A 71,386-nucleotide genomic window follows, 5' to 3' on the forward strand; every position below is an offset into this window, starting at 1 on the left:
CATGTGTCGAAATATTTAATGTGATATTTTTTATGTTTATAGGATTTATAGAGTGCGAACTAAACAGAGCCTCGGGTCAAGACTCAAGTTCTAGACGGGCGGGTAGGGTCAGAGGGAGGTGCTGAGCGGGCGTATTTGCTGGAAGTGCGCTGAGCCACTTCGAGGCCCCGTTTAGTTTTTTAAAAAATTCACATCCTATCTGTCATATTAAATCTTCGAATATATACATGAAGCATTAAATACAGTTAAAAAAATAATTAATTACACAATCTAATTGATTATCACGAGATGAATCTTTTAAATCTAATTAATTTATGATTAAATATTATTTATCAAATAACAATAAAATATGCTACAGTGTCAAAATCCAAATTTTTTCATCAACTAAACACACCCTGAACTGATGGAATATGAAAGGTGGGCCCTTGTGAGCGCTGACTTCCGTTCTGGTGTCCGTCTAGCGCTCGTTCTCGAGGTGAGAGCGAGCCAAGCCTGGTTTAGGCCCTGTTTGGAATCAAATTTTTTTCAGAAATCCTTATCACATCAAAAGGAATCTTACTATTTTATAGTATTAAATAAAATCTGTTTATAAATGTTTTTTGACAGCTGAGTGCTTTTTCGCGAGACGAATCTAATGAACCTAATTAATTCATAATTTGCTACAGTGATGCAACAGTAACCATTCGCTAATCATAAATTAAGATACCTCATTAGATTCGTCTCGCAGTTTAGCCCCAGAGTTCTACAGTTAGTTTTATAATTAATATTTATTTAATACTTCTAAATACTTAAAAGTTCCCGTGACTTAAAAAATGTCCCTGGAACCAAACAACCCCTTAGTTCCAAAAAAATTCACACAGTACATGTCACATCGAATCTTCGGACACATGTATAAAATATTAAATGCAGTTGAACAAAATAACTAATTACACAATTTAACTGATTACCACGAGATGAATCTTTGAAGCCTAATTAGTCCATGATTGGACATTATTTGTCAAATAACAACGAAATATGTTACAGTGTCAAAATCCAAACTTTTTCACCAACTAAACACACCCCAACTCTGGGGTGTGGGGGGGGGGGGGAGCTCCTGCTTGCTGCTTCGGGGCTGCAAAGGTTGAAACTGACGAAGGAAACAAAGGCGAACCCACCAAGCCAAAGGCAGTGTGCGTGTGAATGAACTCGAGCTAGCAGAAGCCCGATTGCGATGCGCGATCGCAACGTAGGGAGGCGCGCGACGCGGCCCGCGCCCGCACTCACCGCCGGTGCCTCTTGCCTATCGCTTGCTGGCTGCAGCAATTGCAGCATTGCGCTGCGCTGCGCTGCGCAGATATAAAATTGTTGAAGCGTGCAGCACTGCGTGGCCCCTGAAATAGTGGGCGACCCTTTTTTTGTTTGCCCGCCACCGCCCCCATTGCCATTTTGCCACCAGCCGAGCCGTGACGCGCAGCACAACTGCTCAAATTGCCGCGCGCCACCGCCACGCCAGGCCGCTCCTCACCGCCACAACGTCGCGAAGGACAGCGACCGGTGCGCGGCCAGCTTCAGGCTTTCGGCGGGCAGAGCACCGCCCCCGGCTTTGGAGTGCGGGGTCTGGTGTTCGCGATTGAAGCACAGCTGCCTCGCACCTGTGTGTCTGTAATAAAATTTGTTAATGATTTTTATGGTGCACAATACGACTATATACTATTATTTGAAAAAGATTCGTATGTAAACATCGGATGGTCAAAATTTATCTATACCACTAAAATGTTGATTAGTAGTATAAGATGGTATATCAAAGTAAGGTAGTATAAGAATAATATAGAGAAATTATTTGTGATATATCTCTGTTTTATCTCTACTACTAAAAAGACCCTAAACAAGACTTTTTTTTGGTTCGTCTTTACGCTTTTAATGGTCCGCACTGCACTTTCAATCGTCCGTCCGCCCGCCTGCTCTTTCCTTCGTTCGTCCGTCGGGCCCCCCTCCCCACTCTCCCTCGACGGTTCCTCCTCCGCCCGCCTGCTCTTTCCTTTCCGTCGGCCCCCCCTCCCCCCTCCCCACTCGCCCGCAACGGTTCCTCCTCCGCGCCTCCCCCGCGACGGTTCCTCCTCCGCAGGACGCCGCCGCCGCGCCTCCTCTGTCCCCGGCTTCGCCGATCCACTCTGTCCCCGGCGTTGGCATCGCCGCTACTCCCGCACCGCTCCACCGCCTCCCACCACAGCCCCTCCCGCACGGATGCGCGGATGCGGTCGCGGAGCCCGCGGATCTGCCGAGCCGCCACCATCATGGCCAATGGCGACCTCCTCCTCCGCCCCCCGGCGCCACCCCCGCGCCACGCCACCGCCGCAGCATCCCGACCCCTACCCGCGACCCGACTCCGCCGCCCACGCCATCGCTGTGGTGCAGGGGGCCGCCGCCGCATCCCCTCCCCCTCCCCCATGTCCCGATCCCGACGCCCACGCCATGGCGTCCGACAAAACCTGGCTCCGATCCAGTGGCGTCGGTGCTTGTGGCTGGCTCGCCGGCGAGCGTCCACTGGCAAAGTCCCTCTCGCCTCGATTGCTCTGGTCACCAGGTCCCAGTAGAACTGGCGTATGCATGATGGATCATCTACATGGAATCCCAGGTACGATAGTGTATCTATCTGCCCCGATTAAGTTCATCTCCGGCCTCTTTTTCTCATTTAATTCGATTTTTACCCTGCTGCTCCAATAACAGATTAGGATTTAGGGGATCAACATAGGAGTAATCTATTCGATCCGATGTCTCTTAGGATGATAGCGGCAGCCTCCAACATCGACGATTGTACGCTCTGCAATCTCCCTCTATTGAGTTGATATTAATACGGGTATGATTCTGGGTGATCAAATTTGCATAAACCTGCACGGACATGGGTTTATCATGGATGATGGCCTCCTCACGATCTGAAGCTGCAGACTTCTGTTCGATGTATCTTTCTTGCTGTGACGATGGCCGGCAACCAGGTAGCAAAATTATGTGAGAAAGAAACTACATATAAGTAATTTGATAATTCTTCATATTATGGCATTACTTGATACTTTTTCAGATTGCAGTATTACATGCCACATTTTTTAGATCAGAGTATCACTTGATACTTTCAGCTACAGAATCCAGATCACGGTATATGTTCATACATCATTCAAATTACCATATACCTTGATACTTTTTCAGGACAGAGTACATTTTGCAAATTGGCATCCATGCATACATCATGATGATTTAGTTGCCATCCAGACGTCTATACTGCCTTTGCACACAATGCATACCCATGCTTGCTTTCTCATTTACGGCCTTAGATGTATGTATGTTTCAATGCTGTCCCAAGATTTAAACAGTGGATAATTGTTTGCTTGGCAGGGTTACAATCTAGAGGATGCAACGGAATTGTCTTTGAAGGAGACCTTGCTGGCTTCGCTGCTAATTTACCCACTTCACCTCCTGGTTTCGCTCCACAAAGTTAAGTCGAGATGTCTGAATAGTGGAAAGCTTCACCATTACCAACTGAACCTGTGAAGCTTTTTATTGGCATCCTTTTAGCTGCGGAAACCTGGAGATTCCAAAAGCAAAATAGCAGAAGGAGTCCTTGCATTGACCGCGGTGAAAGTTCGAACGACCATGAGACCATGGGGCCTACCTTGCGGAATGTCTAGAACCATGCATACATCATGATGATTTAGTTGCCATCCAGACGTCTATACTGCCTTTGCACACAATGCATACCCATGCTTGCTTTCTCATTTACGGCCTTATGATGTATGTATGTTTCAATGCTGTCCCAAGATTTAAACAGTGGATAATTGTTTGCTTGGCAGGGTTACAATCTAGAGGATGCAACGGAATTGTCTTTAAAAGGAGACCTTGCTGGCTTCGCTGCTAATTTACCCACTTCACCTCCTGGTTTCGCTCCACAGAGTTATGTCGAGATGTCTGAATAGTGGAAAGCTTCACCATTACCAACTGAACCTGTGAAGCTTTTTATTGGCATCCTTTTAGCTGCGGAAACCTGGAGATTAAGGATTTGATGTGCCTGTGTCCTGTAACCGTATCCTATAACTACCATAGTGCCTAAAATGGATTTCATGCATGTAAGATGTATGGACTAACCACTAATGTAAGAACCGTTCCTGTACATCTGCGAAGTTGTTCCATCTTCTGTGTTGCGTGGCCTGGTTATTAAAACAACATTTAAACGTCGTGAAAACGAGAAAACGTTCAAGTGAAATCGACGTTTAAATGTTAAAACGTCCGTTTAAACGATAAAATGTCCATCGTTTCGTTAAAATCTCCTCTCTATTCGTTTTATCGTTTTAATAATCCTGTTGCGTGGTTTATTCTTTGATTTAGCATCCCTCCTGCGGATGAGCTATCGAACCTTTACAGCTTCGATAAACAACATTCCCCTATGAAACAGCCTAAAATCACAATCCATATACGCTTTTCCAGGGCTCGCGCGCTATCGCGCGCGTTCTGTACTAGTGCAGGATCAAAGGACCAGGGATTCAGGGAAGATCAAGGAGGCAATTCCCTACAGGCCATTAAAAAAAGTTTCCAATTCCGTTCATACCATTAGAAAAGTTCTCGCTCCCAACCAGCCATCAACTCAACTTTGTTTGGACTCACGTGCCACTTCCGTTAGATTTTCATTATATTTTGGTGGAACGGCAGCTAACGGCAACTTAAAATGTCTCTTTTGCCCCTCACATCAATCTTCTTCCTCAACGGGCTCGGTGACGGAAGGGGTGGTGGCGCGCCCATCTGCACTGCAGCAGCGACCGAACTCCACTCCACACGCAAATGGTGGGGGAGCGTGAGGGAGACGAGACCTACCCTTCCAAGGCTTCGGTTGGGGAGGAGGCGACCGGATTGGGGGTCCCCTGCGGAGCTGTTGCTCCGGCGGCGGCGATTGGCGGCGTTCCGGTGAGGGGGAGTGGCGGTGGCCGGGCCTAAGAGCTTCCTTGGAAGGTGGGGGAGCTCTTGGGCGGGTCAGCTCGGGCGGAGAGAGGGCGGAAGTGGGGGCTCCACGGCGAGCAGGCCACGGCGGCGGCGGCCGGCTTACTGGACAGGGGAGCTCGGCTTGGGGGCTCTTCTACGCGCGAGATTGGGGAGTGAGGGGTGAGGAGGCTTTCTACGATGCAGATGAGGGGGGAATAGCCAGCCATAGGGCGTCGCGGTGGTGGCCTGGGCCCGAGCACGGTGGGCTGGGCTCGTCGGCCACCTGGCCGGCAGCTGGCGCCCATCTGCTTTGCTCCTCCTCGTTGCTGCCCTCGCACTCTTCCATAGCCCGCCCCTCTAAGATGCCCACGGTGGCGGCGGCGGCTTCAACGACCCAGCGCACGACACCCAGTTCGGCGAGGATGGCGCACCTGCACAGAGGCCCCGCCCATGCCAAGGCAGGGAACAGCGGGGGCGAGCTGCAGCTCCGGCCGGTGAGGCGCGCGTGGGAGAATTGCGGCTCCGGCTGGCGAGGCGGGCGGGGGTGAGCTGCAGCTCCGGCCGACGGCGCTAAGGCGGCGGCCATGGCGTGGCCCAGCGGCGCGCAGGAGGCGGGACCGCGGCAGCGCGCGTAGGGCGGCCTGCAACGCTCGCGCGGGTGAGCCGGCAGTGTTCGCGCGGAGCCGCGTGTGCTGGGGACCGGCGGCGCGCGAGGGAGGCAAGCAGGAAGCGGCGACGGCGCACAGCAGGAAGGAGGGTGGCGGCGCAGGAGGGCCAGGAGGCAGCCATGGGCGGTGCTGCAGCTGGAGACGACGCTCGGGTGGAGTAGCGGCGCACATAGGGGAGGAGGCAAGCTGGGGAGTGGCGCACGGGGAAGGAAATGGAGGTGGCGCACACAGGGGAGGAGGCAAGCAGGGGGAGTGGCGCACGGGGAAGGAAAGGGAGGTGGCGCACACAGGGGAGGAGGCAAGCAGGGAGTGGCGCACGGGGAAGGAAAGGGAGGTGGCGCACAGCTTGCAGCAATGGAGCTCGGGCTGGAGATAGGTGGAAGGGGAATAGAAGGATAAAATGGTCACTTTGCTTTGTCGTTAACTTCCGTTTTTGCTAAACTAGCAAGGTGACCCGCGCAAATAGCGCGGGTAGCTAGTTGTTTTTTTCATTCTCTCACCTCTAATTTTATTAAATTTCATGCATATATATGAACCCATATTATCTTACAGCTACTGCATTTATTTTCCCATCACATATCACATACGGAATATACAATTTTCTATTACAGCTAGCAAGATACAGTCTTCTCCTCTATACTCACCATTATCTGTTGCCGCCATCACTCTCTTGGAATCTGACGCATTTTGACTTTTTTCTCCCGTTTACTCATAGTTGTTCCCTTTAAACTAATGCTATTAGATTGCGCTTCTCCATGGTTATTCCAATATTCTTTTAGGTTGTTAACATGCTTCCTAAATTATTTTTTATAATTTATTTATTTATTTGTTATATACGTGTACTTATATTTATTTTCTCCCAAATTCATGTAGAATAGTAAAAATTTTATTGTTTTAATTTCATGTTAAAGTATATACTAATCATATTCAATGAACTCTTTAACTTAACCTAAAATGTTAGATTATAATAAACACCAATGTGGTGTATATTTTTCTATTAGCATTGCCACTTCAAGCTATACTTTTAAATGTAGCTTAAACAAATTTAAATGGGCTATTCACATATGTAATCTTTTTTCCAACTCAAAAGAAATCAAAATATCTATTTTTATTATTTTCTCAAAATATTACATTATTAATTACATCTGACTTATTTATTTATTTAGCTACTATTTATTCAAAATTCATATACGATTAACTATCACTTTTCATAATTTTGATTATATATTTACCAATTTATTAACTAATTTGATATGAAAAGTTTGAACTTAAATTTGGCTATTTATCATTTATATTTGATCTATACTATTATTACTATTTGTCTTCCTAATTTGCTTCTTAGTTCTATACAAATCAGTTACTATTTTTATGTTTTATAATGTTTAAGTTTATCGATTTATTACTTTTATTAGATATGGAATCTTTGGTCAACTGCTAATTTCTTTATGTTTTGAATTTCGTATTTAACTATTTACCAATAGTAACTTTTAGTGCTAATTTCATTATTTTATAATGAATAATTTAGCTATTTACTAATTGTTATTGACATGGACTATTTGATTAAGTTCTAATTTTCATTTTTTTCTAATTTCTAATTTATCTATTTACTTAATTGTATTCGGCATGAATTCTTTGGTCATGTCTTAATTTTTTCTTAATTTATCAATTCTAAAACTACTATTAATTGTATTTAATAATATGGACTCTTGAGTTTGTTTAGATCATGATACCCCTATAAAATCCAATGTTGTAAATCCTTCTCTCTTTTTTAGATGTTTTGGTGAATGTGGCAGTTCCCTTTAACACACCCTTACTAATGTAATACTCGTGGGAATTTCTTGATGTTTTGGTGAATGTGCTACTTTCTTTTAACACACCCTTACTAATATAGTACTCTACGGTTTGGAGCTTTAGCAGATTTATTGATAGACATCAATCATTTATTACTATGTTTTGTCATTCCCTCTATTTTTTCATGTCCACCTAGGATCTTAAGTGTCTTCATGTGGATGCTTCAAAAAGAGTCTCCAGTAAGATAATTTCTCCGGCACATTTATGCATGTTTAGCAAGCTTAAAGACAGTATACAACACTGTCACTTTGTAAGCTCACAGATTAAATGTGTGATGCGCAAAACTTTCATCATAACAATGCAGGTCAACCGCAAATAAAAATACAAACCAGCTCCACCAAAATTAAAGCTCAAGCAGTTGCATCATCGGCACCTATGCTGCAAATATTCAAATATCTATACCTTTTCACGTATGACAGCATATGCAAGCACAAAAAATTTTCTTGAAGATGCAGATCACAGCGTATATCATTTTCAGAAACCATCATCAGCGCTAACTCCATGAAGAATTAATGATGCACCATTGAGCAGGTCCGAATATAATGTCTCAAAGATAATTTCACTGTACAGTGTATTCGCATACCTGAACAACAAAACTGAAAGAAAAAACACGGACCCATGCTGCCATGTCCTTTCAGGCAGACGGGAGAAGAGGAGCTAAACTAAAACCTATCTGGAGGAGGCAGCATCACATCGTCTGCAAGTGCAAACCATGTGGATGATCGGTAGAGCACACGTGACACGCCCCTTCCACTTGTGCAGCAGGCCGGTAACCATGACTGATCCTCGATATATATTCAAATAGGGCACATGCCGGGTTTTCGTGAACGCGATGGAGTTGATCAAGCTGCATGCATTAACGCACCGTGAACATGCTGCTCCGGCATGTGTCATGTGCTTATCCAATCAATTGCTTCATATTCGTTATCGACTATTTGGTCATATTCTAATTTTCATTATTTTTTAATTCCGAAATTATGTATTTATTTACTAATTGTGTTCGGCATGGACTCTCTTTAGTCATATCCTAATTTTTTTCTTCTTAATTCCGAAATTAGCTATTTATCAATCATATCTGATACAGACTGTCGAGTTAGTTTAGACCGTTAGATTTTCATAAAATCCAACGGTGCAAATCCTTCTCTTTTTTAGATTAACGTGGGAATTTCTAGACCCTCTCGAGGAACGTGGTGGCTTTTTTTAACACTCCTTTAATAATATAATAGATTAGATGGAAGTGGCACCAAGGTCTAACAAAAGTTGAAGTCGTGGCTCTCAAGACGTCATAAGTTTTTTAGTGGTATATATGAAATTGGAAATTTTTTAATGGTTCGTAGGGAATTGCCTTTGCCCTTGTGCCACTGTGGCCTTCCCCACCTCCACAGTCTCCTTTTCTTTTCCACTCTGGCCCACCCGCCAATGCTGACTGACTGACTCCCCTCCCCTGGCGGCCCGGACACGCAGAGGCAGAGCTCTCTCTCTCTCTCGCTCTCCTTCGGTCCTTCCTCTCCTCGACAGCTCCCCCTCCGAACAGGAAGAGTGTCGCCCAACTTCCTTTTCGACCAAGAACTGAAGCTCACCCCGCGAGGCACGGGGGCATAGCTTGATAGCTGCGCCGGTCGCGTTGACCTCTCTCCCGAACCCGATCCCGCCGTCGCGTCGCGTGCACCTGCTACACAACCCGCGGGGCCTTGCTAATAAGCGCGCGCTAGGATAGATTGCAACAATCCATTTCCGATAGTATATACTTTTCCTTTTAAGTATAATCACTCATTCTTTTTCCGGCAACTTCCCACCCGCACAGCAATCCCGCCGCCGCCATATGCTGACTGAAGGCATGAGCTCCCGCCCAGCGAGTGTCCGCATGTGCTCAGCTGTTGGTCCCCGCCTCTCTATTCTCTTTCGTCTTTTTCCTCAATCTCACTGGCATATATAATATATATACATAAATTATATACATAAAATAATATAAAGCAAAAAGAATTATATACAAAAAATAAAATAGATTTATATTACAAAGAAGCAAGATATTTATACAACAAACTTATATAGCTAAAAATATGAAAATCATGTTTATATGCTAAATTTATACATATAACTTTTATGGGAAAAATTATATAATCAATATTTCCAGCAAAACTTTGTCGCAAACCAATCTGAACGAAAAAAGTTATGCAAAATAATATTTTTCTAAAAGAAGTAATATTGATATAACTTATGCAAAAGAAGCAAAAAAAGTTATATAAAACTAATGTATATAACTTGTGCAAAGAAAAACAAGACAAAACTTATATATAAAAGAAAAGTTATATACATAACTTCTCCAATACAAATAAGTAATATTGATATAACTTATGCAAAAGAAGCAAAAAAAAAGTTATATAAAACCAATGTATATAACTTGTGCAAAGAAAAACAAGACAAAACTTATATATAAAAGAAAAGTTATATACATAACTTCTCCAATACAAAGTTATGTGTCTATTGCATTAACTTTATGGAAAAAAGAAAAGGAAAGAAAAAAACACTCCCACCTCCAAGGAAAGAAAAAAAGCACTCCCACCTCCACAAGCTTGCCAGGCTCCTACCTTTTTACCTGGTTCGTCACTCTGCCGAGATAGTGCGCGTGAAGCTCCGGGCCGCACTGCACCGACCACCGTGGGCAGCGTGCAGGGCTGCAGGCCTCTGTACCCCGCTGTGGTGTTGTGAAGGATAATGATGAAAAAAAAATGTGAAAAAGATATAAGAGACATCCAGGAAAACATAAATGCAAGCTGATACTTATACGGTCCACGCACGTGGGCTGGTCGGGAAATCGCACCCTGGAACGCTGCTAGCGCTCGCGTGTAAAATTAGATTTGCGGTCAGAGGCGCCGGCGGTGGTTTTGCCAAGAGCCCAGGACTCGAGAGTCGAGAGCCACGAGGACTCTGTTTCTGATTCAGCTCAGAAGAACTGCGGTGCAAAGGAAGATTTTGCGCCTGATTTCGGGACGCGGCGATGCGGATAGGAAGGCGTTGAGCTTCAGGTGTGTGCGCCAATCCTCTGCCGCTTCGTTTTCACCCAGCTCCAGCTCTGAATCTCTGCTCGGCTGATTTGACAGCGTTCCTGATTTTGCAACCGTATCATCGTTTGAGCAGTTGAGCTGGGAACACCTAGGCCCTGTTTATTTCCCTTTACATGTAAACGCAAATATTTTTTGCGAATGAATCTTGCCAATTTGAAGTATTAAATGAAGTTTATTTACAAAATTTTTTGCACATATGTGTTGTAAATCGCGAGACGAATCTAATGATGCTAATTAATCCATGCTTAAGCAATAATTATCGGATGGTTACTGTAGCATCACTGTTGCAAATCATGGATTAAGTAGATTCATTAGATTCGTCTCGTGATTTACAGCCCATCCATGCAAAAAGTTTTATAAATAGACTTCATTTAGTATTTCAAATTAGTAAAATTCCTTCGCAAAATTTTACGTTTTTGCGTTTTTGCGTTTACGGGGTGGGAACAGGGCCCTAGTCAAGTCGATTCGATTATTCAGAGCAAGTTCGTGCTCCTCATCTTTGGAGTAGCGTAGGACCGCCCATCGATCCCTCCCTGCAGTAGCGTGAGATTTCCGTCCATCGGCAGAGCGACGTGCCTTCGCGGTTGGATTCAGCCTTCTCTTTCCACGTTCTTTTCCCCCCGCGATTTTTTAAAGCATTTCCACGGAATTTTTAGCTCACCACCGTACCGATAGTGATGTTCATTGCTTGGCAACCAAAGGCACCAGTGGTCGTTTAACTTTTGATCACTCCTTACTTATTTTATGGCCTTCTTTGGAGCAGACCAAAGCTGCTTTTACACCATGGCTAACTGAAAAGGTGTGAGAAATAAAATTTATAAAAAGGCAGTTTTGGCAAGTGACGCCACTTGGCCATTGCACCCTGGGAAGGGCCAGGGATAGGAAGGAGTGCCATGGATGCTTCTTGATCCATCAGCTAGGTTCTCCCTCGTACCTTCAGACAGAGTTCAGAGCTTTTGCTGTTGTCAGTCGTCGCCATGTTCTACGTGCCACGGTTCACCGTGGTCCAATCCAGCATTGAAGATTGCAATTCCGTTGGGTAATTTTACTCCTGGACATTCTACAATGTTGGTTTTTTTGCTGCAGGACACTACTCAATTTTATCTTTGTTGCTGGACACTCTTCAAGTATGCATATTTGCTACAAGACATTTTAGATAATATAATAGTCATTTAAAAAAAAGAGGGAGAAAAATTTCAAAATAACCAAATTACCCCTGATTTCTAACACTAACCTGTTCAATCCAGCATCGAAACCCCCCCAAGCAGGGGCGGATCCAGGAATAAAATATAGGGGGGCTGAAGCTTCTTCTTCCTCGAGCTCCTGAAGTCCTGAGCACCCCTTCCACCATTGATGGCGCAACAAATTCTTGCGGGGCTCAGGGGGGCTCCATGGTGTCCCAGGCGGTATGGGGGCTAGAGCCCCCATAGCCCCCCTTAGATCCGCCACTGCCCCCAAGCCCCCGTCCCGCCGCCTGCATCGAACCAGGGGCTGCCCTTCGGCCGCCGCTGCCAGCAGACCGCCGGCCTCCTCCTACAGAAGCTGACACCTCCGACCGGCCTCAAGTCACCCCCGACTGTTCCCTACACTCGCCTGGTGACCGGCCCCTGCACAAGTCGCCGCCGACTGGCACCTGCAGGTGAGTTCCAAGGAAGGGACGGGGTTCCATGTCACCCTGCCATCCACCCTACCCATCCGTGGTGCCCGGTGGGACGCAGCTGCAGCCGCGGGGCGACCGGACGAGCGCGGCCGGCCCCGGCCGGGTGAAGCGCGTCGTGTCCAAAGGCGGCCGGCACCGGCTGGCCGGGGCATACAGGGGCCAGCCAAAGAAAGAAAAGAGGGAGGTGAGAGGAGGCGAGCTAAAGCGGGTGGCGCTTGGCCTACTGTGACCGAAACAAAAGGCCGTGCCACGGGTCGTGTGGGTCGGAAAAAAAAAACAGATAGCGGTGATGTGCTAGAATATTTTGGGACGTTTCTTGACTTTATCACGGCTGCCACTATGTATGGATATTGGCATGTTCGTCTGTTTATTGCCTTCGAACAATGCTTGTGACAAGCTAGCATTGCAAGGGATATTTTGGTCACATTACTTATTTTTTCTATCCTCTCAACCAAAAAATTATTATTATATTATCTAAGATGTCTTGTAGCAAATATGCATATTTGAAGAGTGTCCAGCAGCAAAGATAAAATTGAATAGTGTCCTGCAGCAAAAACCAACATTATAGAGTGTCCAGGAGCAAAATTACCCAAATCCGTTTTACCGAACTGCATCCAGCTTGTACCATCCTAGGAAATGAAATCGCAGTATCTTCCTTCCAAGATCGTGCCCCGGTGATGTCCAGTTACGGATCTTGCAGCCATTAAGATTGTTACACGTCGGCGACCAATGGCACATTAGGCCTACCTTGTTTGACCCTCTGGCCCAGCTTCTGAAACATCAGTTCTGCAGTCAAAAACTCGCGAGCTCCTTTTCTTTTGCAAGAAAAAAAAAAGAAGTCAGAGAAACGGTCAGTCAGTGACGGCGGAAATCAATCAGTGACTTGGTCATTTTGGTTCTGCTGTGGGCTGACAAATTTCGGTACTTATCTGTTGTATCTGAATAATCTGTTGTAGTTGCAGATACGACATCATGTTCTGAAGGCTGCTCGAGGTGTCTGGCAGGGGAATTCGCCGGAGATGCCTCCGAATTGCAGCTTCGACGATGGGCACGAGATCGTCGAGGTCGCCGGCGAGCCCGGTGCGCCGTCGGGGACAATGCGGCTGATGGACTTCATCCCCATCGACATCTACATCCCGTCCGTGGAGCGGGGCGCGCTCAGCAAGAGCCGTCGCAGGCGGCGGTTCCTGGACTTCCTCCGCGCCCACCCGTCCAAGGATTGGTTCCTCCGCTCCACCTTCGTCGGCCGCCTCCGCCGCGGGGGCCACCAGGCGTCGCCGGGGGGAACAGCCGAGGATAGCGACAGCGGCGGGCGCCGCAGCCCTCGGAGGCGGTTCCGCGTGCCGTTCGTGCGGAAGATCAAGTGGGGCAAGCTGTGGAGCTACGCGGCGAGCTGGTGCAAGAAGCCCGAGAACTTCGCGATGATCATCTGGCTGGCGTTCGTCGCCGCCGGCCTGCTTCTGCTGTTCATGCTCATGACCGGCATGCTCGACGCCGCCATCCCCGACGAGGAGCGGCGCAAGAAGTGGACGGAGGTGATCAACCAGATCCTGAACGCGCTCTTCACCATCATGTGCCTGTACCAGCACCCCAAGATCTTCCACCACCTGGTGCTGCTCCTCCGGTGGCGCCCCGACGGCGACCGCGAGGAGATCCGGAAGGTGTACTGCCGGGACGGCGCCGCGCGCCCGCGCGACCGCGCGCACATGCTCGTCGTGGTGACCTTGCTCCACGTCACCTGCTTCGCCCAGTACAACTGCTGCGCCCTGTTCTGGAGCTACGATCGCAAGGACCGCCCGGACTGGGCGCTCAACATCGGCTACGGCCTCGGCACGGGGTGTCCGGTCATCGCCGGACTCTACACGGCGTACAGCCCGCTGGGACGGAAGCAACCCGACGAGGCCGACACGTCGTCGTCGTCGTCGGCCGGAGCGGGGCAGGAGCAGCAGGGCGACCGGGCCGGGGACGACAGCCGGCAGGACGTGGAGATCATGGTGTACAACCGCCGCGTGGTGGTGAGCAGCCCGGAGTGGAGCGGCGGGCTGTTCGACTGCTGCGACGACGGGACGGTGTGCGCGCTGTCGGCGGCGTGCACGTTCTGCGTGTTCGGGTGGAACATGGAGCGCCTCGGGTTCGGCAACATGTACGTGCACGCCTTCACCTTCATCCTGCTCTGCGCCGCGCCGTTCCTCATCTTCAGCGTGACGGCGCTGAACGTCCACGACGACGACATCCGCGACACGGTGGCGGCCGTGGGCGTGCTCCTGGGCCTCTGCGGCTTCCTCTACGGCGGCTTCTGGCGGTCTCAGATGCGGAAGCGCTACAAGCTCCCGGGCGGGCGCGGCTGGTGGTGGTGCGGCAGCGCGGCCGTGGGCGACTGCGCCAAGTGGCTCTGCTGCTGGAGCTGCGCGCTGGCGCAGGAGGTGCGGACGGCCAACTTCTACGACGGGGAGGGCGACCGGTTCGTGGCCGTCGTGGGCGCGCGCAACGGGGAGGGGCGCCCCGTGCTGGTGCCGCTGCCGCGGGAGGCGTCCGCCACGACGCACGCGCCACGGAGCATGTCGTGCCCGCCCAAGCTCCACGGCGCGGCGGGCGGCGACGGCGGTGGGGTGACGAGCTCGTTCGCCATGGAGATGGCCGCCGTCGCCGCAATGGGGAGGTCGGCCACGTACCACCCCATGAGGGCGCCGCTGCCTCCCCTGATACAAATGGACCGAGAAGAGTAGGACTGTAGGCGGACAGTCTACTCTACCACATCGTATTCAGAAACTATATACACGTGTCGTAGCTGTGTCCTTGTGTAGAGTAATTTTGTTGAGGTACCCTGTACGGATGCTGTATGATATACTTCTTCTGTCCTGAAATATAAGGCATTTCAATATTTTCGGAGAGTCAAAGTTTTTCAAATGTGACCAAAATTTTAGAGAGAATCATAAAAATTTATGGCACCAAACATATATATTATAAAAATACATTTAATGCAGAATATAATAGTACATATTTGATATCATAAATATTATTATTTTATTATATAAATTTGGTCAAATTTGAAAAACTTTTACTCTCCAAGAATGTTGGAATGACTTATATTTCACGACGGAGAGAGTATATACGGATTTGTTTGTTTGGTGAAGAAGAGAGTAATTTTCAGCCATCTGTTTTTTTTTATTTTTTATTTTTTTTGCGAGGATCATCTGGATTCAGGATCAGGATATATCATCGAACCAGCGGAACAGGATTCAGAATAGCCCACAATCTGTGGCTAATGGGCTATGGACCGTAAGCAAGGCAGTGCGGGAATGTGTGTGTCTGTAAAGCAAAACACGGCAATGTAGGCTTTTTTTATTTTTATATTTTTTAAAAACGTTTTTTACATAAATATATTTTTGGTTTCACAATTTACAGTTTTATACCCCTACCGCCCCGGCAGGGGGGCAGCAGGGGGCCTACCGGGCCGCCCTGCCGGGCGGTAGGGACCTATATGTAATTAAAATTTGAGTGCTATCGCATGGAGGCCCCTACCGCCCGGTGGAGGGGCGGCAGGCTCCCCCCAATATAAAAGCTGAGGCCCCCACACACCTGCATTTGCAGTAAACAACATCCATAAAGGGAAAAATGAGAGACGTGGGGTGAGAGAGTTGCAACAGCGAAGCCCTGCTGGTGAATCTGAATTACCATTGCGAGAGGGCACCCTCTTTGAAGAGCTGCGTGCATGTAATATTTCCATTCTTCCGTACTACTTATAAGCGTCAACTCCCAGAAATCCCCATTTGTTTCCCAAGAAGTCACGGTATGAACCGTAAGCAAATGAGTCTTTGGATTCACATTGAACTTCCCGTGAAGCCATTTGCGTATGGAACCAAAACTCCTCTCTAGGGGTTTATCTAGACTGCACTGTCTTCGTTCCAATGCTGATAGATTTACTCCATAGGAATCATGAGTAATTCTATAGAAATCAGCGTAATGAACTTGAAACGCCACCTTGCTCGACATATCTGGCCATCCAAAGATTTAATCTTAATTAAACCAGTTTCTAAAACCATGGTACGGCTTCAATTATAACCACTAATCCGAACCCTAAGCGGTTACAATTATAAAAAACACAAATCATAGAATTAAAAATACAAAAAATTTAGAATGACAAAGTTGAGAAATATTGGTTACCTGCGGTTCGGATCTAAAATCCGGCAGGGCTTCGCTGTTGCAACTCTCTCTCTCACCCCACGTCTCTCCTTTTTCCCTCTATGAATGTTGTTTGCTGCAAATGCAGGTGGGGGGACCTCTGCTTTTATATTGGGGGGAGCCTGCCGTCCCCCTACCGGGCGGTCGGCCTGCCTGCCGCCCCTCCACCGGACGGTAGGGGCCTCCATGCGATAGCACTCAAATTTTAATTACATATAAGTCCCTACCGCCCGGCAAGGGGGGCGGCAGGGGGCCGGCCGCTCCGCAGATGGGCGGTAGGCCCCCTACCGCCCTCCTACCGGGCGGTAGGGGTATAAAACTGTAAATTGTGAAAAAAATATATTTCTGTAAAAAATATTTTTAAAAAATATAAAAATAGAAAAAACGCGCAATGTAGGCTGGCTTGGTGGGCTCCACGTGCGTCTAAGATGACCAGCCCAAACTTTTCGTGCTAAAAATCGCACACGCGCAAGCAAAGAGTTGAGACCATTATAATGAGAGTTTCATCAAAAGTTTCATTTTTTTTTGAGGGAACCAAAGTTTCATAAGCGTTAAATAACATACCACCAGGTCCGGGCCCAAGGGGGTGCAGCCCGTGCAGCTGCACAGGACACCAAAAATTCTAGGGCTCTATAATTTCAAATAGCCCATTAAATAGTCTAGCTTCTTGTCTCCTTCATACCGGTCCAAATATGCAAAATGTCCAAAATAAAGCCCACCAGTTCTGAGTTACTTGCTGCCGGCCTCCGCTTGTTCGTTGGCCTGTTGCTATGGTTGAAAACGGGACGGGAAAATCCCGTCCCGACCGGCACCATATCCCGTAAAAACCGATCGTATATCGTTTCGGCAAAAAAAAAACAGAAACTGGGAAAAAGGAAAAAATCGGCAGGAACAGGAACGGAAACAGAAACAGGAGGGGTCTTTTCCCGACCGTTTTCACGGTTACCGTATTGTATACAGGAATTCCCGTCAGTTGTTTCCGTTTTCGACCTGCGAAGCAATTCAGCCCACTACCCACAACACAGCGCCTCCAACCCTCCCGCGGTTCCATCCCGGCCCGGCCCAAAATCCTCCAAACCGCAAACCCTATTCCCGCAGCACCCACCCACTCGGCCACCCCTGCCCTAATCCCAGCTCCAGCCGCCACTGGCCAAGTCGAAGCGCCAGGCCGCCAGGCTCCCGGCTCCTCCATCCTCCCAGCTCCCAGCGCCGCCGGCGCATCCTCCCAGTCCCAGCCTCCCACTCCCAGGCCGAGGCAGGCAAGCAGCTCCCAGCCTCCCAAGCAAGCACGGGCGACGAGCCGATGACTGACGAGGCGGCGACCGGACGTCGGACCGGCGGACCCCCGACCCCTGCCTCTGCGCCACAGCGCCTGGCCGCCAGCCGCCAGCCGCCAGAGCCACGCGCGCCGCACGGTGGTGCGGTGGACCGGTCTGCGCCGCGCCCGGTTCCCCCTGCCTGAACGAGTCTGCGAGATACTGCAGTGACAGGTGATGGTCTTGTCATCTGTGTGGTGTGGCCGGTTGATGGTCTTGCCGAGACAGTGACGGTATGTTGCATGCATCATGCATGCATGTGTCGTTTGGGTTTGGGTGATGGAGACCATCTGCTACTTTGATGCTTAATTATCAAATCAATTATCTTATCTATTCTATGTATTGTTTGCAAATGAATGATGTATGGTTGTAATTATTGTATCGAATTAAATGTTTCGAGTGGTTACATGTGTTTTCCCGATTTGAGTTACCCCTTCCCGATCGTAATCGACATGTTCCCGACCGATATGTTGCGTTCCCGATATCCCGTAATACCGCCTTTGTTTTCCCGTCCGACTATTCTGTTTCTGTTCCCGTTTCCGGCAAAAAAAAACAGGAATAGAAATGGTTAGGGTATTTCCCGACCGCTTTCGACCCTACCTGTTGCCTTTGCTGTCTGCCAATTCATCTTCAACTGACCGCCGACTCACCATCCCTGCCTGCGCGACCGACGCGACAACACCGAGGCGGCGAGGCCTCGCACACTCACACTGCGTCGTGTGCCGCTGCCGAGGGAGACGCCCGGACGGCCAGACGGCACACGCCGGCAGGTGCCAGGCGCCAGGCGTCACTGGCTCACTGCCGACGGCCACGGGCCCCGGCCTTGGGGGCAGCCACCAGTCAGAACCGCAGGGCGTAGAGGCAGGCCGAACGACAAGGCGGGGCATCAGGCGATCGACTAAGGGCGTGTTGAGTTGGTGAAAAAATTTGAATTTTGGTACTGTATCACATTTCGTTGTTATTTAATAAATAATATTTAATTATAGAGCAATTAGGCTTAAAAGATTGACCTCGTGCTAATCAGTTGGATTATGTAATTAGTTATTTTTTTCAACTTTATTTAGTGCTTCATATATGTGTCCGAAGATTCGATGTGACGGATACTGTATAAATTTTTTTGGAAACTAAACATGGCCTAAGTAGAAGGTAAATACTAAATATATGTTTTTTTAATTCCCTAACTGACTATGTATATCATTTGAGTTTGAATCTTTAATGGATTACTATAATTTGTTCTTTCATCTTTTATGTTAGAACCATTTATATTGATTGAAGTCATGTTTTCTGCAAATCGATCTAGAAAATATAATTCCGGTAGCCAAAAGCGTAAAAAGAAACAAAGACTAGATGATTTAACTCAATTCCAGAAAGGAGTTATGGATAGATTTTATTGTGAAAAAATCGCAAGTGTATTCTCTATTGATAGTCCTATTTCACCTTGACATAATGACAAAAAAAAACAACCTTGCTTATCATCTAATAAATGTAACACAAATTTTTTTGCTAGTCCTCCAATGTCTTTGCTAGAAACTCATTGTTACTTGTGCTATTTATTGCCATGGTCCTTATCAATAGTAAATAGGACTATCATTTGTGAATATTTGAATTTTGGAAATAGGAATATCAAAAGAGAATGGAGGGAGTATAAGTCTATCATTGAATATTTCATATCAAGGAACACGACAAAAATGAAGTTGTTTCAGTAAAGACTATACAACTAAGAATAAATAGGTACGATTCTTGATGTATTCCATTCCTATATAATATACTATAGCATGTTTAAATATTTAATTATTCTATTTGCTAGTATATTAGATCTCACTTTAGAGTTTCGCACAGGACCCGGTTTTTGCCGGCACGGCCCTGCATACCACATCAGTAATTTTCTTTTATTTTGATAGTATTACTACAAGAAGAGATGAGGAAGAGTTTTATGAGACGGGAAAGGAGTTTCATAACCATGAAACTCAATTGATACAGTCTCGATAACTATACCATAAAAGTATGCATTGAGACTAACCGAAGAAATCAGAGTGATTGCATTACCTGCGTAACCCAACCCCATGCTGCCTTTCCTTTAGCAAAGTTTACAGTAGAGACATAGTCTAGCGTACTCCAACAAGTCTGCTATGCCGCCGCACGAGAATGGAAAAACGAAAATAAGGCACCTCAAATTGCCTGGACATAGTCAAATGGGCGGTGTCAAAATCCGCCGCCTCCAATAAACCTCAACGCCACTGACCATCTGAACGAAGGACGCCGCTAGGAAGCAACCGCCGGCGAGCTGTCGATTTCGGCAGCGCCAATCCCGACCGGTGATAGATGTTCATTTGGCCCGCCCGGCCCGGCCCGCCCTCGGGCCCGCCCTGGCCCGGTCATCTCCGGGCCGTGCCTGGCCCGGCCCTACTCCATAGCAGGCCGTGCCGGGTCAGCCCACGGGTTGCGCCGACGGCCTAGGCACGGACCCGCGGGCTAGTTTCGTGCAGGGCCAGCCCGCGGAGCCCGGCCTGCTTGTCGGGCTCGGGCCACCCGCGGCCCACGAAGGGAGGCGGGGCGGGGCAAGGGGGCGGCGTCCTAGTCGCCCGCGGGAGGAGGGGCGGCGGACCGGCGAGGCGCGGGTCGCCGGTCGCGGGAGGAGGCGCGGGTCGCCGACTCGCCGGTCGTGGGAGGAGGCGCGGGTCGCCGGCGGCCGGTCGCGGGAGGAGAGCAGGAGGCGAGGAGAGGAAGTGCAGCGGCGCTAGATCTAGGGTTGCGGTGCGGAGCAAGGGGGCGGCGTCGAGGAGGAAGCGGTGGCCGGCGGGGCGGAGACGACGAGGCAGCGGCCGGGAGGCGGAGCCGAGGAGCGGCGACCGACGGGGCGGACCGGAGAGGAGGAGGTGGCACCGTGGCGGGGTGGAATCGCGGTCTTGGCCGGCGTCTCGCCCTCTCACGGCGATGCGGTCGCAGTCTTCGGCCTCGAGGCGGGGGCGGGGACGGGGGCGGGGGCTCTGCACGAGAAGGGAGGGGAGCGGGAGGCGGGGGCGCGGGCGCTGCGCCACTGCACGAGAGAAGGGAGGGGCGGGGGCGCTGTGCGACGCGAGAAGGGAAGGGGGAGGGGGCGTTGCTGGGCTGGGCTGTCTTGGCCATTGGAGTTAGCGGGCCAATATCGGGCCGGCCTGCTAACTCCGTGCCGGGCCGTGCCAGCCCACGGGCTGGGGTGACGGCCCAAGCCCGTGCACGGGGAGCGGGCCGGGCCAGCCCGGGCATGGTTTGGACCGGGCCGGGCCAAATTGACCGTGCTTCGAGCGGGCTAATAGGCTACGGGCTGCATGGACATATATATATACATATATATATATATATATATATATATATATATATATATATATATATATATATATATATATATATATATATATATATATATATATATACCCCGGTGAACAACTCTTGCTATCACACGGACGCAGTGACATCACGATCGCTGCCATTTTCTAACCGGATGGAGCGCATGCACTTTGCCCTTTGTTGGCTGGTGGAGCTCGTACCACAAGACAGGACACAAATGGTCAAATGCAGCGACCGAGATGGATCGACGGATCGATGCGGTGGTAGTGGTAGTTGGTGGCTGGCTGGCTGGCTGGGGTTGGGGTGGTGGCGAGTGGCGACGCTGATGGCGGACCAAGATAACCCGAGCGCCCTTTCGATCCCCCCTTTTCACCGCCATGGCGGCAACATGCTCGGTGACTGGGCCGCCGATCCGATCCCGGGGAAACGGAGTGGCCGCGGGCGCGTTTAGCAACGGCCGGGCGGGATCGGCGGCGACCCCGGCTAATGGAGGCCCCTATGGGCCGCCGGAGGCCGGAGCACTCGCACCCGCGGCTCATCTTCTCAAAGCTTCCGCCTTGGCCTAACTAATGAGAGCGACGGGTGCTTATCAACGGATAAATCTAGGATCTTCAGTGAGCTGACAGCATCCCGGGCCTAATTACTTTCTGGCTCTCCACAAGGGCTTTCCGCCCTCGAGGCGCTGGCGGTCAAATGGGTCGCCTGCCTTTTGACGAGGGGAACATGAGCTGATCGATTGCCTTTTGATGTGGTCTGCTACTTGGTTTTGTTTATGGCTAGTAGCCAAAGTATCTGCCCGGTGCGTTGTCAGCCGGCGCTAAAAATAAAGGCGCACTTGAGCCTGCGGCCGACGTGTGGCACTTGAGGTTGTGGCTGATTGGTGTCGTTCGCGTGCTACAAGCAACGGGAGGAGCCTTTACCTTGCGAGGAGACGGATCACTTTGTCTGCACTAATTGAGTTAGGAATAGGATTGCTTGTTGGTGGAACTCCATCTATTTTTGGTTCAACATGGATCTATATGTATATGTGATTTAGCTGAAGTAGTAGTAGTGCTCGTCGATCCTAGCGTGATCTGTGATCCATACTAGGAGTACTGACTAATTGAGTCCACGGCGGACGTGCGGTGCCGACAGCGGTGGCTAACCAAACCAAGTAAAACCATAAAGGCGACAAAGACACAGGGTAAAAGGACACAAAAGTTTCGGCGGCCTGGTACAAGTTCTGACCGCAAACTGACCACACTGCACGCACCAGACTAACTAGAAATGGTCGCGGCGTCGCGCGTGGGCCCGGTGAAGTTGCCGCGTTGTTTTTCATAGTACATTTGAGTTAGGATATGTACTATTCTCTTTGCAGGTGATGGTTTTGTCATATTCTTTCAGTGAATGAGTTATTTACTATTTAATTATTCTTTAGAATTGCATTATTTACTTTTCATTTGATACTAACAAGATTCAATTTATGATTAAACAATTCTGAGCTCATAGCAAGATTCAAAATTATAGCTCCAATTAAGTATAGTTCATGCAAAACGTGACAATAATAAGGTATGAATTGACAAAATCCATGATTCGCAATGCAATAGACCAATTTTCTATAGGTCTATGAACTCTCTCTATGGTTAACGGATAAACTGCCACTGCTAGAAAATCTCTTATTAGTACCGGTCGGGAACCCCCGGTTTATACCGGTTTTCCGACTGGTACCGCTCCTCCGGTACTAAGTGCACGCACACTTAGTACCGGTCAGCTGGCCCGGTACTAAACGGCCTATTTAGTACTGGTTGGTCTTTTTGATCATTTATATTTGTTCTCTTTTCCTTTCAATTTCAATTAATTAGTATTCGTAGTCGTACTCGCAGCAGTTTGTGTATTCGTATTCGTACTCGTATCTAGAATTCGTATTTGTATATAGAGCAAAGCAAATAAAAAAATTATATACATACATGGATAAAAGAAATGTTAGAAATTATATACATACATGGATAAAAGACAATAATATTTACAAGTATGAATTCTCATAAGTTTCCGAGAAATTCTTCAATAATTCTAATCATCTGCATCGTCATCGGCACCGGCATCCTTCTTGTGGCGTTTGTTGAGTTGATCAGCTCGAGCCACACTTATCCTTGGATCGGAATGAAATTCACCTTTTGGATTTATCACCTCATCCAATAGGAATCCACAGAGTGCTTCTTGAATTGCCCTGATTCTTTCCGGTTCGATGAGGTTCTCTTTCATATTCCAAATCTGTCAACAACAAATAAACACCAATAGTTTAATTTAGTACCCGCATGGAATTAGATACAAGAAATTGTTACTAATGTTATACGCACTTCAAAGTTTTCTTGTGTCACCCTCTTGGTATCTCTGCAAAAAAAGTGCATGTGCTCACATACATAGTATCCGCAGAGGTTGGTTCCTTGGTTCTGTCTCAAACACTATATACGTATATACATGTTTTGAATAAATGAAAGTAGATGTGAGATATTCGTACCGACTTATTATGGTTGAATTCAAGTTCAGTCGGTGTTGACGTGACTCCTAATTGTGTTTTGAGGAACCAAGACCATGCCCTTCGCATGATGTCTACGAGATTTTGATATAATTCTGGTGGCTTCTTCAAGGAGTCTCACACAGTAACTCGGGACCGATCGATTTCGATAACAAGTAGGATCCAGTGGAAACTGTTGATACATACATATGGATACAAGAAATGTTATATATATACACTTACTGGCTAGTTGAAGGGACGAATGGCTCGTTTTCTAGCAGTGTGTATAGGGTCTTAAACAACCATTTCTTATTGACACTATCGCCAATTGGATACAACCAGTCAATTCTATTTAGTCAACAACATTCCATAACATTTGATATCCTGTACCGAGATATATTTCCTTTATAGGCGGCCAATTACGGATACTGCATAGAAAAAACAGATTGTAGAAGTGCTTTGCAACTGAATATTTTCTAGATAAGATTGTTTCGAGCATTTCAACGATCATTCATACGACTAATGATTAGGTGTTACTGATAAATATCCCTGTTACACACCAAGATAGAAAGCTACAGAATATGATTGAGATGATTACAAATGCTGGTAAACATCACCTTAGTTCTGTGTATAAAGGCGATCTAATTCGTTTAATGCAACAGAGGTCCTGCCTGGTGAAACCAGTAAGCTGCTTCGTTGTATCTCTTGTGTAAAGTCATGAGATATCTCTAACTTTAGTAACTTGGGGTATGTGATTTTGTCACTTGCATAGTCTTTCCCTCCTATTTTCACATCAAGCATGCTACGAACCACTTGGAACAACAACGTTATTGTGACCTTGAATACTTTCAGTCACTTAATTTGCTCATCTATGGCACCTCCGATGATTGCCCCCAATGATAACAGAGGCTTCAAGCAACCCTGCAGTGTTGTGTACATGGATATACTCAAAGTCTTTAAAGGGCACAATTTCAGTTGAGGCAGCCATCTCAAGATCAATAACCTGCAGAAAGTAGACAATAATTTCAGGAATTAAATGACATCCAAGACATATTCTTTGGTAGAGAATAGTAGCTTTCAAGCTGTGATTCAACAATGTGCAGATAACGACGATACATTCCACATCATCATTTCTAGGAGAGCACGGTACATACATGATGTTAGAATTAGAAAATACTCAGAGACAGAAACATTTGTGTAACCTCAGACTACCCATTTTCAGAAATGGTCATGGTAAATTGGGATGTTTGTTGAGCCGACTGTTGTGTTTTAAATGGAAATTAGTGCCAAGAAATCAAAGAATTTGCAAAGATATTAAAAAATTGTATAGTTGCTTCCTCATATGATTCCAGTTGTTGCTAAGTGAAGAAAAACAGAACTATAAAGAGAACAGATATTGGAGCAACGTTTTAGACTTCAGGAAAGTGAAAGTTTTGTAATTCCAAGTTATTAAATACAGTGCTGAGAAAATATTAACTTTATCTGTACTTAAAAAAGGTTCATTTAGAATAACAACTAAGCTATGCTCCAAGCTTTCTAGTGGATGATTAGCCCTAATTTACCTGCATTTCAGTTAAGCCTAGCAGACTCAAAAAAGTAATGGCATAGGTCAATGAAACTGCGGAATCATACCTTAATGAAATTTTATCTTGCTCTGCATACTTTGCATGTGCTAATTACCATTCATTACAGCTCTGTTACTCGACCGATATGTTCAGCCTATATACTTTGCATGTGCTAATTACCATTCACTACAGCTATAATTAATGTGGATACATCGGTATGCACCTCTTGTATCGCCCAGTCAGAATCAAGAGTGATGTCTAGGCCAAAACGGACTTCCATCTCCCACAAGCATTTGAGCAAACAGGTGGAGTGCATGCTAGAGCAGCACTACGAAGGTAGCGAAGCATACCTGGAGCACAGGAGTAGAACTAGGCCGGCATGCCCGGCACGGCTTAGTGGTCGCCAGCGACAACAGGGGCAGGCCCATCTCCATCACCCGGTTCGGGTCCATGAAGCACTACCCGGCTTCATCCGCAGCACCGCTGGCCGCGTTCTCTTCTCTCTTGTCAGCCTTGCCCCTCGCCTGCACTATCATCGTGCCATTGCAGTTGTGTGTGTGTTCTCGATGTGTGGTTCCTTGGGTGGGTGCCATGGCTTCCACGCGTAGCTGCCGCCTTCGCCTCCGCCGCTGCTGCCGCCTTCGCCTCCGCCGCTGCTGCCGCCCTTGCCCTGCGCTCCTCCCTCACCCTTGTCATTCCGACGACTGCCTCTGCCTGCCGCTCCGCTCATCGCCTCAGATGTGCGACCGGCGCGGCCCGGCGACAGCACCGAGCAGGGCGTCGCTGCGTCGGGGTTCGGCCACGCCGACGCATCCCAGTGAAGGCGGCGAGCAGGGCTTCGCGACGGTGGAGTCACGTTGGGCCACGGCACAGCGACCCAGCTCGGTGGCGCGACACGGCGGCCTGGCGAGAAGCTCAGCACGGCATCGCGGCTACCCGGCGGGAGGTGCGGCGATCCGGGGGCCTGGCGGCGCGCGGACACGGCGGCGGCTCCTCCGCGGCAGTTCCTCTTCATCCGCTCTTCTCCTCCACGGCGGCCCTGCGGAAGCCGCCGCTGCCAGGAGCCGACTGCCGCCGCGGCTGCTTCCGAGCTCGAGCAGCAACGCCGATGGAGGGGGCCTGGGAGGGTGCGGATGGAGGCTACATAGTGATGCGGTCGCGTTGCCGCCGCGGCCTCGCACACACCGGCAGAAGGAGCAGGGAGGGGACGTGAGAGAGAGAGAGAGAGCTGCCCGCACCCGCCGAGATCCACCCTCATGCGCACCAGTTGGGGCTCCTCCGCCGCGGCCGGCGCGAGCGGAGGGATCGGCGCCCGGCGCGCTCGAGCTGTTAGGGGGGGAGGAGCAGAGGGCGGCGGGGAGAAAGTGTAACACGCGGTTTATAAAAGAACATAAACCGAGCAATCATATACGTGCCAGGATCAAGTCACACGTATATACAATAGAATGAACAGTATATCACAGCACATATCACGAATAAGACATAATAAATCGAAATACGAATGTTATTTATTACATTAATGACATAAATGTCTGATACAGCGGAAGCGAAGTACAAGTACGATAAAAACTCTCCGAAGCTGAGCAGGGCGCCACAGGGACGTCGACTGGGAGATGAACACCTAGAAGTCCTCGTAGTCCTGGTAGCGCTGAGCGAACTCCCTCGTGTCGGCAGGAACTGAGCAGCAGTAGCGTAGCCAAGAGGAAAAAGTAGAGAAGAGGCAAGAGTGAGTACACAACTTGTACTCAATAAGTATAGCACAAACTATGAGGCTCTAAGGTTGGCTGACTCAACTGCATTAGCTTTTAATCTTGGCAAAATTTTATTAAAGCTATTTACTACAAGTTGATGAATTACCATTAACCCAGTTACATAGTAATTAATCAAGATTAAACATATTACTACTGAGAACCAAACCGAAACCAAGCCACCAAGGTAACCCCGAGAGGCACCTCCCTCATCGGAAGGAGACAACCCCACTAATCAAAAGGAGGATCTGAGCCGCTCATGACCGTGAGCACGGCTAGTATACCAGTTTTACACTCTGTAGAGGTTGCACATCTTTACCCACAAGTCGTGAGCTACGTTAGAGGTTCATCACACTTCCTTAGGTGAGATGGCTAGCGACTCACTACGAGGCCGTTACAAAGAATCTCGTTGGTAAGGCGTAACCGCGAGAGTTAGGTCAGCGACGATGGGGCCCACCTCACGGGGGTACAAGCACAGGTGCGCAAACCAAGCACAGACCAGCCGGAGGAGCAGGGACCATTGAAGCTTACTACTCTTGCCCCGCAGGTAAGTTACTCCAAACCAAAAAGACATAATTAGTAAGCCAAGTCTATCCCATTCTAGCCTTGTGGTAGCGCTGTTGTCCCAGGTTGTCGCTCTATGAACCGGTCCTTATGGAGAGTGGCCAACCAGGCAGTAAGCACCGTGCTGGCCCCCTAAACCATGTTTCTACAAAAATCATCTTTTAACGAGACGTGAGCCACTCATCCACACAGAGGGCCACTCTCAGAATTAAGTTCAAGTAAACCATTAATCAAATTAATTAAAAAGGACCCGAGTGTGTTATAGCGCGGCACCTAGCACAACTAACCAAAATGCAACCCAAAGGTACATATAAAGGATATAAAGTGGCTAGGAAATCTTTATAGGCATACAATATTAAAATGCAGTATGAAATTGTATTTAAAAGTGATAGGTTGTTCATGTTATACTTGCCTTCCTCGTACTGCTCCTGCTGCTGCTCAAAGTGCTTGGAAGACGGCTGCTCCAGGTACTGGTACTGGGGCTCCTCAGATGGATCAGCGTCTACTCACGAACACATGGCCAAAACAATGCACAATAATAAGCATACAAGCAAACACTAACAAAAACTAAGAAACAATACATCAATACATAAAAACAGCACACTAAACTAGTATAAAACTATTCTACGTGTTACAACGATCGCGTGGATATAAAGAACGCTTAAAACGGAGCTAAAACGCATTTTCTAGGCTAAAAACAAGGTCTTGGGGCTTATTTGTAATAAAAACAGGGTTCCAGGGACTTTTCTGCTAAAACCGAGGGCATAAATGTAAATAAACATTAATTTTGGGGTCTAACTCGCAAAAGGACAGGGCTGGACGGCGGGTTCAAAATTAAAGAAGTTCGGGGATCTAAGTGTTAAAAACTGGGCCTGGGTGTAATTATTTTTCAAAGGCGGTGGACTGCGGGTTGAATACTCAGAACCCGGGGGCTCTTTAGCAAGATGGCCGCAGCGAACCGGTATGCGTAAATATGGGCCGCTGGATCTGGATCTAACGGTGCAGATCTAAACGAGGGGTGATCTAATCAGGGGCGTTCGCTGGAGATCGGATGGCTCAGGGTGAGGGAAGCTCGGGGCGGCGGCGGGAGGTCGCCGGAGCAGAGCTCCGCGGCGGCGGGGTCGCCGGAGTAAGCGAATCCGGCGTTCCCGGGCTCTATTTGGCACGCGGTCTGGCCTAGGATGGACTACGCGCCATGCGTAGTCCACCTGGGGTCTTCTTGGATCTCGGGAAGTCCCGGAGTGGGGAGGGCAAGGGCGACGGCGGCCCTGCGCACGGCGGCGCTACGCCGTTCGGCGTTCTGGGCTCGGGAAGGACCTAATGGTCTCGACAACTAGCGCAAAAGGAGGAGAAGAGGGCACTGATGCTCACCTAGGGGGTCTGGGCGAGCAGGGAGGCTGTGAAGGGCGTCGGCGTTGCGGACCGGCGGCGAGTCACGGGCGGCGCTCGGGGGGTGGTCGTTGCAGAGGAGCTCCGGGCGTCCTGGTGTCCTCGGATCGGTTCGTGAAGATCCTGCGAGGGCGAAAAGGGGGTCAGCAGGCACGGAGCGGCAACGGCGGCATGGGATTGCGGCGGCGGTCGAGCTCACCGGCGGCGCTGCACAGGAGAAGTTCCCGTGCTGCAGGGCCTGGGAGTCGCGAGCAAGGGCTCGGTGTGCTTCGGGGCGTCTATGTGGGGCTAAGGCGGGGGTTTGTGGGGGCCGTGGTGCAGCGGAGGGGCGTGGCCGCAGCGGCGCAGCGCTCTGCTCTGCTCGGCGGAGCTGCGCGGCGTGGCGGCTAGGGATTGGGGCTTAGGGTTCCAGTGGGGTGCGGCCTGGGGCGTTTAAAGGGGCCGGGCGTTGATTGCAGCGGGGCGTAGCGGGATAAGGATCCCGGTGACCTCGCCGGTGATCTCGGGCGGCAGTTGCGCGGAGCCGGGAAGGAAGGGGAGAGGAGAGAGCTGACGCACGGGCCCGGCGTGGCAGAGGGAGTAGGCGCGCGTGAGAGTGGGCGCTGGCAAGCGGGCCTGGGAAAACAACGGCTTGCTGGGCTGGCGCACTGTGCGGGGGCGTCCTGGGTGACGCGGGCGAGCGGGAGCAGGCTGGCGCGAGCCGGGCCGAAGTGTGGGCCGGTGCGGAGCCGTGCTGGCTGCCTGGGTCGGGCCGAGCGGGAAAAAGAAGAGGGGTGAACTGGGCCCGCGGGAAGGGAGAGGGAGGAGTGGGTTTGGGCTGTTGGGTTGGGCTGGGGTTTTGGGTTTTTCTTTCCTATTCTATTTCTTTCCTCTTTTCTATTCCTAATTCAAACAAACTTAACCCAAATGAATCCAAATTTGAATTTGAATTCACTCAAGCACTCAAACAAATTAAACAAAATGTGCACCAGCATGAATGCAACAACAAAGATTAAACCTATGATAAATTTTAGTTACTTATAGAACAAAAATTTAGATTAAATGCAAGACTAACACAATAAACCTTAGAAATTTAATTAAAGCCAATTAAATTTATTATAAAATTCTGAAATTTAAATTAGGGTGTTACAGACCCTACCCCCTTAAAGAAATCTCGTCCCCGAGATTTAGCTGGGCTGGCTAGCAAAGAGATCTGGATATGTCTTCCTTAGCTCATCTTCTCGTTCCCAAGTAGCCTCAGCTTCACTGTGGTGACTCCACTGAACTCTGCACATCTTGATGCGCTTGTTCCGAGTAACCCTCTCTGATGTCTCCAGAATCTTCACCCGATGCTCAGTATAAGTCAGATCTTCCTGCACATCTACTCCATCCAGTGGTGTCTGCTCCTCGGGTACTCGCAAACACCTCTTCAGCTGAGATATATGGAAGACATCATAAACTCCCGAGAGGCTGAGAGGTAACTCTAGGCGATAAGCAACTTCGCCTTTCCGCTCTAGCACCTTGAATGGCCCCACATATCGAGGTGCTAACTTCCCCTTGACATTGAATCTGCGGATTCCTCTCATCGGAGACACCTTCAGGTACACATAATCACCAATATTGAAAGTCAGGTCTCTCCGTTTGCCATCTGCATAGCTCTTTTGTCTGCTCTGTGCAATTCTCAGATTTTCTCGCACAGCCTGAACCATCTGCTCTGCATCATCTATGATCTCAGGGCCAAAGAGCTGCTTCTCACCAATCTGATCCCAATAGAGAGGAGTCCTGCACTTTCTGCCATACAATGCCTCGAAGGGGGACTTCTTCAGACTGGCCTGATAGCTGTTGTTATATGAGAACTCAGCATAAGACAGGCACTTATCCCAACTAGTATCGTACTGAATGGCACAAGCTCTCAGCATATCCTCCAACACTTGGTTGGTTCTCTCTGTCTGCCCATCTGTCTGAGGGTGATAAGCCGTACTGAAACACAGCTTCGTATCCAGCGAATCATGGAGCTGCTCCTAGAATCGAGAAGTGAACTGAGACCCTCTGTCAGATATGATCTTCTTGGGCACACCATGCAAGCAGACAATCCGAGAGATGTACAACTCTGCAAGCCTAGCACCGGAGTAAGTAGTGTTCACTGGAATGAAGTGAGCAACCTTCGTCAATCGATCCACTACTACCCATATGGAGTTGTACCCTTTCTGAGTACGAGGCAACCCAACAATGAAGTCCATGGTGATTTCCTCCCATTTCCACTCTGGAATCTTCAAAGGCTGTAACAGACCTGCTGGCCTCTGATGCTCAGCCTTGACACGCTGACAGGTGTCACAGATAGCCACGTACTCTGCCACTAAACGCTTCATCCCATACCACCAGAAACGTTCCTTCAGATCATAGTACATCTTCGTGCTGCCTGGATGAATAGAGTATGCTGTATCATGGGCCTCACTCAGAATCAACTTCCGGAGATCCTTCACATCTGGCACACAGATCCGGTTCTTGTACAACAAGGTACCCTGATCATCCTCTCTGAAATGAGGAGCCTTGCCCTTCTTGAGCAACTCACGGATTTCCTGCAGCTTCTCATCTTCCTTCTGATGCTGCCTGATCTCTGACTCTAGAGTCGGTACTGCCTCAAATGCTGCACTGGAGGTATGATGCAAGAAGCCCAGACTCAACTGCTCGAACTCCTCGCATAACTCTGGAGGCATCTGGAAAGCCACGGCCATGTTGACATAACTTCTTCTGCTCAGAGCATCTGCTACAACATTGGCCTTGCCCGGATGATAGTGAATCTCCAGGTCATAATCCTTGACCAACTCTAGCCATCTTCTCTGCCGCATATTCAGCTCATTCTGCGTGAAAATGTACTTTAGGCTCTTGTGATCAGTGTAGATATCACACCGCTGTCCATACAAGTAATGCCTCCAAATCTTCAGAGCATGCACAACTGCGGCTAACTCAAGATCATGAGTAGGATAGTTCAGCTCATGCCGACGTAACTACCGTGAAGCATAAGCAATCACTCTGCCCTCCTGCATCAGAACACACCCAAGACCATCCTTCGAAGCATCACAATACACCGTGAACCTCTTCGTCTGGTCTGGCAGAGTCAGGACTGGCGCCGTAGTCAACCTTTTCTTCAGCTCATCAAAGGCCATCTGACGCTCATCAGTCCATATGAATGCCACATTCTTCTCTAGCAAGGAAGTCAAAGGCTTCGCGATCTTGGAGAAATTCTCAATGAACCTCCGATAATATCCAGCTAAGCCCAAGAAAGACCTGACTTCCTTTACTGTCTGCGGTGTCTCCCACTCTAGCACATCCTTCACCTTGCTCGGATCAACAGCAATGCCTCCCTGAGAGATAACATGACCGAGGAATGGCACCTCGTCAATCCAGAACTCGCACTTGCTAAACTTGGCATACAACTGATGCTCTCTCAATCTCTGCAACACGAGTCTCTGATGCTCCTCATGCTCTTCTTCTGTCTTGGAAAAGATCAGAATATCATCAATGAAAATCACCACAAAGACATCCAGATAATCCATGAAGACCATGTTCATCAGATGCATGAAGAAAGCCGGGGCATTAGTCAAGCCGAAGGACATGACTGTATACTCATATAGCCCGTACTTGCAGGTGAGTGCCGTATTCGTAATATCCCCAGGACGGATCCTCAGCTGAAAATAACCCGAACGAAGATCAATCTTCGAGAATATACGAGCACCTCGAAGCAAATCAAAGAGATCCTCAATACGGGGCAGTGGATGCTTGTTCCTGATAGTGACTGCATTCAGCTCCCGATAATCCACACACATCCTCTTCGAGCCATCCTTCTTATCTACCAGCAATAATGGAAAAGCCCAAGGAGAGAAGCTGCGATGGATATAGCCCTTGGCTAGCAACTCATCAATAGTCTTCTTAACTTCTTCATGCTCTATAGGTGCCATACGGTAGGGCCGCTTTGCAATAGGAGCTGTGCCAGGCAAGAGATCAATACAAAACTCAATGGCGCGTTCAGGCGGCATACCTGGCAGATCATCCGGAAAGACATCCGGGAATTCAGACACCACGCGAATACCGTCCGTGGGTCTAGCCTTCATCTGATGAAGAAATCCCGAAGGCTCCACTGCACTGATAACAACCTTTTGGCCACTGAAAGCTGATAGCAAGACTGTCCTCTGAGCACAATCTATCCGGACTCCCCACTTAGCAAGAGTCTCCATTCCCAGAATGACATCAATGCCCTTGGTGTCTAGCACTATCAGATCAGTACAGAACTCTACTCCCCTCAAGGAAACACTGACTCTCGGGCAGTAAGTGTGAGACCTCAACTGTCCTCCCGGTGAAGATACTAACAGGCACCTCTTTAATGTGCTAGTATGAATACCATGATGCTCGACAAAAGACTGAGTAATAAAGGAATGCGTAGCACCAATATCGAAAAGCACTATAGCTGGATATGAATTAACCATGAACGTACCAATAACCACGTTGGGAGCCTCAGCCGCTGACTCGGCCGTCACGTGGTTCACTCTGCCCTGAAGTGGCGCCTTGGGCTGAGCTGGGCGCCCCTGCTGTCCCGCCTGTGCCTTCCGGGGCAAGCGTTGGCGTAGTGCCCCGGCTGGCCGCAGTGAAAGCAGACGCGATGGGGTCCCTGAGCCTGCTGTCCGGCAGGAGGAGCTGCCTGCCGTGGAGCCTGCGGTGCCGGTGGAGCAGGTGGAGCACGAGCCGGAGGTGCCGGTAACCTCTGGCCCTGACCTGCCTGCTGCTGTCGAGGCGGGTACTGCTACGGTGGCCTCTGCTGGTACTGCTGAGGAGGCCGGTACTGAGGCTGCTGGTACTGCTGAGGCTGCTGGAGGCGAGGACGAGTGTTGCTGCCGGAAGCAACGGGGACAATCTTCCTCTTCTTGTCCTCCATCTCCAGGTGCTTGCGCTCAGTGTTGAGCGCGCTGTCAACCAGATGGTTGAAGTCGTCGAAGCGGAGGTTGAGCAGCGCGTACTAGAGGTAGTCCTCAAGGCCCTCCATGAAGTGCTCCTGCTTCTTGCGGTCATCCGCAACATCGGCAGGGGCGTAGCGAGCAAGCTGCAGAAAGCGATCACGATACTCCGTGACCGACATAGTCCCCTGCTTCAGTGCAAGGAACTCCTTCTGCTTCATCTTCATAACGCCCGCGGGGATGTTGTGGCTGCGGAAACGCTCCCGGAACTGGAGCCAAGTGAGAGCCTCGCGGTCCTGAACTGGGTGGGACTCCCACCAGTCCAAAGCTGCCCCTCGCAGCTGTCCTGCTGCGTACAAGACGCGCTCACGATCATCGCACTGGGCGATGTCCAACTGGCGCTCCACTGCACGGAGCCAGTCGTCAGCCTGAAGAGGGTCGGACATGTGAGAAAACGTCGGCGGGTGACCCCTCAGGAACTCAGCACGCCTGTCGCGAGGCTGCGGCGGTGGAGGAGGCGGAGGCTGAGTGTGAGCCTGCTGAAGAGCCTGAACAGTGTTGTTCAGGGTGGCCATCATCTGCATCTGGAGCTGGAAGTACTGCTCCGGAGTCAAAGGCGGAGGCATCGGGATCCCGGTCCCCTGGGTATTCTGACCCTGGTTGTTCTGCCCCTACTGGTCAGAACCACGCCTGGTGTTCACCATCTGATTTTGGACAAAAGATTTCACGAGTAAGGATATTGCAAGAATAAATTCAGATGGATATGATAACTCTTTGCGGAAAAAGACTCAGCCATGATAAAGTAGACAGGATAGAGTGGACTATTTTACCCCCAACGATCTAACTCATTTTTTTTAATTAGTTAAATTTAACATCAGAGTGATTTTTCTTTAAACAAATTTAAACTACTAGGCTATGCAATCATTCAAAAATCCAAATCAAACATGTAGCATAATAACAAGCATACAGATTTCACAACTTAGTCGAGTTTAACATACGACTCGACTAACACAACGCGTCGTGGATCGTGCTATCGTATTATTATAAAGGGAAAATTGGAAAGAAGCCATTACAATTCTCACAGTTTGGAGATACGCCATTGGAATTTAGGTAATTGGAAAAACGCCATTACAATTCTCTATTTACCACAGCCAAGCCATTATGTACCTCTCCCACGTACATGGGCCCACCTGTCAGGTCTGGTATTGTCGTATGTTCCCGTATTGCCCCTGGGCCCACCTGGATGAGGCTCCGCCCGTGGATAAGGCTCCGCCCGTGCGGCTGTGCCTCGTCCTCCCGTTCCCCGTCCGCGACCGCAGGGGTCCGACGCCGCCGGCCTGCCTCGCTCCCAGCCTCCTGCTCCCGCCGGCGGGTGGCCGCGCCTCCACCTTCCCGCGCTCTGCTGACCTGGTCGGGGCCCCGCGTCCTGGTGCCCGAGCCTGGCCGCGCCGGTCGCCTGCTCGCGCTCCCCCCGGCTGCTCGCGCGCCCGTCCGCCTGCTCGCGCGCCCGTCCGCCTGCTGCAGCTGGCGCCGCTGCTGCCCGCGCACTGGAGGGGATGGAGGCGTCGTGATGGCTTCGTCGGCCTCCTGCGCGGCTAGTAGTCGCACTGGTGCGGCGCCAATGGCGCACGGCAGTGGAAGGTAAAAATTTTTCTCGGTCTGTCATTTTGTGGTCATTTAGTGTTGCTGATTATTGTGGAGTTGCCTCATAGGGAAGAGATGTTTGAGCTAGAGGTTAAAGTCGAAGCTTTCAGTTGCAAAGACTCGGCTGGTAGGAAATCATACACCAAAGGGCGTGTGTTTAAGTGGAACATAGAGTATGGATTCATGACATTGGACTTGCTGATGAAATCTGTGGCATCTGAATTGAATCTGTACACTAACCAGACAACCACAGTTTGTTTCTATGACAAAAGATTGAAAGAGGATGCCATATTAGTTGATGAGATACAAATGATTGATTTATTTGAAATGTATAAGGAGGAGATGTGCTGCCTGGTTGTAGTACGAGTATTTGATAGGGAAAAATGTTTGCAATCTGATTTTGATGGCCTGGAGCCTTTGTGTACGATCCTTCCTGAGCCGGCAGTTGTTGAGCCGCAGATGCAGGCTAAAATTGAGGAAGGTGCAGCTACTAGTAACATGCCTAAGGAACCCACTAGTGCTTCTAATGAGGAAGCTGATGAGATAGAGCCCGATAGGGAGCCTGACATATTTGATAATGCTGAAGAGTATGTGGGAGTTGATGATGAGGCCATGTATGGTACATTGCCAGCTACCACTCAATTTGACAATGCTAACTTTGATTCAAATTCTGAGCCAAATGCTGAAATTATTCATGTTGAGGCAGAGGTGAATGATGCGGACCCTTTGGAGGTACAGGTACTGCATGATCTAGAGAACCCAAAAATAGCGAAGGGGGAGCGCTTTCCTGATATAGTTGCATTCAGAAAAGCCATAAGACACTATGCAGTGAAGACTGGGTTTGAATTTGCTCCTGGTGGAAAAACAGACAAGTCAAGATTCATAGGAAAGTGTGCTGCAGGGGGGTGCCCTTGGAGAATACATGCTTCCACTATTTTTGATAAGAAAATAGTAGAGGTAAATCTCTAAATTTTCTGTGTCAATTTCAGAATTTCAGACTTCACATATTTTCTAATGCATGACATGTATATCTATGTCTTTGTGCAGATCAAAGTGCTTCCTGCAGAGCACAATTGTGCTACCACCAAGCTTAGAGAAGGCAAAATGGCTAGTCAGGGCTGGTGTGCTGATAGGCTTGGCGATTGGGTGAAGAATAATCCAAAAAAGGGAGCAAAGGAGGCAAAAGAGAAACTAGAGGGTGACTATGGTATACAGTTGAAGTACTCAAAAGCTTGGTCTGGACTCAAGTTAGCCTTAGATCAAATTCATGGTACGTATGAGGAAAGTTTCCAATTGATTTTCAACTGGGCTGCTCAATTGGAACTAAGTTCACCTGGAAGTCGCGTACAAATTGAGGTAGAGAAAATTGGTGGGAAGACAAGGTTTAAGAGGATTTTTGTTGCTTTGAAGCCATGTGTTGATGGATTCTTAGCTGGATGTAGACCCTTTGTAGGAGTGGATGCTTCTTTCCTGCATGGTAAATACACAGGACAGTTGGCTGCAGCAACAGGTGTTGATGGGCATAACTGGCTATACCATATTGCATATGGTGTTTTTGACACAGAGAATGAGGACAACTGGACATGGTTCCTTGAGAATTTGCATACAGTCATAGGAGACCCACCAGGACTTGTCTTATGTTCAGATGCTTGTAAAGGGTTGGAGAAAGCTATAGAGGCTGTTTTTCCACATGCTGAGAATAGGGAGTGCATGAGACACATGTATAGCAACTTCATGAAACATTACTCTGGGGATATTTTCACTGAACATCTCTATCCTGCTGCAAGGAACTACACAGAAGGCATGTTCAAGTGGCATATGAAGAAAATTTTTGACTTTGCTCCTGAGGCCATTGAGTACCTTGAACAGAATCATAACAGGATATGGTATAGATGTGGATTCTCAGATGTTAGCAAATGTGACTACTTAACTAATAATGTGTCTGAGAGTTTTAATTCTCAAATCAAGCACATGAAAGGGCTTCTTCTACACGAGCTAGTTGACAGGTTAAGGGAGCTGATAATGGAGAAAAGATACATTAGAAAGAAGATTGCAAATGAATGGGCTGATGGTGTCCTACCAGCTGTAAAGAAGGAACTTAATCTTATAAGCAACAATCTAAAGGTTGTCAAGGTTGCCACAAGTGATGAGCACTTTGCCGAGGTGACACTGCTTGATGACTGGAATAACCAAAAGAGGCATACAGTGGATCTGAAAAATAAGAGTTGTTCATGCAGAGAATGGCAAATAACTGGCAAGCCATGCAAGCATGCCTTAGCATGGATATGTTCTAATAGAGGTATGAAGATAGATGACTTTGTGCATGAGTTCTACTCAGTTGCACGGTTCAGAACTGCCTATGCAGGAAGGGTGGAAGCAATGCCAGACAGGTCACAGTGGCCTGAAGTTGATCTTGGTTTCAAGGTGTACCCACCTTTGTTGGGTAGAGCACCAGGAAGGCCAAAGGTGCAAAGGACAAGAGGTTGTCTGGAGAAAAATGCCAACAAAAAGAAAGTGAAATGCAGTCGATGTCAAGGTTTTGGACACTTCGCCAAGACATGCAAGCTTGGTATGGTGGGAGAAGATGGGGAGACGGCGCCCAGTAAGAAAAGGTAACCTTCTCACTTCATTTATGGTATTTTACTTCTCCTCCCTTTATTTATGGTAACATGATTATATGTACATACAGGAAGAAACCAGAGGATGATGCTCCTGGACCATCCAAGGTGAAGACGAAGAAGGCAGCAAACAAAAAGAAAAAAACTCCTAAGAAGAAAAAAACTCCCAAGAAAAAGAAAACAGCCGCCAAGAAGAAGCAGAAGAGGGATGCTGCTGCTCCTCCACCAAAGGTTGTGAAAAGCCTTAAGGACCTCTTTTGTTGAGGTGAATCAAGCTCCATGACAGTCAAATAATTTGTGAACTTGTCAAATTAACGTCTTTTGTAATATTTGTGAACCTGTATAGCCTATGAAATATTTGTGAACCTGTATGACCTATGAACTAATTCCTGTGATATGGCATATGTTCCTGCATTTTATTCAATTCCAGTGTCCATATATCTGTTACCAAGTTCCTGTATTCAGTTCCTCAAATGAAGTAAAGATATATCTGACAAGTGACACAATTGTTCATAGATTCAATTAGCAGAAAATAGTCAATACATCTGACACAATTCTAGTTCAAGCTTACATTACACACAACTGGTAACAAATTCACAGATGCACAGATTCACTTCCAAAGTTTGCTCATCAGACATCCCAAAGCTACACCAACACACACAGCTACTATGACAAAGTAATGGGTCCCAAAGTAATCCATCTTGAGCTTCTGCACTTGCACCTTCAGTTCACAGATATCAGTGACCACATTGTCAAGTCTATGCTTCAGTTCAGCAAGTTGTTGCTTCTCGTCAACAATGCACTCGGTGGAACCACCACAACTGGAAGGCCCAGTGATCATCTTGTGATGTGCTTCGTATCCTTCGTACTGCGCCATGGACATGAAGACTCTACAAATTCTAGGGTCACCCTGCATGAAATGCTTGCCGCATCAAATTCATCCACAAATGGAAATCATAAGACAAAGACAAATCGACATACTCTAATGCTGTTCGGACACTTGACGAAATATTGGCCGTAACTTTCCGGCTGTTTGCTTCTGATTCGGATCAATTGAACGCCGCACACCGAGCACATCGCAAGTTGGGACATCGGCGCCATGTGCATCCCCCAATTTGTGGAGCTGCTTGAGCCCGACGGCTGCATCTTCCACCACCTCCAGGGGCGAGCGGCAAGTCGGTGCTGCCAGGCGGCGGCGGCGCGAGCAAGCACAGCCGCGGGAAGGCCTGGGCGCGGGCAGCCGGCGATGCTGCCAGGCCGGGGCGCGCACCGACGGCTACGGCCCTTTCCTCCCGGCGACGCGAGCAGGAGGGCGAGAACGGGAAGGCGGCAGCGCGAGCAGGCAGGGGGCGCTGTCAGGATGGGCCACCTTCCCCCGGCGCCGCGGGTCCGCGGCCGCGCGGGTCGTCGGCGGCGCGAGCAGCCGGGGGGAGCGCGAGCAGGCGACCGGCGCGGCCAGGCTCTCCCGCGGCGCCGCGGGTCCGCGGCCGCGCGGGTCGTCGGCGGCGGGAGCAGGCGGCTGGGAGTGAGGGCAGGCCGGCGGCGTCTGACCCCTGCGGTCGCGGACGGGGAACGAGAGGACGAGGCACAGCCGCACGGGCGGAGCCTTATCCACGGGCGGAGCCTCATCCAGTTGGGCCCAGGGGCAATACGGGAACATACGACAATACCTGACCTGACAGGTGGGCCCATGTACGTGGGAGAGGAACATAATGGCTTGGCTGTGGTAGATAGAGAATTGTAATGGCGTTTTTCCAATTACCTGAATTCCAATGGCGTATCTCCAAACTGTGAGAATTGTAATGGTTTCTTTCCAATTTTCCCTATTATAAGGGTCACCTAACTGATACTCATGGTGGTCAGATGACTGATTCAGGCCAAAATCTACGAAAACTATTCTTTAGAGAGAGAGATCAAGGCAAGACGGGTAAAAGTCATAGGATTCAAGGGGTATAATAGTAAAATAGTTTCAGTAGGCAAGAATTGGAGAGAAGAAGTCCTAAAACTCGACCAGTTCTATCTAGGCTTCGTCCTACAGTCGATACGGCTCTGATACCACTCTTTAACACCCGGTTTATAAAAGAACATAAACCGAGCAATCATATACGTGCCAGGATCAAGTCACACGTATATACAACAGAATGAACAATATATCACAGCACATATCACGAATAAGACATAATAAATCGAAATACGAATGTTATTTATTACATTAATGACATAAATGTCTGATACAGCGGAAGCGAAGTACAAGTACGATAAAAACTCTCCGAAGCTGAGCAGGGCGCCACAGGGACGTCGACTGGGAGACGAACACCTAGAAGTCCTCGTAGTCCTGGTAGCGCTGAGCGAACTCCCTCGTGTCGGCAGGAACTGAGCAGCAGTAGCGTAGCCAAGAGGAAAAAGTAGAGAAGAGGCAAGAGTGAGTACAAACTTGTACTCAACAAGTATAACACAAACTATGAGGCTCTAAGGTTGGCTGACTCAACTGCATTAGCTTTTAATCTTGGCAAAATTTTATTAAAGCTATTTACTACAAGTTGATGAATTATCATTAACCCAGTTACATAGTAATTAATCAAGATTAAACATGTTACTACTGAGAACCAAACCGAAACCAAGCCACCAAGGTAACCCCGAGAGGCACCTCCCTCATCGGAAGGAGACAACCCCACTAATCAAAAGGAGGATCTGGGCCGCTCATGACCGTGAGCACGGCTAGTATACCAGTTTTACACTCTGCAGAGGTTGCACATCTTTACCCACAAGTCGTGAGCTACGCTAGAGGTTCATCACACTTCCTTAGGTGAGATGGCTAGCGACTCACTACGAGGCCGTTACAAAGAATCTCGTTGGTAAGGCGTAACCGCGAGAGTTAGGTCAGCGACGATGGGGCCCACCTCATGGGGGTACAAGCACAGGTGCGCAAACCAAGCACAGACCAGCCGGAGGAGCAGGGACCATTGAAGCTTACTACTCTTGCCCCGCAGGTAAGTTACTCCAGACCAAAAAGACCTAATTAGTAAGCCAAGTCTATCCCATTCTAGCCTTGTGGTAGCGCTGTTGTCCCAGGTTGTCGCTCTATGAACCGGTCCTTATGGAGAGTGGCCAACCAGGCAATAAGCACCGTGCTGGCCACCTAAACCATGTTTCTACAAAAACCATCTTTTAACGAGACGTGAGCCACTCATCCACACAGAGGGCCACTCTCAGAATTAAGTTCAAGTAAACCATTAATCAAATTAATTAAAAAGGACCCGAGTGTGTTATAGAGCGGCACCTAGCACAACTAACCAAAATGCAACCCAAAGGTACATATAAAGGATATAAAGTGGCTAGGAAATCCTTATAGGCATACAGTATTAAAATGCAGTATGAAATTGTATTTAAAAGTGATAGGTTGTTCATGTTATACTTGCCTTCCTCGTACTGCTCCTGCTACTGCTCAAAGTGCTCGGAAGACGGCTGCTCCGGGTACTGGTACTGGGGCTCCTCAGATGGATCAGCGTCTACTCACGAACACATGGCCAAAATAATGCACAATAATAAGCATACAAGCAAACACTAACAAAAACTAAGAAACAATACATCAATACATAAAAACAGCACACTAAACTAGTATAAAACTATTCTACGCGTTACAACGATCGCGTGGATATAAAGAACGCTTAAAACGGAGCTAAAACGCATTTTCTAGGCTAAAAACAAGGTCTAGGGGCTTATTTGTAATAAAAATAGGGTTCCAGGGACTTTTCTGCTAAAACCGAGGGCCTAAACGTAAATAAACATTAATTCTGGGGTCTAACTCGCAAAAGGACAGGGCTGGACGGCGGGTTCAAAATTAAAGAAGTTCGGGGATCTAAGTGTTAAAAACTGGGACTGGGTGTAATTATTTTTCAAAGGCGGTGGACTGCGGGTTGAATACTCAGAACCCGGGGGGCTCTTTAGCAAGATGGCCGCGGCGAACCGGTACGCGTAAACATGGGCCGCTGGATCTGGATCTAACGGTGCAGATCTAAATGAGGGGTGATCTAATCAGGGGCGTTCGCTGGAGATCGGATGGCTCAGGGTGAGGGAAGCTCGGGGTGGCGGCGGGAGGTCGCCGGAGCAGAGCTCCGCGGCGGCGGGGTCGCCGGAGTAAGCGAATCCGGCGTTCCCGGGCTCTATTTGGCACGCGGTCTGGCCTAGGATGGACTACGCGCCATGCGTAGTCCACCTGGGGTCTTCTTGGATCTCGGGAAGTCCCGGAGTGGGGAGGGCAAGGGCGACGGCGGCCCTGCGCACGGCGGCGCTACGCCGTTCGGCGTTCTGGGCTCGAGAAGGACCTAATGGTCTCGACAACTAGCGCAAAAGGAGGAGAAGAGGGCACTGATGCTCACCTAGGGGGTCTGGGCGAGCAGGGAGGCCGTGAAGGGCGTCGGCGTTGCGGACCGGCGGTGAGTCACGGGCGGCGCTCGGGGGGTGGTCGTTGCAGAGGAGCTCCGGGCGTCCTGGTGTCCTCGGATCGGTTCGTGAAGATCCTGCGAGGGCGAAAAGGGGGTCAGCAGGCACGGAGCGGCAACGGCGGCATGGGATTGCGGCGGCGGTCGAGCTCACCGGCGGCGCTTGTAACACCCTAATTTAAATTCCAGCTTTTGATAATAAATTTATTTGGCTTTATTTAAATTTCTAAGAATTTTTGTGTTTAGACTTGCATTTAATCTAATCTTGGTTCCATAAGTAATTAAAAATTTATCTTAGGTTCAACTTACTTGTGCATTCATGCTGGTGCATGGTTTTCACTTTGTTTGAGTGCTAGGGTTTTGAATTCAAATTCAAATTTGAATTCGAATAGAATTAGTTTGAGTTTGGTTTGAATTAGAAGAGAGAAAAAGGAGAAACCCAAACCCAACCCAGCAAGGCTCAGCCCAAACTGCCCTGGAAACCCAACCCAACCCCACGCGGGCCCAGTTTCCCCTCTCCTTCTCTCCTTGCCTGCAGCCCACTAGCTCTCCTCAGCCCAACCCGCCTCCACCTCCCTCGCTCCCGCTCTGGCCCAAGCCGCACGGACCTGCTTCCACTGCAGCCCAGCGTCCCGCACAGCCCGCGCGCGCTCGCTCCCCGCCGTGCACGCCCGCGCGCGCGCTTTCCCTCCCGCTGATGCCGGGCCCCGCTTGCCAGCACGTCAGCGCCCGGGCGGACGCGCTCGCACCAGCGCCCTCCAACAGACCCAGCGGCCCCACACTCCAGTGGCACCCCGGCCCACGCGTCGGTGCCCCATCTCCCGAGTGGGCACGCTCTCCTCACCGCCCGGCCCGTTTCTTCTCCCCGCGCCCAGCCCAGCAGGCCTGCTCTCCCGCACTCAGCCCAGGCCCCCACACCCCGCACGAGGCCCAGTTCCTCCCCGCGCGGCCTGCCCTGCACGACCCGCCGCCCGCAGCCCAGCCTCGCACGCTCAGCAACGCGTGCGCGTCGCTCCTCCCCTCGCTGACCGACACGACCCCACGCGTCAGCCCGTTCCCCGCTCGCTCGCGCAGCGTCCGCTCTCCCGCCCGTCGCTCGCTGACCAACCTGGCCCACCGGTCATCACCTTCCTCCTTCCTCCACGCACTAACAGAAGCCGCTGACCCCGCCGAGATCTCCGCGCCCTTCCATCTCGGGCACGCACGCCCAGACCCCGGTTCCGGCCTTTAATTGGCCCCTGCGGACCCCCAGAGCCCTCACCCTCCACACCAAGTGCCGCCACCAACCCTAGCCGCCGCGCCAGGACAGCTCCGCCGTGCCGCCGCGCTGCGCCACCGCGGCCACACCGCTCCGCGCAACACCAGCCACCCCGTGGCCCCAGTAGATTCGCCGCGGCCCAGTGAACCTCCTCGAGCACCCCTTCCCCGGTCTAGGCCCTTGCATTGCCGGAATCGGGCTCGGACCATCACCGCCGGTGAGTCATTGTGCCGCCTTGATTTCTCACCACCGACGATCACCTGTGCCCTCTAACCCCTGGTATCGCTTCGCAGTGCCACCAAGAGTCGCGCCGTGCCGCCCAGACGCCCTGAGAAGCCCTGCTCCGACCTGTCCCTGAGCTCCGCCCCGTGCGCCTCCGCTCGCCGCCGACGACAAAGCCCCTGCACGGCACCCCAGCTCAAATTCGAGCATCGGTAAGCATCCTAAGCCCCCGCCGTCCCTTTTCCGCTAGAAACCCTCAGTTGTGGCACACTCAAGGTGCCCCGGCCGCGCTCGCCGGCGATCCCCCGCCGCGCAGGGCCGCCACCGTCGCGGCACGCGCCGCCGCGGACCACCCCGAGGCCTGAAAAGGCCCCAGGTGGACTACACGTGCCCCGTAGGTCACTCCAGACCCAAAAACGGGTCGATTTGACCCCCGGACGGCCAAGTTTGGCCAAGTCCGGTGAGCTCCCGCGCAGCGCCGCCGCGGAGCTTGGTCTCCGGCGACTAGCGCCGCCGACCCGCGCTCGGATGAATCCCAGCCGCCTGATCTGCCTTGGACACTTAGGATTAGATCAGCTTTACTCTTTGATCCAAGCCACAAGATCCAGATCTGACGGCTGATATCTTTAGATACCGGTTCGGCCTGGTTTTCTTTCTAAAGAGCCCCTAAGTTTTTCTTAAATCAAGCCGCGCTCCATCCAGTTCAAAAGAAATTCCAACCAGGCCCTGTTTTATTCACTTAGGCCCCTGGCTTTTCTCAGATTAGAACCCGCAGTCCTGAGCCATCAGTTTTGCACGCTAGCCCTTAGATTTATTGGTTAATTATGTTTTAGTCCTCAGTTTTTGTAGAAAACCCCCTGGAACTCCAGTTTTCTTACAAATAGGTCCCTGGATCTTGTTTTTAGCCTAGATTATGCGTTTTAGCTCCGTTTTAAGCGTTCTCTATGTCCACGCGATCGTTGAAACGCGTAGAATAGTGTTAGACTAGTTTAGTGTGCTGTTTTTATGTATTGATGTACTGTTTCTTAGTGTTAGCATTTGTTTGCATGTATGCTTATTGTTGTATATTGTCTTTGGCCATGTGTTCGTGAGTAGACGTCGATCCATCTGACGAACCCCAGTACCAGTACCCGGAGCAGCCGTCTTCCGAGCACTCTGAGCAGCAGCAGGAGCAGTACGAGGAAGGCAAGTATAACATGAACACCACCTATCATCTTTAATTACAATTTCATACTGCATTTAATACTGTATGCCTATAAGGATTTCCTAGCCACTTTATATCCTTTATATATACCTTTGGGTTGCATTTTGGTTAGTTGTGCTAGGTTGCTGCACTATAACACACTCTGGTCCTTTTTAATTAATTTGATTAATGGTTTACTTGAACTTAATTCTGAGAGTGGCCCTCTGTGTGGATGAGTGGCTCACGTCTCATTAAAAGATGGTTTTGTAGAAACATGGTTTAGGGGGCCAGCACGGTGCTTAGTGCTTGGTTGGCCACTCTCCATAAGGACCGGTTCATAGAGCGACAACCTGGGACAACAGCGCTACCACAAGACTGGAATGGGACGGTCTTGGCTTACTAATTAGGTCTTTTTGGTTTGGAGTAACTTACCTGCGGGGCAAAGGGTGGTAAGCTTCAATGGTCCCTGCTCCTCCGGCTTGGTCTGTGCTTGGTTTGCGCACCTGTGCTTGTACCCCTGGAGGTGGGCCCCATCGTCGCTGATCTAACTCTTCGCGGTTACGCCTTACCAACGAGATTCTTTGTAACGGCCTCGTACTGAGTTTGCTAGTCATCTCACTTAAGGAAGTGTGATGAACAACTGGCGTAGCTCACGACTAGTGGGTAAAGATGTGCAACCTCTGCAGAGTGTAAAACTGGTATACTAGCCGTGCTCACGGTTATGAGCGGCCCAGATCCTCCTTTTGATTAGTGGGGTTGTCTCCTTCCGACGAGGGAGGTGCCTCTCGGGGTTACCTTGGTGGCTTGGTTTCGGTTTGGTTCTCAGTAGTAACATGTTTAATCTTGATTAATTACTATGTAACTGGGTTAATGGTAATTCATCAACTCGTAGTAAATAGCTTTAATAAAATATTGTCAACTCTTAAAAGCTAATGCAGTTGAGTCAGCCAACCTTAGAGCCTCATAGTTTGTGTTATACTTGTTGAGTACAAGTTGTGTACTCACTCTTGCCTCTTCTCTACTTTTTATTCTTGGCCACGATACTGCTGCTCAGTTCCTGCCGACACGAGGGAGTTCGCTCAGCGCTACCACCGACGAGGACTTCTAGGCGTTCGTCTCCCAGTCGACGTCCATGTGGCGCCCTGCTCAGCTTCGGAGAGTTTATCGTATTTTGTACTTCGCTTCCGCTGTATCAGACATTTTTGTCATTAATGTAATAAATAACATTCGTGTTCGCTTTATTATATCTTTTTACGTGATATGTGCTCTGATATACTGTTCATTCTGTTGTATATACGTGTGACTTGATCCTGGCACGTATATGATTGCTCGGTTTATGTGACACCCCCGGCCTACAGATAGTACAAGAGAAGTTGAGAATCTTTCAGACGAAACAAAAGAGTTATGCTCTAGTTCCTTGTTCCCTGATTTATGTGACACCTATCTGGAGTTATCAGCAGTAATGCCTGTGCAATGTTGTCTAAATAGGATAGAACCTTAAATAATGGAGCTTTTCTCTCTTCCTTGACCTTACCAATTTGTATTTCCTTTTATCCCAGCTCAGATGTCGGCAGAACAAAAAGAGCTTGGAGACAGTGCAATGGGTGATAGTGTTCATGCAACAGTTTCCGTGAAGCAGCCGACGATGATACAAGATCAGTCTTTGCAAACAACACACCACCCGAAGAATGGTGAGGAAACTTGCCCGTGTTGCCAATTCTACAGCGTCCCTTGTCGTCAAGTTCGTGCAACTGAAGATGAAGTCACAACTAGGAGGAACCAGAGGTTGTTCTCCAGTACAAAGAGAAAGAGGTCTCGTCAAGAGCAGCTAGCAGAGGATTCCCTTTTCCTTGATGGCCCATCGGTCGACGAGCTACAGACCATCCAGAAGAGAAAGGACCCTGAGTACTCTGCAGATACACAGGTCAAGAACCAAGCGCTCTATGATTATGTTGATGGGTTGACTATCACTATGAATGTGATTCAGCCACACGGTCACAAGGCGTCCAAAGAGCAAGCAGCAGAAATAATGCGAGATGTGATGATAAGTTCACAAGGAGGACAACCAAGTAGCCCCATTCACCATCACCGCATGTGCTACAAATGCGGGCAAAAAGGTCATTATGCCAAAAGTTGTCCAGCACCTCAGGCCCCACGGCAGGCAGGACAGCAGGGGCGCTCAGCCCAACCCAGGGCGCCACGATAGGGGAAGGTGAACCACGTGACGGCCGAGTCAGCGGCCGAGGCTCCTAACGTGGTCATTGGTACGTTCATGGTCAACTCTCATCCAGCTGCAGTGCTTTTCGATACCGGTGCTACTCATTCTTTCATTTCTAAGTCATTTGCCGAGCAGCATCGTATACCAGTTTCGTGTATGAGGACAGCCATGGTGGTTACCTCACCTGGGGGCCAGATACACACATGCTCTATATGCTCCAGAGTTAGTATTGTCATAAATAGACTTCATTTAGTACTCCATGCATGTGTCGAAACATTCGATGTGATGTTTTTTTTTGCATTTACGGGTTTACAGGTAAAGATCTAAGGCCGTGTTTAGATGTTTTGCAAAAAAAATTTGCAATGAAATCTTGCTAATTTGAAGTATTGAATGAAGTTTATTTACAAAACTTTTTGTACAAATGGGTTGTAAATCGCGAGACGAATCTAATGATGCTAATTAATCCATGATTAATTAATAATTAGCAGATGGTTACTGTAGCATCACTGTTGCAAATCATGGATTAAGTAGGCTCATTAGATTCGTCTCGCGATTTACAGCCCATCTATGAAAACTTTTTGTAAATAGATTTCATTTAATACTCTATGTATGTGTCAAAACATTTGATGTGACGTTTTTTGTTTAGGGGTTTAAACAGGACCTATATAAACCGCCCCCGCGCGCCTCCCCTACGGCCCCACCTCCACCACTCGTCTCGCTCTCCGTTTGGCTTTTGCCATCACCACTCTGCTTGCTCTCCCCCCGCCGAGCAGCGCTTCCCGTTGCAGGGTAGCCTCCGCGTTCCCGAGAGAAGAGGTCGAGGGAGCCTGCGCGGGGGGCTCGCGTCTGGAGCTGGCTACCCACCACCAGGGTCAGGGAGCGGCCTCGCCGCGCCCGCACGAGGCGGCGGAGCTGGCCGCCCTCGGGGGGACGGAGGAGTCGGAGGAGCAGCGCAACCGCTTCCTGGCGCTGCGCCTCTACGAGGCGCTCAACGCCCGCGACGCGCGCCGGGCGCAGGAGCTGCTCGCGCCCGACCTCGAGTGGTGGTTCCATGGCCCCCCCGCGCGCCAGCACATGATGCGCCTCCTCACCGGCGCCGAGAAAGGCAGCGGCGGCTTCGTCTTCTCCCCGCGCTCCGTCGACGCCTTCGGGTCCACCGTCATCGCCGAGGGCGCCGACGACGCGCGCCAGCTCTACTGGGTGCACGCCTGGACCGTGGGACCCGATGGGGTGATCACCCAGCTCAGGGAGTACTTCAACACCGACCTCACCGTCACCCTCCTCTCCGGCGCCGCCTCCGCCAAGAACGCGGCAATTGCAGCCGCTCCTCCGAAGCAGGACGCCGCGTCTTCCTCCTCCTCCTCTTCCTCCTCCGCGCCCTCCGCGGGCGCCTCCTCCTCCACAGGCCCCAAGTGCCTGTGGCAGAGCCGCCGCGCCGACCGCGCGCACAAGTCGCTGCCGGGCCTCGTCCTCGCCATCTGATCCGCATCAGAGACGGCAAGAGCGACCTGATCCCCTCCATAACTAATCCAATAAACCACCCGAAATTACATAGTATTAGCGCATAAATAATCTGCAACTGGTCTAGCCTTTTATCAGGTAATGATCAAAGCCAATCAGTCGTTGAAGGCGTATGCGTATGGTCTGAACTGAAACTGCTCCGAGTTGTGGGGTCCGTTACCAGTTGCATTGCTTAGCGTGTGTGTTGGATTAGTAGTGTGATAAGTCCAAGTCATGGACTATGGTGTGTACTGCTGCCATTACTACTACTGTGATGGTCTATTATGGTCTGATGAAAGTGATGGTATGTTGTGGTCGAATGTAAGTTGCTTGAGTTGGAGGGTTAAGCAATTGGCTAATGTGCGTGTTCGGCATTCTCTCCCCTTTGTTCTTTCTTCTTTTTACGGTAATGCTAGGGATCGGGCGTCCGATCCATCGAACGCTGTCTCCCCAGCATTTTCTCCCACCATCTGCAACTTCTAGCTCTCCCCGTCGTGCTGGTCTCGTTCCTCCTCTCCCTCTTCCTCCCCCCTCCCCCTCCCCCTCCCCCTCCATCATGAATGGCGCCTCCCGCCGCTCCCCGTGGCCATCGCCGCCAACTGCTCCTCTCGCACTCAGGCGCCGCCTCCATCTGCTCCTCCCGCGGCAAGGCGCCGCCGTCGTCTCCTCCCGCCCCCCTGGGTCTGGCCGCCGTCGTGGCCATTCTCGCGCTAGGTCGCGGCCACCGACGTCCTCAGGGCGTAGGCGCGGGCGGCTGGCGCCGGCGTTGCGGAGCTCCTCCTCTGGGGTCGACCGGCGCCGAGCGTCCTCCTCCACTGCTCCTCCGCCGGATCCGCCGCCCACGAGCTCCTTCGCCGAGACTGAAGAGGTGGTGTGCACGGGGCACGCTGGAGGCGGAGCAGCTGCTGCGGCAGCGGCTCGCCGGTGCGCGAGCGGGAGCAGCGCGGCGTGGGAGCGGCTGGAGGCGAAGGAGCTGTTGCAGCAGTAGTGCGGCTCGCAGCAGGAAGAGACAGCGCATGCGGGGCCCAGATGTGGCGTCTGCGTGCCGGACCGGCTACCTGCGGCAAGCGCGGCTGTGGCGGCGGTAAGCGAGATGTGGCCGCGGCGAGCTCCATGTTTAGCCATGTTGCAGTCGTGATTTCAGGGTGTTGCAGCCATAATTTGGAATTTTTAATCTATTTTCGAGATGTTGCAACATACTTTTTTTGGATGTTTCAAATGTGATTTTGTGACGTTGCAATTGTGACTTATGTGATGTTGCAATTGTGATTTATGCGAGGTTGCAACTAAAAATTTGTGATGTTGCAATTACAAATTCGTGATGTTGCAATGTGATTTGTGCGATGTTGCATATGCGGATTCGTGACATCGCAAATATTGCATATGTTGCAGCGGGAGTTTTACTGGGCCGTTCGATGTTAAACTTAGACGTTTAAATATTTTTCAACATATTTTGATGTCGCAAACACTAATTTTCAATGTTTCAAATAAATGTTGCATTAGTATATTCTAAATGTTTCATTTGATCCGGCCATGTTGCATGCAACATCGAACATTGTTGCTACAGGATTTTTTTCACCGAACCCCTGGCGGTCAGATCGGATGTCCGGGTACGCCTGCTAATGGAGTTGAACCCGCCCCAAATCCGCCCCTACCCATATTTCAAGAGTCCTAACTACCACCCGCCCCGACCCACCCCGTCGGCCCAATGCCCCAACCCGCCCCAACCCGAAGTCACGACGGAAGATGATATGCGACTTACGCGCCGATCTACTACCATAGCGTCCCAACCCGTCCCAACCCGTCTGTGTCATCAACCCAACCCGCCCCAACCTGTTTCATAGTGTCACCCGTTTTCACCCATCCAATAGTACCCGTATTAAAACCCACCTAAAAAACCCGTCAAACCCCGCCCCATTAGCAGGAGTATGTCCGGGCGCTAGCAGCTCCGTTCTTTTTATAGGAAACTTGTTTATCTTTTTACGTCCACTTGGTCACTTGGGCTTCAAACGGACATGGACACTGCCACACTGGGTGTCTTCTTCGTAATTTAATCTGACAAAATTTAATCTGAGTAATCTACCTACCTACTCACGTGGCAATGTGGAATTCAGAATTCAGAAAGCTAGCAGCGCCTGTTTACGAACGGCGCTTCTGAAATTACTCTACTTACTTCTGAAAAGTATGCACGTGTTTGTCAAGAATGAAAGCCAAACAAAACTTGCACAAACCAAAGTTTAACGAGGATGAAACCCAAAGAAAGTAAACCTGCAAACATCAAAGTCAAGTTTAATAGGTTGTTCTTGGACTCTGATCGACAGGGATAGATTCAGAGGATCCGTTCCTCCCAACCCCACGGGCCGCCGAGCTCCCGGGGTTGCAAAATCAAAAGTTTAATTGGTTCTTGTTGAGCTCTGATTGACAAGGATGGATTCAGATAATCTGTTCCTCCCAGCCCCACGGGCGGGCGAGCATCAGGGGTTGCTTTCGACGCTGCCAACCTAAAAATTCGTGACGACGTGATGCCGCCAGGATTCCCGATATCTCCGGAAGAAGAAACGCCGAGTTTGGAATTTCGTCTTCGCTCGCTCTCACGGCTCCCACTTTCGCGCCGTCCTTCTCTGCGTCGGACTGTCATTTTCACAGACCATCCTTTGGGGGTGCAGAGATGACCGGTTAATTTGTAGTATCTCGTTCTGTGGACTGTGGGCAGCATCCCCGGATTCCGGTTTCGGGCATCCATCTGTGTGTTACTCTAATTGCTTCGTCCTAGGAAGTACCTATACTAGCAGTCATGATAAGCTTTAAAACTTTAGTGCCACATAGAGGTGGTAATGACCATGGTTCTATTTTTTTAGCTCAAAATTATATAAAATTAGAACTCTGCTCTTTTAAGACTTGACCCTTAGATTATCTAAGCAAAAAATTAAGACCATTTACCACCCCAACATTAGTTTTTTCCAGCTAGGACGCCTAATTCATCAATTATATAAATTGCTGTAGAAAAATAAGAAAAAAAGATATCCATTACGCTTACTTAAGACCGGAACAATATTTCATTTTCAAAGTTAACGACGGCCAATAATACAGCCGATTTCGGTCGTATTCATTGTACATATACAGCTGGCGCATATAATACTACTCGCCAAATATTGTATTCAATATCTAGCAGCAAGGATACAAACACCTCGTCGTTCCCGGCTCTCTGATTGCCCTTCTATTTCCGCGCCATGGCATGGGACAGAACCGAGACGATAGCGCCATTTTCTCCACCGGGTTGGTTGACGTGTACAGAATCGTTCATGATCATTGAACTTTGAGCGCCCCAAGTCTCATGAGTCCCCGTGGTACTGCACACACAGCGCCCCCACCTATCTGTAGTTGAAATCTTCGGAAACAGCAGGTACTGAGAGAAACATCTACGACGAATCAGTCATTTACAGTATTTTCCAAGCTAGGAGCCTACGTACATGCATGGTCAATATAATGTAGATTAACGGTTGAGTAACTCATAACTGTACCTATCATTCTTCGACCCGTTAAGCTTTTTGGATGTCATAGAGAGCGCCACATCAGCACACTAAACATTATTGTGATTTGTTTCGCAAGTGTTCGTATTCGATTCCATAATTAGCCCCTATAATACTTATAATACTACTGTATGGAAAACCTACTCCTAGTCCTATATATGTACCTGCAATTATATATTTATATATATATATGCAATTATTGTGCAGGTGAACAACTCTGGCGCGAGGTCTCATCCGGGCAGGGGCCAGCTGACAGACCAAGCCAAAACTCTGAAACAGGTTTCTTTTTTTTTCGAAACATGAAACATGTTTCTTTCAAAAAAGAAAAAAAGAAAACTCAGCGTGCAGCACAGCTTTCAGCCGACGGAGCCGGACCATGCAGCCGCGACCTCGGGTGATAGCTAGCTGGCAGCAGGCCTGCCCACACTCTGCCCCCGCTTGCTGGCTTTGCATGGAGCCATGGAGGCGCGAATCGTGTGTACCTCGCGCTGCCCCACACGTACCCAGCCTGCATGCCGAATTGGACGGTTGCAGCACGTACCGCGTGCGCGCAGTCCTGGTGCCAAACGCTGTCGCTGAACAATCCACGTCTATCCACCCCCTTCCCCTTGAGCGCGCAGCCGCTTTCCTGCAGTTGGTTGGAGGAATGGAGGTCTCAGGTCTGGATCGGACTCTGGACTCTGGAGGAGGCTAGGATAGATGCTTGGCTGCTAGCAGTAACAGCTGCCGGCTCGGCCGTTCTCCCTATTTCTCGGCCGTTCTCCCTATTTCTCGGCCGCTCACGTGATCATCAGCGGCTGAACGCACGCTTTGGTTTTCACCAGACGTTTATGACTGTTTATTCTGCGTCTCGTTTCCTCTACCAACAAACACCTGCTGTTTTTCTTTCCCGCAGCACGCGCTGTTTGCAAAGGAAACAGTACTAGTGAATGCGAATTTGCTGCGTTCGCTTCGCTGTGGCTAGTGGTGATTTGTTATGAGAAAACAATACTGCTGACTGTCTATTAGCTGGTGGTTGGTGTTGATTTATTGTGGGAAAATAATACTGCTGGCTGATTGGCTGACAAGCCAACAAATAGAGTGAGCCCCCGTTCATTTTTCTTTTTTGTACCGTGGAACGGTACAAAATTGACACGACAAGTGACTCCTCCACGAGATTGGCGCGTAGAGCACTGTGTTAATCCAAAGATTCACACACATGTAGATGTCAACACGAGTACTTTGCATAGGCTGCCGGTTGACCTTTCGTCAGTGTCCTCTCGTGTACTACGAACCTACGAGCTAGTATGTTTCTGCTTCGCTTTCTTATTGCACCTTGCACTACTAGAGAATCGGTCATCGCAAACGGGATATCACCGCCGGTTCAACACGAACCAGCGTGGTATGAACCCTCACCTCCAAATCACAATAGCAAGAGTACAATAGGTAATCTGGGTGCAATTTTGAAGGAGAATTGGAGATATTAGGCAGGGAATAGCATGAACTAGGGTTAAGAATCAAGAACAGCAAAGGGATAACGGTCTCGAGGAGGAAGACAATGTCGCTATCTGTCCGATGCCTTTCTCTATTGTGGCCTGTCTTTATGTATTGTTGGCTCCCTGTAATCCATAAGCTGGCCCATTCACTTGATGAGCCCAAACATAGGCCCACTACATTACCACAGGTAGCCTGGGTCATGACATTCCTCCTCCCTTGAAAATCGGCTTGCCCCCAAGCCGATGAGAAGAAATTCTTGAAGGTATGCTTTACACCACCTGGATCCCATGGTCCTTTCACACCTCTGATCGTGGTTGTCGTGTCATTGTAGCTGAAACTGAGCTCCACCCAATATGCATGTGTGCTATCGAGCGCAGCTATCATGATGCCAACCAGAAGATAAGGTAGTTGATCACCTTCTTGCAGTTCACGTGCCAAAGCACAAGGCAATTTAGTCACTAATATTGATTCTGAATGTCTTGATCCTTGTTTGTAGCACCCACATTGATCTGAATTTTGTGACTCCATAGAACCCACGTCACATTGAGGCCAAGACATACCACCAAATAAATTCTGAACATTGCATGAAATTATTTCTGACCACAACAATAGTTTCTCTGAATTTCTCCATAACCAGTGAGCACCAAATGACACTTTCTGAGATGTATGTATGCTAGAACTCTGATGTTTCATAGTTAAGATAACAACTGATTTCAACATCAAAGTTTCAGGTGCTCTATTGATCAGACCATTTGACTTCAGTAGCACCTGTTCAAGTGTTGGATCTCCACTGCACAACCAAACAATTCCATCACCTTCAGGAAACTTCAGACCTGCACTTGTAAGCTCATCACAGACATTGGTGCCCTTGTAGCTCACACGATTGCACATAAACCCGATTTGTTGTGATAGTGGGTCAGGCAGTAGAAATGAAAGATGCAAACTGGATTGGTGTGGTAGTGTTGTGTTTGGCACCACAACCACAGGAAGCTCGGAGTTGTTCTTGGCAAAAACTTGAACTGGAGAATTGCTCACCACCTATCAGTGGAACTGCAATATCATAGCTTGTTGGGGCAACACACCACTTGAGTTCCCCATTAATCTGACCTTGAGTGACCGGCCATGCTATTTCTTGTTGCCAACTATTTAAATACAACTTCATATCGTGTGATGCAGCAGCTTTCAGACCTTGACAAAACCTGAAAGACGGCCATGGTGTTGGCCGGAGATCAACTCCTTTACTAGTAGTCTTGACCAACATTGGTGGGGGCCATGGTACTGGTAACACATCACAAGCTGCACAATCAAAGTGTACAAATGCAGGCCACGAATTCTGGTTGTCCCTGCCTTCCATATGTACTCCAAATGCACAGCACCATGGAAACACCCCTGAGAGTCGCCGCAATGAAAACAAGTCAAACTCATAGCGCTCAGAGAATTGACCAGGTGGCTGAATGCATAGCACTTGCAGAACAGTTTTCTTTGGCATTTCCATAACCACTTGATGTGCAAGAAAACCCACAAAATCTAGCATCATCGAAGTTGGAGAAATGTGTGCGAATGGCTTACTGATGGAACTGTTGGTGGTTGAGGAAGCATCGTTGGAGAGCACGGTGAACAGGTTGTGCTCCACAGTTTCAAGAACACCTCCCACGAACACGTCCTGCTGGGGCGGATTTTCATCAAACACCTTCTGGGCACCCAAGGAAGAGTTGGATGGCTTGCTGTAAATTGCCAAAGAACTCGACGATGGCATTTGTGGAGTCACTGTCGACTTGCAGCAAGTTGTCTTGGTGCTTGAGATCAGCACCCCCGAGGCATGGCTCTGGGATGGAGAGGATGTCAGAGGGATCGCTGTTGACTTGCAGCAGGACGCTTTGGTGGTCGAGGTCAGCTCCAGCGCCGGTGGAGCGCGTCCGCCACCTCGTCCCTCAGCAGCTGCGGTCGCTGCACACCCAGCCGCTCCCTCTGCAGGGAGGCGTACTGCAGGGCACGAACGCGCTTGAGGGTGGCCTCCGCCAGGCTCCGCGTCACGGCGCGCATCTCCTCCTTGGAGAGGATACTTCTGTCCCACCCCTTGCTGCCCGCTTGCCGCCATTGCTGCTCGTGGACCACGAGGACGTAGAGATCCCGGCCATGGCGAAGCAAAAAGGTGTCGTCGAGCACCGCCGGGTGATCGAGGCCGCCAACCCTGGAGCGGTGCCGGGCCTGGATTTGGTTGACGCCATAATTTCACATTCTAAGCCATGAACTTCTCCAAAATAACATAAGCTTTATACTATATTTCATTAATATTTTATTTAATTCTAATGAGTTTTACAAATTTTGGATGAGTTTTGATTCCAGAAATAGGTGTACCAAAAATGGACAAAAAAGGACAAAAACCCAGGCCGATCGGCCTCTCCTAGGCCGGCCGGCCTGGCACCTCCACATACATGACCCCGATTTTGAACCAGTGGCAATGTGACACACTCAAGGGGCTTTGAGTCGAGGGTTATGCCTTGGTTCAACCGGATACACCGAAAGACTTCAACATCCATCTTAAAGATCCACAAGACAACCCAAGACCAAATGTATTCAAGCAACCCACTTCCCTAGAGGATGCACGAAGGCTGAGCGGAGTCTCGGCAAAACCAGAGGCCGAGATGGGCCAAAGGGAGGCCGGCCGGCCTAGCAGTTAAAACTGTCAACAGAAGCCAACTGTCAACCGACTCCAGGAGGGGATCTGAGCCGTTGTCCGAAAGGCGGCAGCCACATGGCGGCACCCGCAGGCCGGCCGGCCCCACATGGAGGCCTCTCAGGCTGAGGTTTGGCATGGAAGTTAAGCGCAATGAGATTACCTGCTTCCAACCGACGCTACCTGCAGTAACCACCAGAACCGACCTTGAGAAGGCTATAAAAGGAGGCACCATCCATCACTTCAACACACACCAGTGGAGCTCTTTTCTTCCACTTGTACTTTCTAGAGTAGGTTAGTAGCTTGGGAGTTAGAGTCCAGTCGAGCTTGCTCGGGATTCCGGAGTCGTCGGAAGTCTGGTATAGCTCTTGTATCTTTCTTTTGACTTTATTAATATAAGTTATCTTCTTTACTTTTTCGAGTTCAGCTTTACTTTCTGTAGTCTTTTATTTACTCAAGTCCGAGGTTCAGCTTGAGCACGGAAATTTTTCTCTAGCTTAGGCTAAGTTATCTCTCTTAGTGATCGGGAATTTATCTTACGAGTTTTCTCGCCCGGACTAGAGTATCTCAAGTTAGTGCTCTAGGTTGAGGGGGATTTCTCTCGAAGGCCTCGAGAGAAATCCTAACACCGAGTGCGGACGTGGTGTCTGACCTTAGTGTTAGCTAGAAAGTGTGTTCCACCCCACGGAACCGTTGTGGTAGTCGGTAGGTGGTGACAGCCCTATCCATCCTTTGTAGTCCACCACGTTCGGGTGTTTTCATAGTAGTAGTGCAGGTTGCCGTTGGACTCCCCTCTCATCCCTTTCTGACGTCCTTCCTCTTCTAGCCGCCGAAGTAAGCTCTGCTTTTTTGAGAACTAGTTAGGTGTTTAGTCTGATCTAGAGAGGCTAGCTCGATAGTTCAGAAGTGTATCAGGTGTCTTATCTCACTCGTTGTCCTCCCAGCTGCTACCTCTCTAAGGTTTAGAGTCTCCGTGTGTCACTCGGTCATTGCCTGGCCATTTATCTCACTACCTATCTGGCTTACCCCCGTCTAGTCAGTCAGTCGATTAAGCTAGTACGGTTGTCAATCAATTTACGATACTCTTTACCATAGTGCTTCCTTGAGGAAAAATACGATACCCTGGAATACTCCAAGGTGAAGTGCTACAGTGGTGATTCTATGCGCTTGCAGAATATCTATTCTAATCGGGCATAAGAAATGCCAACAAGCATTTCTGGCGCCGTTGCCGGGGAAGCAATTGGCTAAAAATATCGTAGATAGTTTGATAAACTCTACTAGTTTGTCGACGCTAACCCTAGCGGGCTTACCATTGCTCTCTCCATCTTTTGATCGATGCAGAGCAGTGCATGACCGGATTCGACCTACCAAGTAACTTCCACCCAAATCCAGAAAGAATTGGGAGAATCGTGAGACGCCGCGTCGTCCCACCTCAGAAGAGACTCACTTGGCCTATCAGTTCACCCTCCACTTCAGCATCCTCATCCATGGCTCAGAAGACTCTCCGTCAGTTCTCTGCCCCGTCCAGTAGCCACATTCCTACTGGATTGAATGCCAACCAAGCCAGCAATGACGACTTTGAGCTGAAGACTAGACTCATGAACATGGTCCAAGCAAGTCCGTTCTGCGGAAAGGCATCCGAGGATGCCAATGCCCATCTCCAGAACTTCCTGGTGGTGAATAACACCATCAACCTCAGAGGAACTACTCTGGATGACGTCTGTCTTCGCCTGTTCCCGTTCTCACTGCTCGGGAAGGCCAAGACGTGGTTCTACTCCAACAAGAAAGCTTTCACGATATGGGAAGCTTGTTCAAATGCATTCCTAGCCAAGTACTTTCCAGTAGGCAAGACCAATGCCCTCCGAAACAGGATCACCAGAATTCAGCAATTACCGGATGAGACCATCCCGAAAGTCTGGGAGCGTCTCCAGGAGTACATACAGGCATGCCCACACCACGGCATAGAAGAGTAGCTGATCATTCAGAACTTCTTCCATGGCCTGAATCAGCAAGCCCAGGACCATGTTGACGCAGCTGCGGGTGGTTCCTTGCTTTCTCTCGATGTTGCGGGAGAAAAGGCGCTGATTGACAAGATAGCTTCCAGCCAAAGTTGGAAAGGAGAAAGGCAGCCAGCCCGTCTGTAAGCATCTAGGCCCTCTAGGTATGTTTCGGTGATTAATGACAACCATTATTGTGACTAATGAGTTTGTGCAGCTTAATGAAACATTATCGCTCATTTGGTCATTTGTTAAAGAGGCCCCTCAATTTCATTATTCAAAAAGGCGATCTCGGTATTCAACTCAAATATATATCAAGACTAAGGATCTTTCTAGTCCTAAGTGTCGTAAGGTTGAGAAGGACACTTAGGTTAGTATAGGTTTTATAGTTTTGTAGAGGTCGCACTATTAAGAGGGGTTAAGGCTAAGTAATTTGAGCATGGGCATGGTCAATCAAAAATGGATGCACACTATGGTCACTCAGGTTCTAAAGAAGTTCAAATAAGTGGTTTTCAACTTATATCTCAAGAATATTTGGATTTCATTCAAGACTCAAATCAGAAAAGGCAAATTCAGAAAAAGTCTATACACCGGTTTAATCGATGACTCCATTTTTCTATACGTCGGTTAAATGCAGTTAGCAGAGTCTGGACAAGTACTTACACCGATTAAACCAACGATATGAAATTTAACGTCGGTGCAGTTGTCCAGAACGTTGGTTTTTCAGGGTGTTTCAAGTTACATTCACCGGTTAAACCGACGATGTTTGAAATTAACGTCGGTGCAATTGTCCAGTGAGTTGGTTTTTCCAGGGATTTCAGAAGTTATACTCACCGATTAAACCGACGATGGTTTTGAGTTAACGTCGGTGCAGTTGTCCAGAGAGTTGGTTTTTCAGTTGATCAGTGGACAACTACACTCACCAGTTAAACCGATGATACGTCGGTTAATCTGCCCAAGTTGTAACGGCTAGTTTTCCAAATGGGCAGTTTACATTCATCGGTTACACCGACGATGACAATTGGAGGACTGTCGGATTAACCGGCGTTAAGTAGTTTTCTGGCAGCTTTTCTCCAACGGCTCTATTCGTGTGAGCTGCCTATATATACCCCTCCAATGGGTCATTTTGCTCTCTCTTGACACCAGACAACATTCATACACTCATACTATTGTTGAGAGCCACCTTGAGCTTCATCTTCCACACATTTGTTCATTCAATCATTCAAGAAGCAAGACTAAGGACTTGAGTAGAGAGAAGCTTGTGTGCATCCGTTCTTGGTGATCGGTTCTTGCTCAAGTGAAGGCCCTAGCTTGTTACTCTTGGTGATTGGCAGCACCTAGGCGATCTTGGTGATTGAAGGTGTTTCTTCCTGAGCTTGCCAAGGATTGTGGGAGCCCGAAGAAGTTTGTACGTGGCTTGAGCTCCACCACGCCGGGATGGTGAACGGAGACTCTTAGTGAGCGCCCTCGTCTCGGTGACAAGGGTGGTGACAAGACTCTTAGTGAGTGTAACAACATGGATTAGGGGTGTGTGCCAACACATCGACACCACGGAAAAAAAAATCCGGTTGTCTCTTGACCACTCTTTACTTTCAAGCACTTACTTTCATGCAATTATTCATGTGCTTGACCTTAGAGATCATAACTTAGCTCTACCTTGCTTAGTTTCATATCTTGTTGTATCTTTGATAGCTTGTGTACTTTGCTTAGTTAGCCGGTTGGTGAATTGAGCCTTACTAGCATTGCATAGGTTAAGATTGCTTTAATTTGTTTTAGAAATTTGAAAAAGGCCCAATTCACCCCCCTCTTGGTCCATCAATCCTTACACCGTCCCAGGGGCGTGCATCACATCGACACGGTCGACATATTAGCTGCCAAGTTGGAACTTCCGACGAAGAAGCTGGAATCTCTGCACCAGGAGGTTAATCAAGTTTCGGAGTCTCGTATGACATGTGAAACATATGGCAAGACTGGGCACTCGGGCACTTCATGCCCCTTAACTCAAGAGGATGCAAACTTCGTTGGGAGCAACAACAATCCCAACTCAGGATTTTGTCCTCAGCAGGGTTGGAACTCCAAGTCCAATCTCCCCTTCGGTCAACAACAAGGTACGAATTTCAATAACAGTTTTCAGCCCACATTAAAAGACCTAGTGTACGACCAAAAGCAAATAAATGATAACATTAGTAGGAAATTTCTTGCTAATGACAAGATCCTAGAATCTATGGCTGCACAACTAGAGGGATTCAATTCTGTTATTAAAAATCAACTGAGCTTTAACAAAATGATAGGAACCCAAGTAGCTTAGCTTGCATCTTCGTGTCCTAACATTAATGCGGGGAAACTACCCGGGCAACCGGAAGTACCCTCGAAGGAAAATGTTAGTGCGGTGACCACGCGTGGTGGTAAGACCACGCAAGAGCTACCTTTCCCAAAAGATGCATGAAAGCAGCGGAAGACCGTAACCGCTAGCCGTACCGAAGTTGAAGACGAAGAGCAGGAGGAGGCTGACGACACCAACGCACCTGCTACCCAGGAAGTCCCCATGGAACCCCCAAGAACTTCACGGGACTATCACGACACAACTACCTTACCATTTCTGGAGCGGATAAGGAAGCCAGTGGTCGACGAACAATTCGGCAAATTCGTCGAGGTAATCAAGAAGTTATAGGTGAATATACCACTTCTTGACGCTATGCAGGTACCCACGTACGTCAAGTATATCAAGGATATTCTTGGAAATAAGCGGGCGCTGCCCGCCACTGAGATCATGCAGTTAACGGAAGAGTGTAGCGCTGCTATACTCGATCCTCTCCTGGTGAAGAAGAAAGACCCAGGCTGCCCCACCATCACTTGCTCGATTGGGGCTCAACATTTCTCCAACGCCCTCTGCGACTTGGGAGCAAGCGTCAGTGTCATGCCAAAGGTAGTTTATGACAAACTTAACCATCATGCACTTGCCCCTACTGCCATGTGTTTGCAGCTAGCAAATCAAACGGTCTGCTACCCCGTGGGAATAGCAGAGAATATCCCGGTGAAAATTCGGAATTTTTTATTCCCGTCGACTTCGTCGTTCTCGACATGGAAGTCGATGCCAAGACGCTGCTCATCCTGGGCAGGCCATTATTGAGCACAGCAAACGCCCACATTGATGTCGGAGCTGGAGAGATCCAGCTTAACATCAATGGCCAGCAGGAGAAGTTCGCCTTCAAGCCGAAGGTCAAACAATACAATCAATTCAAAGAGGTCCGAAGGAAGAAGAAACCTGAGAAAGAGACGAAGAAACCATCGCTTCCAAACATTGAAGCCCTCATCGCATTCGTGGAGAATCTGCGGATTCAGGAGGAGCTACGACTTCAAGAAGAAGCGAAGCAAATCAAGCTTCACAATCAGAGGAATGCCAAACGTCGAATCCAGAGTAAGAAATTTTTGGAATCACAGGAAGTAAAGGTCCAAACGCAACCCGCACCCAAGAAGGTGTGGTGGAAGAAAGTGTCATCGCCCAAGACTCCATCCGGGGACGACAATCGAACTGAAGGAATGGAGAGTCTGGCTCCAGACTCAAAACCCGAGCCCTTGCCATGAGGTACGTGGCACGTATCCATCGCTTGCATTGCATATATGATAGTTTAAATTTTTTCTTGCATAAACTTCTTTACAACTTGCATAATCATGTTTTGAATTTTAACCAACCCATGTTTAAAATTTGAAAGTTTTGCATCAGTCGAACTTCACAAAAAATTTCGAAAATTTTTGTCCGAGCTCTAGGCCGGCCGGCCCCAACCTTTCTCCTCTCGCAAGGAACAATCAGGAGTGGGATCAAGGAGTAAAGAAGAAGCAATGGGCAAAGGATGGGCACTCAATGTGCTGGGGGCAGGCCGAGCGGCCCCATTGAGGCCGGCCGGCTCCTCTCCTCCATCCATGTCCCATCACCACCGACGCTGGCAGCAATAATCGAAAGCCTAAGCACTAGAGCATCGACGTGGATCACCCGGCGCCGCCTAGGAGGCCGGCCTGCCCCAGGCCGGCCGGCCTGGCCTCTGCACGCGGCTATAAAAGCCAGACAGAGCGACGATCATCGGTGCACCAGAAGCTCAGGTACTCGTGTCCCAGCCCGAGCTCCTTAATCTCTTCTCTCTTCCATGAGTTTCTTGCCTAATTAAGCTCTTTTGAGTTGATTAGAAGAAGAACTCAAGTGCTAGCTCGCCTAAAAACAAAACTTGAGTAGTAATTAGTGAAGTTCATAAACCAGAAAACACAAAAAAATATATTTCCCTTCTTAATAAATTCGTGGCGCTGAACGTTGAATGTTTGTGGTGGTTTAACGCCCCGCAAGAACGACTAACGACTAACGCTAACTCTCCTCTTAACTTCTTGTTTCCTTCGAATATTGCTCGTGCTAACCTTTTGCAGGCATCATGATAACCCGAGCAAAAGAGAAGGTCAAGAAGGTGTTCTTGAGAAGGTCGAGAAGCTCGCGGAGTTCCTCTTCTTCTCGGGATAACATGTCGGTCGAATCCGGTCACCGCTCACATGCATCCCGGGAAGAAGAAGAAATTCCCGCAGTCCCAAGAAGCCGCTTCCGCATCAGGATTTTGACGATGGCCGAGCAGATCGTCTACAAGAACGACTACAAGCGGCAAGCACTCGAGCTACTGAAGAGGCAGACCTATGCCCATGCCAAGAGGTTCGAAACCCGCTTCCTCATCATGACAGGACTCTTGCAAAACATGAACCAAGCTTTCACCGCCGTCGGATGGGAGAACTTCACCGACATCGTCGAGCCAGGTTCGCATCTCTTGACCATGGAGTTTCTTATGTCTCTTACCGTTGAAGAAACCAGCACTAAGACTAAAGTTTACTTTCGGTTCTTTAACGAGCAATTTGAAATGACACTCCAACAATTTAGTGTTGCACTGGGCTTTAATAAAAGATGCATCCTAGACCCCAACACACTTGTTGAGCGCTATCAGTATGATCGTAGCTCTTAGTGGAGTGAAATTTCTAATGAAGCCGTGAGTAGTAAGACCAGCATAGTTTCAATTCATAATCCTACTCTGAGGTTTCTCGCCAAATGGCACGCCATGGTTGTGCATTCTCGCACAGATCTTCGCCTCTGCAGCTTACCTGAACTGCAGTGTCTCTACGCTATGGCGAACAAGATTCGCTTTTCGCCCGTCCGGAGCATGCTTGCTCATTGGCAGAAGATGATTACGGCCAAAGGCCCCATCGACATAACCCCACTGGTCACCCGTGTGGCGAGGTATGTCAAAGCGATGGAGGGCGCCAAAGTCACTTTCTTGCCCAAGATGGAGGCGTACAGATACGAGGTCGGTCTTGAGCATTTTGTGCAGGGCACATGATGCGGGAAGGGCCAAGAAATTCTATCTTTATGTGCTATCCCGGATATGATAGGGAGATCGAGCTTCCATGCCCGAGACTCTCTCTCTCTACTCGGTGAAAAGTCTAACATTGCAGATGGAGAAAAGAGAACCCGCACGACGGAGTGTTGCAGGTCCACAGACGAGGAGCAGGACACGGCGCGGACAAGCCGAAGCAGGACCTTCACGACACGCTTCGGCACAGCCGGGGCCGTTCACGGAGAACATGAGCTTCGAGGAGGCGTACGGGCACTACAACTACGACCCGTACCAGGCCGGCAGCAGCGGATTCGCCGGTGGACAAGGACCGTACTACCCCGTAGGTATGCATTCGTCTTATGGTCCATAGGTGGGTCCCTCATCGTCTGCACGCTTCAACTATGAGGACCCGATTCTTCGGAGCATCGCGGACCTTTCAAACCACATCAGCACACTTGGGACGCAGTAGCAGGAGATGCAGGACACGATGGCACACAACACCCAGCTCACCCAGGAGAGCTGGGGGTTGACCTCTGCCTTGCAGTACGACGTCTCGAACATCTTCATCCACTTTGGGCTGGACTATCAGCCGTCCCAGCTGTACCAGCACCAGCAGTACCAGCCGCCTAAATAGAACAATGATGATGACGAGGAGGAGAACAACAACAACGATGAGGAGGACCCCGACGAGGGAGATCAGGACTCCGAAGAGGAGGACTGAGCTTCATCGAAACTTGGGGGGAGTCACACCGCTAGGTAAGTCATCGCACTCATTCTTTCCATTCAGTAGCCATGCCAAAAAAACAAAAAAATAATAGTAGGAGTAATAAATAAATAATCTCTTAACAAAAACCCCAAAAATATTTCCATGCTTTGAATAAAATATATAAGTGGAAATCCGTGTGAGCTCTCACTTTGGAAATGATGAATAGTTGCTCTGTTTAAACTCTGTATGTGCCTTGTTTACAGCTTTTTACTCTCCTAGTACCTGAACTAGTTGGCACATAATAGTTCCACTGAAAATTTGGTTGTGTGGAGACATGAGTTTAATTTCTGAAGTCTAAGTTGTTGCGGGATTCGAGATAGTCCAAACCAAAATTTAAACTGCTGCTCTACCCCTCGGAATTCTTTTAAAACTAAAATTTTGGTGAAGGTTTCCCATGGTTAAAATGACCCATCTAGAGCCTTATATTGCATAAACCGTTTTTAGCTATCTGAAGTTACTTTGAGCTTTGTCGAATGGTGTGTCGGGTGCCACAATTAGGGACACCCTAATTATGGTACTAAGACCACTTTTAAAAACACAAACTCCCGATAAGACGACTGAGCCCACAAAGGCCCACGGCCTACTTCTCCTTCAGAGGAAAGGGAAGGACTCAAAGAAGCCCAGCGTGCGGCCCATTCGCATCCCCCTCAAACCCGCGGGACGATCTCCGCCTCGCTCGAGGGTCCCTCTCAGACCCGCTGGGCAATCTCCGCCTCGCTCGAGGGTAGCGGATCTACCCTCGAGCGGGCGGCCAATCTCCGCCTCGCTCGAGGGTAGCGGATCTACCCTCGAGCGGGCGGCCAATCTCCGCCTCGCTCGAGGGTAGCGGATCTACCCTCGAGCGGGTGGCCCATCTCCGCCTCGCTCGAGGGTAGCGGATCTACCCTCGAGCGGGTGACCAATCTCCACCTCGCTCGAGGCCATCTCTCGGCACAAGGGACAAACGGCCCCGCCGCCCAACCGACCGCCGTACGAAGGCATTAAAGGCCAGCCACTCCACCACGGCTCAAAGGACGGGCGGCGTCAGACTGCCACACCCGCAGTGGATGTGACCGACGCCCCATTCGCTGACCCCGGTCACCGCTCAGCCACCCCGGTCGCTGTAGCAACACTGTGGGGCATTCAACGCGGCACAAGACAAGTTGGCGCCACCCCCGTTACTGTTCTGCCGACACCCACCATCCGGACCCATCTCCCGCTGGGGAAAGGGTCCGATGATGTCACGTGTCCTTCCGAGAGGGGCACTCAGCACGCACGGGCGAGACCCCGGACCTCCCCCTTGTGGGGTCCGGGACTTCCACACACTCCCGGACCTTCTAGTGTGCAGGCCCGCACTCCGACCGGGGGGTCCGGGACCGTCCCACGCCATTACTATCGTCGGGACACTACAGGACGACCGGCGCCATCTCCGCGGGACCGAGGACGAAATCCAGGACGACAGCGACGCGCGCCGCCTTCCCACAGTACGCTTCCTACAGTGTTCGACCACTGTACCCCGCGATTTAAGGGAAAACGACGACTTCCATACCCCCACTCATGTGCACCGCCCTTCCTTGTGACTATAAAAGAAGGATGTGGGCTTCCTTAGGCCGGGTTGGAATCGGGTTCTCTGATTTTCTCCTCAGAGAACTCTCAGCACTACTGAGCACTCATCTCAACCGACTCCACTTCTAGCAGAGACTTGGGAGCTTCTCTCCCTCTCTCTCCTCGCTTGTAACCCCTACTACGAGCACCCCGGGTGCAAGATAATACAGTGCCCTCGCACACCCCTTTGCTGGACGTCCGGCCCCGCGGCCGGAACTAGGATAAAACCGTGCGTTACTGTGATTGCCTCTTGCATCACCATCTGGGACGAGGAAACACGCAGCATTTACTAGTTGGGATCCGGGCCCCCGGGTCGGGACACCGACATGGTGTATCCACTTCGGAAATGGTACTTGCCACCTACAGGTCTTTATCCCACAAAAATCCGCCATTTGCTAGCCCAAACATAGCTGGCCTATCAGTCACCCACTCCGGGTATTGACATCCACTCTTGCCAGCTATACTCCCCCGCAATCACCATCTCATAGACCACAAGTTCATTCCATAGATCTTCCCATCTAAAACTCCAAATAAATTCAAGATATTCCACCAAAGAAGAGTGGAGTTATCTTCTTTAAAAAAAAGAAAAAGAAAAGCCCACTCTCCATTTCAAGTTGCAAATTATGGAGTTCAAATAAGTTCAAATAGGAAGCCATCCACTCCATCCACTTCATACCCTCCAAAAACCCCATGTTCCATGAAACCTGGATTTGGCTAAGTACCGACCTCGGCTTGGATCACCCTTCGGCTAAGCAATACAGGTAACCAAGGTATGCATACATCTTCCTACCCATAAACTCCACATATCAGCTTTAGAGATAGCAAGAAGATGGTCATATTTCTCAACCATATGTAAGGATCATACACTTTGAGAGACTCGAGAGTACCATTGGAAAACCTGAACCTCTTTTGAAAAATTCTTTCAAAAATCCGAGTTGGGAACCTGAACAGGTAGTAGGAAACATTCCGGTGAAGGTTGTTCAGTCCAACAACCGCTCAAGACCGAGGGATGAAAAACAAATACGCCCCATCTTCCAAAACCTTAGGTATGTGCCAACATTTCATAAGTACATACGGGTAGAGTAATATGTTGTGCACAAGGTACCTGCAAGGGGGTAAATATTGATGCAACTCCTGATCCACCGAGCCTCAGTTTAAGCTTTGCTCGAGGACGAGCAAAAGTTTAAGCTTCGGGGGGTGTTGACGGCCATAATTTCACATTCTAAGCCGTCAACTTCTCGGAAATAATTTAAGCTTTACACTATGTTCCATTTATTTTTTATTTAATTCTAATGAGTTCCACGAGTTTTGGATGAGTTTTGATTTCAGTAACAGGTGTACCAAAAATGGGCAAAAACCCAGGCCGACCGGCCTCTCCTAGGCCGGCCGACCTGGCACCACCACATACATGACCCCGGCTTCGAACCAGTGGCAATATGACACACTCAAGGGGCTCTGAGTCAAGGGTTATGCCTTGGTTCAACCGGATACACCGAAAGGCTTCAATATCCATCTAAGGATCCATAAGACAGCCCAAGACCAAATGTATTCAAGCAACCCACTTCCCTGGAGGATGCACGAAGGCAGAGCGGAGTCTCGGAAAAACCAGAGGCCGAGATGGGCCAGAGGGAGGCCGGCTGGCCTCCCCCAGGCCGGCCGGCCTAGCAGTTACAATCGTCAACAGAAGACAACTGTCAACCGACTCCATGAGGAGATCTGAGCCGTTGTCCAAAAGGCGGCGGCCACATGGCGGCACCCCCAAGCCGGCGGGCCTAGGGGAGGCCAGCTGGCCCCACATGGAGGCCTCTCAGGCTGAGGTTTGGCGTGGAAGTTAAGCACAACGAGATTACCTGCTTCCAACCGACGCTACCTGCAGTAACCGCCAGAACCGACCTTGAGAAGGCTATAAAAGGAGGCACCATCCATCGCTTCAACACACACCATTGGAGCTCTTCTCTTCCACTTGTACTTTCTAGAGTAGGTTAGTAGCTTGGGAGTTAGAGTCTAGTCGAGCTTGCTTGGGATTCCGGAGTCGTCGGAAGTCTGGTATAGTTCTTGTATCTTTCTTTTGACTTTATTAATATAAGTTATCTTCTTTACTTTTCCGAGTTCAGCTTTACTTTCCGTAGTCTTTTATTTACTCAAGTCTGAGGTTCAGCTTGAGCACGAAAGTTTTCCACTAGCTTAGGCTAAGTTATCTCTCTTAGTGATCGGGAATTTATCTTACGGGTTTTCTCGCCCAGACTAGAGTATCTCAAGTTAGTGCTCTAGGTTGAGGGGGATTTCTCTCGAAGGCCTCGAGAGAAATCCTAACACCGAGTGCAGATGTGGTGTTTGACCTTAGTGTTAGCTAGAAAGTGTGCTCCACCCCACGGAACCGTTGTGGTAGTCGGTAGGTGGTGACAGCCCTATCCATCCTTTGTAGTCCACCACGTTCGGGTGTTTTCATAGCAGTAGTGCAGGTTACAGTTGGACTCCCCTCTTATCCCTTTCTGAAGTCCTTCCTCTTCTAGCCGCCGAAGTAAGCTCCGCTTTTCCAAGAACTAGTTAGGTGTTTAGTCTGATCTAGAGAGGCTAGCTCGATAGTTCAGAAGTGTATCAGGTGTCTTATCTCGCTCGTTGTCCTCCCAGCTGCTACCTCTCTAAGGTTTAGAGTCTTCGTGTGTCACTCGGTCATTGTCTGGCCATTTATCTCATTACCTATCTGGCGTACCCCCGTCTAGTCAGTCGGTCGATTAAGCTAGTACAGTTGTCAATCAATTTACGATACTCTTTACCATAGTGCTTCCCTGAGAAAAAATAAGATACCCTGGAATACTCTAAGGTGAAGTGCTACAGCGGTAATTTTGTGCGCTTGCAGAATATCTATTTTAATCGGGCATAAGAAACGCCAACAATCCCCATCAAGGACTTGAGGCCCCACAGCGTGGCCGTCGTCTGGCGTCGTGCCGCCTGCCCCGGATCAGCGCCTGCAGCCGCACCAAGCCCTTGAGCGCGCACAGCGCCCGCCGAGCAGGAGGTCGGTGCCGCAGGTGGGGTTGGGGACACCGGTGAAGATGATGAAATCGAGGACGCCGATGACCATGTCGTAGACGTGGTGGGCTTGGGGTGGTACCCATCCTTGTAAGCGCCTCCTTCATCTTTCGTGGCAACCCATCCATCCTCTTCAACAAGGTGTCGATGGAGGCAGACTCCGGGTCGGCGGCGGTGCGAGCGGGTAGAGCCATGACACTCTCAACTTCTGCAGCGCTTGGATTTAATTCGGGGGGGGGGGTGATTTGGTGGATTCTAAAGAACAGGGCTCTGATTACCAAATGTTATGAACCTTCACCTCCAAATCACAATAGCAAGAGTACAATAGGTAATCTGGGTACAATTTTGAAGGAGAATTGGAGATATTAGGCAGGGAATAGCATGAACTTGGGTTAGGAATCAAGAACAACAAAGGGATAACTGTCTTGAGGAGGAAGACGATGTCATTATCTGTCCGATGTCTTTCTCTATCGTGGCATGTCTTTATGTATTGTTGGCTCCCTCTAATCCATAAGCTGGCCCATTCACTTGATGAGCCCAAACATAGGCCCACTACATTACCACAGGTAGCTTGGGTCATGACATGGCGGTGATGAGGCATCACCGCCGGGTCCAGAGCCGGTAGCCGTAGTGGCCGTCGGAATCGCAGTGATGCTGCCTATCACCGCCGGTTCGTGTTACGAACTATTGGTGATGGCCTGTAAACGCATCACCGCAGGTTTGTAACACGAACCGGCGGTGATGAGTCTGTACAATACAAAATTCCAACCCCTTCTTCCTCCCACCACCTTTCTTCTCCAATCCGACGGCCACACCTCTCTCCTCCATTGTTGCGGCTGGATTTTGCCGAAATTCTCATGAAACCTCGTCATTCTTGATGTATTGGCTCCACCAACTTGTTCTAAGGTTAGTACCATCAATTCATCTGTCAGACCCGGGGCAGCGAGACTGCTTATAAGCATAGAATATTCTAGAGTAAGTGATAGCTCATGGATGTACCTTACCTCTCTTGTAACTACACGAATAGGCGTAGAACTAGCTGTAGTACAAAAGAAATTACCCGATTGTGTTATATTAGGACTCCAACTGTACTCGGCTAGAACTTTCCATGTAACCCTGTCCCCCCGGATATATAAGGGCGGGCAGGAACCCCCTCGAAACATCATCAACACCTAAGGCAATACAAACAACCACACAGGACGTAGGGTATTACGCAACTCGCGGCCCGAACCTATCTAAATTTTTGTGTTCCTTGCACCATCGAGTTCCAGAGCAGTCGCTCCCTACCTACAAATCTTACTGCTAAGGGTATTCCTGAGCAGGCTTGGCGGTAAAACACCGACATCATTCTAAGGTTAGTGTAATGCATAGATCATATCGTTCTTGTCAAACATTGTAATATATTTGGTGTAACGACTAGTTGTTCTTAATCTTGATGTTTGGACTCTTTGTTCTTGATGTATGAACTATTTTATTTAATTTCAATGTATAATATCTTATGGTTGAATTCTGTTGCTATAATTATATATTATATATGCTATACAAATAGTACAATATTAGTATATGAATATATTTTTTATGGGAAAATGATCCTCACCGCCGGTTCAAACCGTTGATGATGAGTGATGAACACTGCATGTTCGTAACCGGAACCGGCGGTGTTGATTCCACATCACCAATGGTTCTATACACGAACCGGCGGTGATGCTAACTCATCACCAACAATTGGCGCTAACATCACCAGCGGTTTTCGAACCGACGATGATGAGACCCTCCATCACCGCTGGTTCTCCAACCGGCGGTGATAGCCACTCCCATCACCATCGACATAAATCCAACCCCCCTCCCGCGAACTGTTGATGATGCCCATTTCGAACCGGTGGTGATGGGGGCGTTGGAGTAGTGTTGAAATCTGGCACCAAAAAGTACTCTCCACTTAGCATGTGCGACTTTTAACCTGCGCACATCGGTCTAGGTAAAATGTTTAGGTATGTACCTGTCATCACGAAACTAATTAAATACAGTATACTGTTCTTGTACAGTTGTACTCTGTCCTACAGTTCATATTTCACTGTTAATTAAAACTTAGTTAATACCAACACAAATATATAGTACTAGTAAATACGGCGTGCAGTAAAGACGATCGGCCGTGACGCAGGACTGATCTGATCGGCCAGCTG

General features: G+C 49.3%; 4 protein-coding genes and 1 long non-coding RNA gene across 6 annotated transcripts; 4 read left to right on the forward strand and 1 right to left on the reverse strand.

Moving 5' to 3' along the window:
• Positions 1-1,970: 1,970 nt before the first annotated feature.
• Positions 1,971-4,157, forward strand: LOC120691735. Of its 2 annotated transcripts, XR_005682367.1 has the most exons (3): positions 1,974-2,614; positions 2,707-2,972; positions 3,056-4,157. It is a non-coding gene; the product is annotated as an uncharacterized LOC120691735 (long non-coding RNA). The 2 variants fall into 2 exon arrangements; XR_005682366.1 differs by having other exon boundaries at positions 1,971-2,614; positions 2,707-4,157.
• An 8,985-nt stretch (positions 4,158-13,142) lies between these two features.
• On the forward strand, positions 13,143-15,017 carry LOC120692103. The gene has a single exon (XM_039975332.1). It carries the CDS (start codon positions 13,205-13,207, stop codon positions 14,909-14,911), a length of 1,707 nt encoding a protein of 568 aa, XP_039831266.1. The 5' UTR covers positions 13,143-13,204; the 3' UTR covers positions 14,912-15,017.
• A 20,302-nt stretch (positions 15,018-35,319) lies between these two features.
• LOC120689290 lies at positions 35,320-37,958 on the forward strand. The gene is made up of 3 exons (XM_039971593.1): positions 35,320-35,339; positions 35,411-36,299; positions 36,390-37,958. The coding sequence occupies exons 1-3, from the start codon at positions 35,320-35,322 to the stop codon at positions 37,956-37,958; spliced, it is 2,478 nt and encodes an 825-aa protein (XP_039827527.1).
• A 1,278-nt stretch (positions 37,959-39,236) lies between these two features.
• Positions 39,237-39,620, reverse strand: LOC120689291 (lysine-rich arabinogalactan protein 19-like). Its single transcript, XM_039971594.1, has one exon. The coding sequence runs from the start codon at positions 39,618-39,620 to the stop codon at positions 39,237-39,239; it is 384 nt and encodes a 127-aa protein (XP_039827528.1).
• An 8,346-nt stretch (positions 39,621-47,966) lies between these two features.
• On the forward strand, positions 47,967-49,160 carry LOC120692545 (senescence associated gene 20-like). Its single transcript, XM_039975868.1, has one exon. The coding sequence runs from the start codon at positions 48,358-48,360 to the stop codon at positions 48,763-48,765; it is 408 nt and encodes a 135-aa protein (XP_039831802.1). The 5' UTR covers positions 47,967-48,357; the 3' UTR covers positions 48,766-49,160.
• Positions 49,161-71,386: the final 22,226 nt, after the last annotated feature.

The sequence above is a fragment of the Panicum virgatum genome, chromosome 9N (genome assembly GCF_016808335.1).
Source record: "Panicum virgatum strain AP13 chromosome 9N, P.virgatum_v5, whole genome shotgun sequence".
NCBI classification, from domain to species: Eukaryota; Viridiplantae; Streptophyta; class Magnoliopsida; order Poales; family Poaceae; genus Panicum; species Panicum virgatum.

Coding starts and splice junctions, on each gene's coding strand:
- LOC120689291 (XM_039971594.1), bottom strand. CDS start 39,620: ATGTTCCCGTATTGCCCCTGGGCCCAACTGGATGAGGCTCCGCCCGTG.
- LOC120692103 (XM_039975332.1), top strand. CDS start 13,205: ATGCCTCCGAATTGCAGCTTCGACGATGGGCACGAGATCGTCGAGGTC.
- LOC120689290 (XM_039971593.1), top strand. CDS start 35,320: ATGGCGCACGGCAGTGGAAG. Junction 35,340..35,410: donor ATGGCGCACGGCAGTGGAAG/GTAAAAATTTTT, acceptor GTTGCCTCATAG/GGAAGAGATGTTTGAGCTAG. Junction 36,300..36,389: donor TTGATAAGAAAATAGTAGAG/GTAAATCTCTAA, acceptor GTCTTTGTGCAG/ATCAAAGTGCTTCCTGCAGA.
- LOC120692545 (XM_039975868.1), top strand. CDS start 48,358: ATGATGCGCCTCCTCACCGGCGCCGAGAAAGGCAGCGGCGGCTTCGTC.